The 58,674-nt window shown below is 46.7% G+C and overlaps 3 protein-coding genes across 4 annotated transcripts; 2 read left to right on the top strand and 1 right to left on the bottom strand.

Moving 5' to 3' along the window:
* Positions 1-16,867: 16,867 nt before the first annotated feature.
* On the top strand, positions 16,868-20,394 carry LOC124656099 (P-loop NTPase domain-containing protein LPA1-like). Its single transcript, XM_047194903.1, has 7 exons — positions 16,868-17,005; positions 17,501-17,760; positions 17,956-18,037; positions 18,228-18,650; positions 18,800-19,540; positions 19,761-19,871; positions 20,137-20,394. The coding sequence occupies exons 1-7, from the start codon at positions 16,868-16,870 to the stop codon at positions 20,392-20,394; spliced, it is 2,013 nt and encodes a 670-aa protein (XP_047050859.1).
* A 270-nt stretch (positions 20,395-20,664) lies between these two features.
* LOC124654546 lies at positions 20,665-21,337 on the bottom strand. Its single transcript, XM_047193544.1, has one exon. The coding sequence runs from the start codon at positions 21,280-21,282 to the stop codon at positions 20,755-20,757; it is 528 nt and encodes a 175-aa protein (XP_047049500.1). The 5' UTR covers positions 21,283-21,337; the 3' UTR covers positions 20,665-20,754.
* Positions 21,338-30,948: 9,611 nt separating this feature from the next.
* Positions 30,949-34,427, top strand: LOC124654545. 2 transcript variants are annotated; one of them, XM_047193543.1, is made up of 5 exons: positions 30,949-31,134; positions 31,268-31,408; positions 32,311-32,379; positions 32,459-32,662; positions 34,135-34,427. In XM_047193543.1, exons 1-4 carry the CDS (start codon positions 31,018-31,020, stop codon positions 32,642-32,644), a joined length of 513 nt encoding a protein of 170 aa, XP_047049499.1. In that variant the 5' UTR covers positions 30,949-31,017; the 3' UTR covers positions 32,645-32,662; positions 34,135-34,427. The 2 variants fall into 2 exon arrangements, with proteins under 2 accessions (XP_047049499.1, XP_047049498.1); XM_047193542.1 differs by having other exon boundaries at positions 32,311-32,662.
* Positions 34,428-58,674: the final 24,247 nt, after the last annotated feature.

The following is a 58,674-nucleotide window of genomic DNA, read 5'->3' as shown; positions in this document are numbered from 1 at the left end:
TCCCATGGCCGGCCAACCCTAAGGGGAGGAGTCCCAAGTGGACTCCCCTATGGGGGCCGGCCAACCCCCACATGGAAGGGGGGAATCCCACCCAAGTGGGATTCCCACCTTGGGTAGGTTTCCCTATCACATGGAAGGTTTTGGGTTCGGGTCTTATTCGGAGACTTGTAGTCCAACACTTGGGGCTTCCACCTATATAATGAGGGGCCAAGGGGAGGGGGCCGGCCACCCAAAGACCACAAGGTGGCCGCACCCCATAGTGGCCGGCGCCCCCCTCTCCCAAACCCTAGCGGCCCTCTCTCCTCCACCACATCCCGCACGCTTAGCGAAGCTCCGCCGGATTTCTCCACCACCACCGACACCACGCCGTCGTGCTGTCGGATTCAAGAGGAGCTACTACTTCCGCTGCCCGCTGGAACGGGGAGGTGGACGTCGTCTTCATCAACAACCGAACGTGTGACCGAGTACGGAGGTGCTGCCCGTTCGTGGCGCCGTGATCAAGATCTTCTACGCGCTTTTGCAAGCGGCAAGTGAACGTCTACCGCAGCAACAAGAGCCTCATCTTGTAGGCTTTGGAATCTCTTCAAGGGTGAGACTCGACAATCCCCTCGTTGCTACCGTCTTCTAGATTGCATCTTGGCTTGGATTTCGTGTTCGCGGTAGGAAATTTTTTGTTTTCTATGCTACGAATCCCGACAGTGGTATCAGAGCCGTGTCTATGCATAGATGGTTGCACGAGTAGAACACAATTGTTTTGTGGGCGTTGATGCTTATGTTGTCTTTAGTTCGAGTACTTTGCATCTTTGTGGCATGGTAGGATGAAGCGGCTCGGGCTAACTTTACATGACCGCGTTCATGAGACTTGCTCCACGTTCGACATGCAACTTGTATTGCATAAGTGGCTTTGCGGGTGTCTGTCTCTCCCACCATAGTGAAGATTCAATTTACTCTTTCTATTGACAACACTAGTATCACCGTTGTGGTTCATGTTCGTAGGTAGATTAGATCTTACTCGAAAACCCTAAACCACGTAAAATATGCAAACCAAATTAGAGGCGTCTAACTTGTTTTTGCAGGGTTTGGTGATGTGATATGGCCATGATGTGATGATGAATATGTATGAGATGATCATTATTATATTGTGGCAACCGGCAGGAGCCTTATGGTTGTATTTAAATTTCATGTTGAGTAGTATTTCAAAGTAGTTGTAATAGTTGCTACATGAGGTGAACAATCATGAAGACGGCGCCATGGACCTTGACGCTACGCCAACGATGATGGAGATCATGCCCGTTGATGATGGAGATCATGTCCGTGCTTTGGAGATGAAGATCGAAGGCGCAAAGACTAAAGGGCCATATCATATCACATATGAATTGCATGTGATGTTAATCCTTTATGCATCTTATTTTGCTTAGATCGCGACGGTAGCATTATAAGATGATCCCTCACATTAATATCAAGATAATAAAGTGTTCTCCCCTCGTATGCACCGTTGCACAGTTCGTCGTTTCGAAGCATCTCGTGATGATCGGATGTGATAGACTCAACGTTCACATACAACGGGTGTAAGCCATGTTGCACACGCGCAATACTTGGGTTTGCTTGACGAGCCTAGCATGTACAGACATGGCCTCGGGACAACGGAAACCGAAAGGTTGAACACGAGTCATATGGATGATATGATCAACATGTTGATGTTCACCATTGAAGCTACATCATCTCACGTGATGATCGGTTTTGGTGTAGTGGATGTGGATCGTGTACCACTTAACAACTATGAGGGATGTTGTATTAAGTGGGAGTTCATTAGTAATTAGATTAAAACATGAACTAATTATCATAAACATAGTCTGAGTAGTATTTTGAATTAATTTTGTAGTATTGGCATCCGTTTTCTACCATGCGCTAGTCTTGTTATTGAGATAGAAATAATGTTAAAATCTGACAAGAAACTTTACGTATTGGTACCGTATTGTTAAAGAATCAAGAATTGATTAAGTCCTATTGCAAACTTTTAGTAAACCTCACATTGTTGATTCAAAGAGCTATGGTTTCAATTAGTACCTAAAGTTATCTTGTCTCCGTGAAACTTGAAGTTCAAATCTGTTTGAAAAGTAAGGAGCTGAAAATTTAGTTTTCAGAAATAATCAAGGTATGAGATATATGTGACATCTAAGACCTTATTGCAAGATGATAGAATATAAATTTGGTGAGACTACATAAACTCATAAGTTTTATGGGAATGTATGAAGGTTGAAGACGCCAGGCGTCACAATCTCCAACTATTGGGGCACTAATAATATTCGCATATCCATGAAGTTATCGTCCTTAGTATGCACCGTTGCTAAGACTCGTCGTTTCGAAGCATCACGTGATGATCGGGTGTGATAGATTCTACGTGTGCATACAACGGGTGCAAGCCAGATTTGCACATGCGAATACTAAGGTTAAACTTTACGAGCCTAGCATGTACAGACATGGTCTCGGAAAAGTCGTCATGATATGATGGATAAAATTATGAGTGAAATTGTTCATCATATTACAAAGTTACTAATAATGAAATCTGAAACACTTGTCATATGATGATCAACTTCAAAGTAAGAACCTCAAGGTTTTTGGTATTTGACCAACAAACCTAGAAGTTAATGAAGGTGAAGTATTTTCTGAATAATGAGGAAAGCTAAAAGAGAAACTACAAAAGATATTTTGGCAGAAAGAAAAGAGAAGACTAGAAAGTCTAGCTCAGGTGTATATACATGATATACATGTTATGGTTGTATTCCTAGTTTGGTTACACAATGAAATTCTTGGGTATTAGTACCATATTGGTTGGTATGAAATGTCATACAAAACAACGCAATACAAGAATACAATGGCCTAAGTGACTGACAAGGAATATGATAGGAATGCACTTCTGGAACAAAAATAAAGTGTTATTATGTTCGTCGTTGGCATCCTATCTAGCCCTTAGAATTTATAATAAAGAACTTAATAATTGTTATTTTGCTCTGGTCAAATGAAAACAATGAGTTGTTCAAATTATGACATTACTCCATGTACGATGGATAAGTTATTATAAATCTTAATGGTGAAACACACATACATAATACCGACGCTAAAATGCCATAAGGCAAATGATTTGAATTCCACTTATTTGTGGAACCGCAATTTAGGTCATATTAGAAAGGAACGCATGAAGGAACTCCATGCAAATGGATTTTTGGAGTCATTCGATTTTTGAATCGTTTGGCGCTTGCAAATTTTTTCTAAAGAGAATGACTGAAATACCGTTCATAGGCCAAGAGTTGAACGGGAAACTAACTTTAGAAGAACCAAGGATATATAAATAGTTTTGTATGGAGAAATGACAAACAAATCGCTGTAAGGTGTTGCACCGATATTGATTTTGTCACATATAAAAATAAAATTTCAATCTCAAAATTAGGCTAAGTGTTGTTTAAAAGGTAGCACAATGCTAGATTTAGAAGAGTTCTAAATGTTGTGACGGATTCTACAAACAAAGGCAGAATATGTCGTTGTTTTGATAATGACTGAGGATGTTAAGTCAAGAGGTTCTTTGAGAACTTGGTGTAGTTCCGATAGTGTCAGAACTTTGAAGCTATATTGTGTATGACAATATTAGTGACATATTTCAGACCGCGGAATTAAGGTTCCACCAGAAGACCAAACATATTTAATGCCGACTCATTTGGAAAATGAGTGATGCGTGAAGACGCAAATGAATTGCAAAATACATACGTTTCTGAGTGTGTCGAACCGTTGACTAAAGCTCTCCCTAGGGCAAAGTATGACCAACACCGAATGCCATGGGTGTTAGGTACCTTACAATGTAATCTAGATTATTGACTCTAGTGCAAGTGGGAGACTGTTGGAGATATGCCCAAGAGGCAATAATAAAAGTGGTTATTATATATCTTTATGTTTATGATAAATGTTTATATACCATGCTATAATTGTATTAACCGAAATATTGATACATGTGTGTTATGTAAACAACAATGAGTCTCTAGTAAGCCTCTTAACTAGCTTGTTGATTAATAGATGATTAGTTTCATAATCATGAACATTGGATGTTATTAATAACAAGGTTATATCATTATATGAATGATGTAATGGACACACCCAATTAAGCGTAGCATAAGATCACGTCATTAAGTTATTTGCTATAAGCTTTCGATACATAGTTACCTAGTCCTTATGACCATGAGATCATGTAAATCACTTATACTCGGAAAGGTACTTTGATTACATCAAACGCCACTCGCGTAAATGGGTGGTTATAAAGGTGGGATTAAGTATCCGGAAAGTATGAGTTGAGGCATATGGATCAATAGTGGGATTTGTCCATCCCGATGACGGATAGATATACTCTGGGCCCTCTCGGTGGAATGTCGTCTAATGTCTTGCAAGCATATGAATAAGTTCATAAGAGACCACATACCACGGTACGAGTAAAGAGTACTTGTCAGAGACGAGGTTGAACAAGGTATAGAGATACCGATGATCAAACCTCGGACAAGTAAAATATCGCGTGACAAAGGGAATTGGTATCGTATGTGAATAGTTCATTCGATCACTAAGTCATCGTTGAATATGTGGGAGCCATTATGGATCTCCAGATCCCGCTATTGGTTATTGGTCGGAGTGAGTACTCAACCATGTCCGCATAGTTCGCGAACCGTAGGGTGACACACTTAAAGTTGGATGTTGAAATGGTAGAACTTGAATATGGAATGGAGTTCGAATATTTGTTCGGAGTCCCGGATGAGATCCCGGACATCACGAGGAGTTCCGGAATGGTCCGAAGAATAAGATTCATATATAGGAAGTCATTTTATGTGATTTAAAATGATCCGGAAGGTTCTATGGAAGGTTCTAGAAGGTTCTAGAAAAGTCCGGAAGAAACCACTAAGGAAGGCGGAGTCCCGAAGGGACTCCACCTCCCATGGCCGGCCAACCCTAAGGGGGAGGAGTCCCAAGTGGACTCCCCTATGGGGGCCGGCCAACCCCCCACATGGAAGGGGGGAATCCCACCCAAGTGGGATTCCCACCTTGGGTAGGTTTCCCTATCACATGGAAGGTTTTGGGTTCGGGTCTTATTCGGAGACTTGTAGTCCAACACTTGGGGCTTCCACCTATATAATGAGGGGCCAAGGGGAGGGGGTCGGCCACCCAAAGACCACAAGGTGGCCGCACCCCATAGTGGCCGGCGCCCCCCTCTCCCAAACCCTAGCGGCCCTCTCTCCTCCACCACATCCCGCACGCTTAGCGAAGCTCCGCCGGATTTCTCCACCACCACCGACACCACGCCGTCGTGCTGTCGGATTCAAGAGGAGCTACTACTTCCGCTGCCCGCTGGAACGGGGAGGTGGACGTCGTCTTCATCAACAACCGAACGTGTGACCGAGTACGAAGGTGCTGCCCGTTCGTGGCGCCGTGATCAAGATCTTCTACGCGCTTTTGCAAGCGGCAAGTGAACGTCTACCGCAGAAACAAGAGCCTCATCTTGTAGGCTTTGGAATCTCTTCAAGGGTGAGACTCGACAATCCCCTCGTTGCTACCATCTTCTAGATTGCATCTTGGCTTGGATTTCGTGTTCGCGGTAGGAATTTTTTTGTTTTCTATGCTACGAATCCCGACAGATGATGGATATGAGAAGATGTGACGAAGAAGAAGCTCTCCCATGATGGATTATGGGGGAGCAATCCATAAGACTTCGTCAAACAAGCACAATCAAGAAAGGCGTTCCATCTTGTTGCGGTCAAGATCGTCATCATCGAGATCAAGTGGAACGTGCAAGGTTAAGATTTGATCTTGATAGGGTTTCTTTATTACCGGTATCATGGTGTAGTTGGAGACCGGTTTATAGTTTAGTTGCCGTACTATCAAGATGGCTCTCGAGTGAGTAATTCGATCGTATCCTTCAGAGAGCTCAAACCTTTGCATCCTTGCATCATCTTTCTTGGTTGTTATTTAGATCTTATACATGTGGTGATTTAGAGCTTGTGGTTATTCCCATAGCAATCTCTAGTTCATCGAAAACGGATTCCGCATGAATCACTTGTTGCGTTTTCGATATTGAAGTTTTTCTCGGTTTCTCGTATTGAGAGGTTTTACTCTAAAATACATAGAAAAATCTACCCCACTTGTTCTTAAGTTTTTATCTCTTTGTGGGGTAGCTCTTCTCATCATCTTTGCAACAAAATTGGTTTCACCTAAATCCAGTTTTCCTAAGTCAAGTTGTTGCATTTTCCATATTGGAGGTTTTACCGGTTTATCTTTTATAGATAAGTAAAACCTTTATTCATTTGTTTCTATCCTACCTTGCTGGACTATGATGTTTCTATGCATATTTTTGTAGAGCTCGTTGTTGTGATTTCAAAGAGCACAAGATCATCGAAATCGGAGTCCGGATGCAAAAGTTCTTAAGGTTTTCGTATCGGTTGTTTGAGTAAAAACAGGGGGCTGGCACTGCCGCCGGGAGCACCCCGGAACTGCCGGCCTGTCACGATTTTGGCCCCAACGGGCAGATTTCTCTGCCCCTATTTAAGGGGGTCTTCTTCCCCAAAGTTCCCCAAAGGTTAGAGCTCGTTTTGCCCCCATTGTTGACCTTCCTTGAGCTTGCTATCTCTCTCTCCCTCCCATGAATCTTGCATCTATTTGAGAGAAAGATAGAGAAGATCTAGGTCTACATCTTCACCAATCAAATCCCTCTCTTTGTGAGGGGAATCCACTAGATCTAGATCTTGGAGAAATTTGGTGTTCCTCCTCTTATTTGTTCTTCCTCTCTTATTCCCCCAATAGCTTTTGTAGCTTTGTTGGAATTTGAGAGAGAAGGACTTGAGCATCTTTGTGGTGTTCTTGCCATTGCATTTGGTGCATCGGTTTGACTTCTCCGCGGTGATACGTGGAGGTGAAAGTTCGTGAGATATTCACTTTGGGAGCTTGTTCCCGGAGCTTGTTCCTCTTGGGTCTTTGGACCCTAGACGGCTTAGTGGTCTTTGTGGTGTTCTTGGGGACTCCAATTAAGTTGTGGAGATTCTTCAAGGGCAAGGCCTTTGTGGCGTCTTTGTGGTGTTCTTGTGGACTCCAATTAAGTTGTGGAGATTCTTCAAGGGCAAGGCCTTTGTGGCAATTTATTGGAAGCCTCCAATTAAATTGTGGAGATAGCCCCAAGCTTTGTGCGGGTTCGGTGACCTCCCTAAGGTTCCATAGTGGATCGAGGACATCCCTTTTGGTGGGAATTCTCGAGGAGAATACGGTGACCCCTGTGCATTTGGAGTGACTTGTCCTCCACACTGCTCCAACGGAGAGTAGCACTCGCAAGAGTGTGAACTTCGGGATACATCGTTATCTCCGCGTCATTTCGGTTATTCCTATACCCGAGCTCTTTACTTATGCACTTTACTTTGTGATAGCCATCGTGCTTGAAGTTATATATCTTGCTATCACCTAGTTACTTATATTGCTTAGCATAAGTTGTTGGTGCACATAGGTGAACCATAGTATATAGGCTTTGGGCTTGACAAAGTAAACGCTAGTTTTATTCCGCATTTGTTAAGCCCGTCTCGTAGAAGTTTTAAATCGCCTATTCACCCCCCTCTAGGCGACATCTATGTCCTTTCAGATGATGCAAGGATGCAAATGTTTGAGCTCTCTCCGAACGATACGACCGAGTTACTCACTCGAGAGCCTTTTGATAGTATGGCCACAACATAAAAACCGGTCTCCCAACTAAACTACGATATTGCTAAGAAAGAAACCGTATCAAATCAAACCTTAACCTTGCGCATTTCACTTGAGCTAGATGATGAAGAGTTTAACCACGACAAGATGAAACACCATTCTTGAATGTGCCCACAATATGAAGTCTTGCGGATTGCTCCTCCATACTACAATATGGGAGAGCTTCTCTTTTAGCGCATCTTCACATATCCAAGATCACCATATAAATGGAAAGCTTCAAGTTCATGATCTCTTCGAGATGACTCATCCTGAACTTGCACACCATTTTTATTCTTTCTTTCTTATGTTAATGTATTGAAGATACGCTTGAGGGCTCACTTCATCTTCGTATTCAAGTCATACTTATCACTTGATCTTCTTTATTTGGTTCTTATTGCAACCTTGAAGCGAACATATGGTTCAAGCATTTCCTATGAGCAAATCCTATAATTGTAACTCAATGCAAACATCAGTCAATAGGGATTATCATTAATTATGAAAATCACACATGGGGCTCCATGCACTTTCAAGGTCTCCTACAAGTGGTGACAAAAGTAATGGGTAATACCCTAGCCTCCAATCGCTCTCTTAAGTCCTCGTCTTATCTCTTTCTTTCCCCGCCACCGCCACCATCTCTCACACCCATTACTCTCCTCGCCGAGCATGTTCTCCCCGCTTGATACACTCCTTTCTCCTCCAATGTTGCCTACTCTTGCGCTACCACCTTCTTGTTGAAATAATAATTTGTAGTTTTCACATTAATGAGAGTATAAGTCATGACAATTTCCAAGGTTGACTAGCATGTATCGCAAGGAAAAAAAGAACGTTGCATATGAGACACTGTAAAGGTTCATCACCATGAGCGGGGCTACCAGCCATGATAAGCAAGACGAGCGAGACCTTTGCAACTCGAGCTACCCGTTTATCAGTAGTGTTGGAGTATGTTCTAGAAAAAAACATTATTTGGACGAACATGTGCAACAAAAGAAAATTTTGGTATTCGTGTTTCTAAAATTTGGGCCTTTATAAATAGGCGAAACTTGGCGGATGGGGGTCAAAACTAAGCAAGCCCCACTGCCAAAACCTCTCTCCTCTGACGAGAGCAACAGCCGACCTCCACCTTCCTCCGCCGTCCGCGCAACGAGATGGCGGCGCTCGACCTTTTCGGCAGCGGCGTGCCGGCGCGCGTGCTCTGCCTCGAGGCAGGCGCCGACCTGTGGGTCGACGTCCCCCCCTCCGTGCTCGCCCACCTCCAGCACATCGTCGCCCTCGGGGAGCACCTCTTCCGGACGCCCCTCCTTGACGGCCGCTGGTACGTCTTCGACTTCGCCCGTATGATCCGCTACGACGACCACGATCCCGGGGCGACCACCGCTGCCGCGCTCGCCTGGTACGACGAGGCCGGCCGCGCCTTCTTCCCGCCCGGCAAGGCCCACCTCCAGGTTCAGCCCAGCGAGGCCTTCACGGTCGACGAGCGCGAGGCCGTCGAGATCGTCCGCACGTGGACCATGGGCACGGCGGTGGTTACTGGAGCGGAGCGCTGCGTGAAGGGCGACGTAGCGATGCGGATCTACCGGGACACGGAGCAGGAGTTCGGGGGGAACGTCAAGCTCGCGTGGTACGGCGCCCCGCCAGAGGACGTGCAGATTGCCGGCAAGACCTTGTTCCGGTGTCCCAACTGGAATCTGATCGGGAGTCCTCGCGCGCACGGCCACGGCTTGCACCTCTCGCCGCTCAGGTTCCCGCATCTTAGGTGAGCCTTTTCGCTCTGGGATCCTAGCTCCTTGGTCAGTGCAAGAATTGGGGGCGTTTCTTCTTGCAACATGGAGTTCTTGATTTTCTTGGGCTGCACAGTGGTTCTTGGTTTGAGAAAATGCAGCGTACTCGCGTGGTGGTATGTTCAAGAACCGCAAAATGTTGGGATCATCTATGCATGGAATTGATAGGTTGATTCCAAATTTGGTTGCGATTTATGGCTTGTCCTTAGTACGGACGATATGGTGATAAGTCGAGATTACGTCCTTGATGATTCGACAAAATTGCCAAGCAGTACTAGAATTTCGAATTTGGAAGAAGATTCTTGCAAGGCTGGGAAATCTGGTAAAGTTGGTTGATACAAATAAAGTGTGTTTCCTTTTCTGTGCTAGTATGGGAAACTGGAGTTGCTTTTCTCAAGTTTCGCTGAAACATCTTCAGTTTCGATTTGTAGCAAATCTGCAGTAATGCCAAAGCAAACGACTCCTTGATTTGAGCAAGGCAGGTAGTGATAGTTTACACGAGAACTGCACTTTTTTTCTGCATCGTCTCACAAATTGACCTGATGAGTTTTTCCACGACAATCAAGGACTTGTTGCTAGTTTCTGTTTGGATCAAGTTGTTTATGTCCAAAATTTGAGTCCGTTCATGGACATGTCAGATAAATACAGTAAATTGGCCAAGCAATCTGAGATATTGATCTGAAATGAATGACAGTCAGTTTTGGAAGTGTGTACCATGCAAAATTTAAGCGGAGAAACCCGATAAGCTAACTTGAAATTTTCATTTCAATTAGCATGGGAATAGCTGATGCAGATCACACTGGTGAAGCCTGTGTGCTACTGTGCCGCATCGTCCAGGGCCTGCCAGAGGCCATTCACGCCGGATCAGACCAGTCCATCAACACAAGACCTGAAGTGAAATCTTCTGGTGCTGTTGACTGCCTGCCCAATCCAAGCTGGTACGTTGTATGGACCGAACACATGAACGTGTGTGTTGTCCCATTATGTTTGGTGAGATTCATGAAACGCCCAGCGCTTGTCTTAGGTATGTACTTGCCTGAAATGTTGTGATATATGTAACTGCAGTTCACAATGACCGTCTAATATCTTTTGGTTTGTTCCTGCCTCTGGAATTTTTGGTGTTAGGACCAATGATAACCTGTAGCCCGGTGTTCCTCAACATCAATAAGTTGCGCAGGGAGATCAAGAGAATCCTGCCGTCTTCCCAGTTACAGGAATTGGACAGATATTTCGACAGTGACACGGTAATGTGCAGCTGCTAAGTTGTTTTCTGCAAGCATTTCTTTTAGATTATTGGATTATGCTTCTGGATGTCTGCTGGTTGCCACATTTCTTATTATGACTAAGACTGGAGGCTGGAGAAATTCCCCAGAAGGATAGGAGCCATGGCATGCAACTATTTACCACTTGGTTGGGACTTGGGAGTGAGTGTAATGTTTGCAAAGAGTAGCCAAGAGACCAATCCAAAAAAATAATGTATTAATCTTGGTAAGAACTTTTGTGGATTTTCTTTGTTGTGCACTAGCAAGTTGTATACTTAACTGTTAGTTTGTCTTCTGTTGGAACAATTTCGGTGTCATGAGAGCTCTTTTGTACTTTTATATCATTATAATTGATTTCCTCTAGTTATTAGACTTTAGTGCCAATTTGCCAAATTTCTGTTATAGTAGTGGGCATTATCTGTAGAACAAAATTCTCTGTCCATTGTTGATGTACTGCATAACAGTCCTGCTACGTTTACCGTATAGAATTGTAGATTTGACTATGAAGAAGGAACAAATAGCCACATCTTAGCCTTCTGTCTTCTCTTATATCAGAAGCACTTGGCACAGCTTCAGTAGAAAACCTAAATAGTACAGGAACCTGTGTTGGGTTTATCTGCTTGTAATTCTTACTAGTTTATCGTACTTTTGATTCTTGATAATATATTTATTCTTCAATACTGTATGCAATGTGGGAATCTTAGTATCTTAGCTATGCTTGTGAGTCCTGATTCTTGTCGGGGTTATTGCAGGGAAATCAATACAATTTCTCCAAGTGCGTGAGTGACCTTATTGGTCTCGATATGTTTTGTGGTGCTGTCCTCAAGACCTTGGAGCTCTGATTCCCCAAGGAGCGCTGATGGATGATTTGGGGAGTTCCTATCTGATTACTCTGTTAACCATCACAATTGGGCTCAGATCTTACTCGGGCAAACGTTGATGCTTTAGGAGATTCATAGTCTGTACAGTCCTTTACAAAGTGGAAGGTGCTGTTGCACAAAAAACAGAAGCTACCTACATCATACTGCTCTTTGTATAAAATGTTCGACAGTTTAAACCATTTTTGCAGTCACGAGATTTGATTTTGGACTAGTATGCATGGATATGAACTGAGAATGCTGAATGAGATTCACTAAGTTTGGCCTGAATTATTGTTGCTTCCTTTATTAAGCCAGTTGTTTTTTTCGTGAAATTCTGATTAGCAAATTGTATTGTTTTGGTCCCTGAGTTCTGGACGTCCTTACTAGACGCAGATTCGCTTGACTACATTTTTTCTGTTCAAATGGCTTCTCATCCCTTATTTTCTGGACGTCCCGTACCGCTTGCAACCTTTTCATAATGTGCTATGTGTATAGGCCAAAAGAAGTTGTGTTATCCATATAGTGTTTCTTCCTCTTCTCCTATAGTTGGCTATGAGCCTATACTGCTTCCTTTCTTTCTGAGATGCCATTTTAAGATGTTAGTGGTCATCCTATAATACTTTGACTGCTAACATAGACACAATTATTTGGATTTATCATGTTCCACTGTTATTGCTGCAATTAAAATACTTTCATCTTGGTGTTTTCAGTAACTTTTAGTGACATGTAAATGAAACTAACATCTCAAAGAGAATGGAGGTAGCAATATATATCTGATAGATTTGAATCTAGGACGAGCAATATATATCTGATAGATTTGAATCTAGGATGAGCAATATATATCTGATAGATTACAATCTAATGATCTAGATATGATGGCAAAACATGGTTTTCCCCTATTGTTTTTCACAAAAGTGATAGATCAGGTAGACTTATCAAAGACAAAGTCAGCGATGAAAGTTCAAGTGAAAGAAGCCTAAGGTGGCATCGGGATATATGTGGACCAGTCCATCATGGACAAAACAGGTATCACCTCTCATTCCTAGTCCATAATGGACTAGTGAAGCACAAATGACAATAGCTATCCCCCACCTACCAAAAGAGCGGAGCCCTTGGTAATTTCCCAAGGCCTTAATCCTATAAATAGCCTTCCATGCTCGTAGTTGTCATGGTATGTCTCTTTGAGAGGAGCAAGCTGCAAAATGTAAACGAACATCCCACCAAAGAGGTATAATGCACAACTTTACAAAAAGGTAAAATAATGGTATAGCGAACACTAAAGAGGCTTTACAATCTTGGTATGGAGACAAAAACATGTTTCTCCCCTATAGTTTTTCACAAAAGTGATAGATCGGGGTAGGCTTAACAAATAAGAAAAAAGTCAACGATGAAGCCTGGTGTCTGCAAGGTCGCGGATCGCGTATAGCTAGTTTTCAAAAGTAAGAGTATCGAATCCACGGTGTAGCTTGCTTACTAGCAATTTTATTGCCTCTTGTTTCCTTCATTTAGAAGTACCTCAAAGTTGTCTTTAAATCCAAAGCATAAAGATGATAGTTTTAAGGGTTTGTGAACAAAGTAAATTGAGTAAACTAAAAATGAGACTATGCGAATAATGGTAAAGTAATGAAACTCAGTAGGGGTAAAGCGTTCTCTGGGAGTTGTGGATCTGCCACTATCCTAGATGTGGTGATTAAGAATATTGATTTTGTCTTTTAGATATGTCTGTGTGTGGTAAGGTTCCTATATGGATGCTCCTAGAAGCACTGTTTCACATCCCTCATGGCCACTACCTTATCCCATCGCATGCCGCGCAGGTTCAGTAATTAAGGGTCTCCCCATGGTCATGACAATAGGTACTGGTATGCCCACGTACTGCTAACCATATGCAACGATGATGTTTACCAATGTCCCTTAGGCAAAATTATGTGGTCTACAACACACAACATCGGAACCAGCACGCTTCATAATTATTATACAATCAACAAACTTTATTTTATTTCATAATTTTGCTAGGGTTTCTCCATCTCCTAAGAACAAATGGATCTACTCACACATGGAGGCAAATAACATCATCATGAATCTATGGATGGAAAATGGAAGATCGAATGTACACGAATCCCACTCAAGGTTAAGGATTACAACGAGATGCCCAATGGTGATGATGATGTTGATGATGGTGGTGATGATGATGATGATGGTCGACGCCTTAGCCTCTAATGATCCCAGTTGTGGTGATGATAGATCCCCTTTGGCGATTTCCCCATTTGGATCCCTCTTGGAGGTCAGGTTTCGGTGTTTTTTGGTGGCTCCATGTCTCGCTTCTAAGATTCGACTTCACGGGGTGAATATATTTGACGAAACGGTCCCAACGACGGGTGGTACGGTCAGGTAATACAGGCGGGCCTGACCGCACCACGGGTCGCTAAAGCTTTTGGTGTGGGTCATTGTTGGCAAGTCTTTATTGCTCTAAATCGTCATTATTTTGCCCAGATTTGGTCCCTTTTGCATTGGTTGCAAAACCTCCTTCTTATTTCCAAGATTACCTGAAACAAATAGAATGGATACGCACCAACACGATAAAATACAAAATTCCTAACACTGCTTTGGCGTTTAGGTGATGTAAAACATGTTGTGTTTTGCACTCATCAAATCCCAAGTGAAAGAAACCCAAGATGGTGTGAGGATATGTGTAGGCTAGTCCATCGTTGACAAAATACCACCTCTCATTCCTAGTCTGTAATGGACTAGTGGAGCACAAATGACCATAGCTATCCCCCACGTACCAAAAGAAGGGAGCCCTTGGTCATTTGCTAAGGCCTCTAAGACTATAAATAGTTCCATGAGAATGCAGCCATTCACTCATTTGAATATAACTCAAGGGGGAGGGCTAGAGAGTAGAGAAACCACGAGGCTAGTACGAGTACCTCCCTTGTGTTGAGTCTAAGGACTCCAACACGACTTGTGTCAACACCGAGAATAGGGGAGCCTTTAGGCGACACATGGTAAGCTTAGAATGGCCCAAGTCTTGTTAGTCGAGCCTCTTCACTCGGAGGTCTCCAAACATATAACTAAATCAGACTGCAATGATGCAACCAAACCGATTAAAAATCATCCTTGTATCAACTCTCGCAAAGTGTAGTATGACCTTTGTTATAAGACATTCGTACACACCCAATACTTACTACCTCTCGATTGACCATGTTACTTCAGATACTCCTACTCTCTATTTGTGTGATCGCAAACAAAGAATTTAACAATACTACCTAAAAGGTTCACTTGAAAGATTTAAGTTTACACAATTCGGGGTAATGGAGAAGGAAAGGCAATATACCAATGACAAAGGATATTTCCCTTTCGTGGCTCGGATGTATCTAAGTAACTCCTTTCATCCTCATGATAAAAATTGATAGCTCTGCTAAAGGATGTTTTCCTTTCCTCACTCAGATATTAACTCAACGGCTTATTTTTACCTTTTGTCGAACAAGGAAACCATGTAATAAAACTATGTCTCTTTATCTTAAACATTTCTTTTGCAAGGAATAAAGGAGTGCATACCTTTTGTTGCTCAATTTGTTTGTATAAAGAAGAATCGAGGACTTCCATAGACCTTTACTTCTTTTATTTTATTGCCTAGTGGTCACGCCATTTTCCCTTGCGTCTTAGATCATCGATGCAATCTCACAAATCCAATCGAGTGAGAGTCTGAAAGATACGAAGTTTCAGATGGGTCCGGTCTAGGCTTCAAGTGGGGCTAAACATGGGGGCCCACTTGTGCGCCACATTGGACTTATTGAAAGGGCACAGATATCGCCTAGAAGAAGGTGAATAACTACTTTAAACTTTTACGATATTATCTTGAATAAATGTGTAGTAGAACTAGCATTTAATTTGCCAAGCGAAAAACCTATATATACTATGGTTCATCTACGTGTACCAATAACTTATGCTAAGAAAAACAAACAACTATGCTATATCAAGATATATATTTCAAGCACGAATGCTATCACAATGTAAATTGCATAAGTAAAGAGCTCGGAGATAGAGATAACCTAGACAAACGGAGATGATGATGTATCCCGAAGTTCACACTCTTGTGACTGCTACTCTCCGTTGGAGTGGTGTGGAGGCAAAAGGCTCCCCAAACGACATGAAGGCCTCACCGTATTGTCCTCGAGCCTTCCCATCAAAAGGGAAGTCCGCGATCGATAATTGAACCTTGAGGAAATCTCCACAACTTAAGTGGGGACCCCAAAAAATACTAAGCCAAAAAACCGCCTAGGGTTCCAAGAATCCAAGAGGAGCAAGCTCCCGAAAAGATATACTCACGAACTTTCATCTCCTTGTATCATCGTGAAGAACTTAGAACTATGCGCTAAATGCAATGGCAAGTCATTCACTCACAAATTCCACCAAAGCTACAAAATAATATGGAGAGATGAATAGAGGAAGAGCAAAGAAGAGAACACCAAGTTTCTCCAACATCTAGATCCAAATGGATTTCCTTACAAAAAGGGGATGTTGATTGGTGGAAGTGCAGACCTAGATCTCTCCTAGCTTTTCTCTCAAATAGATGCAAGATTCGTGAGAAAGAGAAAGATAGCAAGCTCAAAAAAGATTAACAATGAAGGCAAAAAAGCACGGTTAATCTTAGATACCTTTAGGGAAGAAAACCCCTTATATAGGTACCATAAAATCCAAACGTTATATGAAGAAAATGCAATGGCCGGATGTTTGCGTATCATTTTTGTATCACGATCGAACGAGCGGAATTCACTTATTTAACTAGATCGAACGATCCGAAAGATGACTGATGGAAGGTGTTTTTTCAGCCGGCTGATATCAGCCTATCGTTCGCTAAGAAACAAAGTCGGTTGCTTGGTAAAAAAAGAAAAGAAAAAAACACTACGCACGCGCACGCGCACGCGCACGGACATCGGGTGGGCTCAGAGGGCCAGGGGAGGAAGCAGGAGAGAGCGCGTGGTGAGTGGCGGCCATGGCCATGTGGAGGGCATGGGCGCCCGCTGCGTGTCCGCCGTGACATCGCCCGCCGCACCGCCCTCCGCCACCTCTCCCCTCCATGCGGCGACAATGCCCAGACTCAAGACCCCCTCCCCACGACCACGAGGTCCACGACTGCTCCTCCCTCCTCCTCCTCCTCGATTCGCAGCTCTCTTGATTCCTTCTCTTGCTCACTGCCTGGTTGCAGGGCCAGGGGGACATGGCGGCCTCCAGGCTGCTCTACATTGCCGTCGCCGACCACCACGGCCATGGCCGGAGGAGCACCTTCCACTACACCCGCCCAGTCCTGCAGAGCACGCTCCAGCTCATGGGATGCAAGCCACGCCACGCCTTCAAGGTCCGCTCATCTATGCTATGTACCCATTTAATCTTGGTGGCTTCCAATCTCTGCCTGGTCTCACTCGCTCTCCTTTTTGTAGTTTTACTCCTGAGTTTAACTAATCCCCCAATTGTTGGTACTACCAGACACTGGATCCTGTAGACTCAACATGATAGTATCTGTAGTATCCCTCTCACCATGGTTCAGTTATGGAATATCCAACCAGCAGCATGCCCAAGCCATACTCTGTAATCCTGGCCCATTTACTAGTTATATATTTTTGGAGGAATCGGTTATATTGCTTACTACATTAATAATTCTTTAAATCTGCATCAAGTTGGTTTGTGTTCCTTTTCATCCCTTGTATAATATGCCTTGTCTGAATTCCAACATTCTTACAATCTGGTTTCTTACTTGCCTCGCAGTTTCTGTTGCCTTCATTAGGATTTTCTGAACTACATAAATCAGACCAATGCCAACGATGTCTCATTTGCCGCTTGTTTGTGTGACCAGATCAGCAAGAGAGTATTCGATGTGACGAGGAACGATTTCTTAGACGCGTCAAAACTGGGTGAATCCACAGCCGAGGATGACATGGAAACTGCCAAGCTCTTGAATACAGAAAACACGACCAACATACCGTTTGAGTTGTACAAGATCCAGACAACTGTCGTTGTTTCGAGAGAAGAGTTCCTAAATGTTGTATGTGATGCCCTCACTTTGTACAAGTATGTCGGGCCAAATCAGAGGGCTGACTTGCTTCTTGCGTGCAGGTAATACCATAATCCGATTTTGCTGTTTCCTAAATTCACATGGTTGATATGCAACTAAAATCTGTCACCAGTCCTTGAGAAATTGAATGGCTTTAAGTATTTGGAGAGGAATTAAAGAGCCCTGAGTTAGTATTTGGAGACGAATTCATTTCATCAATGATGTTTTGTTTTTGTGTTTCCCGTGCTTTTCACCAGGATTAGGGAGAGGAAAGAATCGGTGACTGTGCTGTTGTGTGGCACAAGTGGATGCGGCAAATCTACTCTATCATCCCTATTGGTAAGCGTTTATCTTTATTCTTTAGTTACCAAAACCCTTCATTGGTAGATACAATTTGATGAACGCATCTGCTCGTATTAGTATACAGTAATATTCCATATATTCATGCAAAACTGGGATTGCTTGGTAGTGGAAGTTAATTACCCTGATACTTCTGTAATTCCTTACCCTGACTTTATATTCTTCCCAGGGTAACAGGTTGGGTATCACCACCGTAGTTTCTACCGACTCTATACGGCACATGATGAGGAGTTTTGTAGACGAAAAACAAAACCCTCTGCTCTATGCGTCAACCTACCACGCAGGAGATTATCTAGACCCTGTTGCAGTTGCCCAAGCTAAGGAGAAACGCAAGTTAAAGAAACTCGCTGTTATTTCTCATTCAAATGCTAATGGAGACGAAGATGGTAGCACTTCAGATGAGAAATGTAATGAGAAATCTCCAGACTTGCCTCCTAGAACTGAAGTGACCAGCAAAAAGCAAATGGCCATAGAAGGATACAAAGCGCAGAGTGAGATGATCATCGGGAGCCTTGATAGATTAATTACAACCTGGGAGGAGCGCAAAGAATCTTTAATTGTAGAAGGAGTTCATTTAAGCCTGAATTTTGTGGTACGTATGATCGAGAGCCATGCTGTTTTCCTTACACAAAAAGAAAAATGTTTTTTCTTTCATTTGTGTTGTTTATATTTTCATAATTACATTATTTTATCTCTTCTAGAGTATGCAGTGAAATTCTTTCTATTTCTCTTGTCTAATAGATGGGGCTAATGAAGAAACATCCCTCCATTATACCATTTATGGTATATATCACGAATGAGGAGAAGCACATGGAACGTTTTGCAGTCCGTGCAAAGTACATGACGCTTGATCCAGCAAAGAACAGATATATTAAATACATCCAGAACATTAGAGCTATCCAGGAGTACTTGTGCAACCGAGCCGACAAACATCTAGTGCCGAGAATTAATAATACCAATGTAGATCGGAGTGTGGCAGCCATACACGCCACAGTCTTTAGCTGCCTTCGTCGGCGAGAGGCTGGGGAGCAGTTCTATGACCCCCATACAAATACTGCAGCTATAGTAGATGAAGAGTACAGAAACCAGTGCGCTGCAAACTCATTGAATTCCAAGGGCATGTTTCAGTTGATTCAAAGGCAAGGGTCTTCTAGGAATCTAATGGCGCTGCTTAACACCGATGGTTCAGTTGCTAAGGCATGGCCTGTGGTTGCCGGTGACAGCAATGGTAACATAAATGATGGCACAGGCAGTGAGAATTCTGTGGGAAACCCCATGTACGGTCCGTTGCAAATTGGGAAGGCAGAGCCTGTCAATCTTCAGTTTGGCTCTTTTGGGATCAGTGCATGGCCAAGTGATACCGGAGGCACTAGTCATACTGGGAGTGCCGATGACTCCAAGGCTGACGGCACAGATACAGGGAGTAGGTATTTATCCTCATGTTGCAGCTCACCAAAGATGTCAGATGATAATTCCAAAGAGGTTCGCCTCTTAATCCTTTCTGTGATTATGATATTTTCACAGTTGCTTATGCACATAGAAAGTGAGTTATGCTATAATAAAATCCAATGTTTATCATGACTGTGACGACATTTATGCATACACATATGAAATATTCAGATGTGTTGGGCAGTTATGTATGAAAGTTAAAGTAACTGATGCTATGCTTTGGGCTGACACAGTTTAATCTCATCTCATACAGCTTGTGGATGAGTACTCAGTGTTTGACAGTGAAGAAGAGGAAGATGGGAGTGATGCTGGTGATGCAGAGACGAATGAGGATCTAACTGACGAAGAAAGGGACATCCAAGAGGTAGTATACAGCATCTTTTTCTTGATCATCTTATCCCCCGTTTCTATACACAGCATTGGCATGACAAAAGTGTGTCGAATAAAGTCGATGAATTGAGTTTCTAGTTGGTTTTTCATGTGCCTAAGTGCTAGTAGTGCAAAAAAATTGAAGTCAGTTCAATTCTCTATTATGTAGACTAATAACTGGAGGAAAGTCATTCTACTTAACTGATCATCCATTCTGTTGTCTTTGATGACTGTACTTCTAACAAAAAAACGCGAAGCAGATGGAGGAAGCTGGGTCTGTGGATGAGCACTCGACAAAGTCAGATGAGGAGTATGATGACCTAGCCATGAGAGAAAGCGGCTACTGGTCTGATGACGAGCAGCCGACCCTGATGAAGAAGCCCCCAGCACTAGGGATGGTAGGAGGCGACAAGGATGATGGCAACATGGGCCTGATGCTGGAGACGGGAAATGAAGGCGGTGGCGCAGAGATTGCGCGGTACGCCTACCATCTCATGATGAACGGCCATGAGTCGTAGCAGTGATGCTGCGAGGAGACGGCTGTAGCTGCCCCTGCCGGAGGCCTCGCCTTACCCTGTCAGTAACAAATATGTGGTTGTTCTGAATTGGCTGAGTTGAGTTAGATAGCTAGAAGTGTTGTTGTAACTTGTAAGATGTCATGCTGTTGTTGTGTCTGGAGACAGAGGGGAGGAGGCCCTGCGTGTACTGGCCTGGAGAGAGGGCTGTAGAGTGACAGTAGCTAGCAATGAATAAGTTTATGGACTCCCTCCGTATCCATGACACAAGAATAATAAGAATCAATGTATTAGATAGAAAATGCCAGTGTGTACATACATAAGTGAAGTGATGGTGGCTGGCTACCGAGTCAGTCTACCGTACTATTTCGTTGCGGCGGCCGTGGTGCCGGTGCCGTCGCAGGCGGTGCATGAGCGGGTGGAGGAGCAGCGGTTGCAGTAGGTCCACTTGGTGGGGAGCCCTGCGGTGTACCTGGTGGCCATGTTCTTGGCCGCCCTCCTCGCCTTGCTCGCCGTCTCCTCCGCCACCTCCTTGAACACGAACCCCTCCCCTTTGCACCGGGGGCACAGGCCCGTACCACCGCAGGCGCCGCACGCTTCTTCTGCCTTCTTTCCTGCCTCTTGCTCAGTAGGTGCTGCCTGCTGCTGCTTCTGGTCGCCCCGCAGGAGGACGGTGGCGGCCACCCCCACCGCTGCTACTCCGGCCACAAGCACCGCTGTGTCCGGCAGCGCACCAGGGCGGCTGCGACGACAGCGCGCGTTGGCAGGAGGACGCCGAGTGACGGTAGAGGTTGTGTGTATGAGACAGCTGCTGCTGCGTGTGGAGGAGGGAGAAAGGCGAGGAGGCGGAGGTGGAGGCGAGCAACAGGAGGCTGATGCTGCCATGGCCATCTATCTCTACCTCCTAAAATATCATTATCCCTTCCGTTCTTCCTTCTGGCAGCAAGTGACACCCGAAAGTACCAGGCTAGCAGGTGAGAGGTAGAGGGCGGGTGGACAGATTTTTTTAGACGACGGCACGAAATGAGCCCGGCTTTGAATTGAGTAAGTCATCAACCGGCTAGGAGTTATACCAGAACTTACAACATACACGCGTCAAACGCACAAAGAAATCCACACAGAAGACAACACAGATAACGTTGAGTCGAAGCGCTAGCTTGAACCATGAGGAGGGAGCCTTGTCTTCTGCGGCACCGGAGCAATCACGATCATATCCACACCAACACAACATCCACCGCACCAAGACTGCAACCCACGGGAAACTCAACGACGGACCGTCCACCTAGCAGAGCTTGAGGAACCAAAGGAGGGGGGGGGGGGGTCTTGCGGCGACGCCTCCAAGTAGGTGAATGGCGCAAGAATGCGTCATCGTCGTCGGCAGAGACAAGGTCCTGCAAAGCTTTCACCCAGACCCGAGAGCCACCACCCCTGGAGCTCGGGCTAGGTCCAGACCCAGAACACAACATCTTCCCCTGGCGTTGGGATAAGCACACCGACAAGAGCTACGACCAGACGTCGCCCTAGCAAATCCCCCCAAGACGCTAGGAAGGACATCAGCTACCGCAGCAGACCGTGTAAAAGCAGCCAGGCCAACACTGTGAGAGGGGCTGCGACACCAACGCGAGGTCACAGAGTGAACCACAAGACACTACTAGAGAAGCTTGCACAAAGTGAGGACCCTAAGAGGGCAGATTGGGGCGGAGGGACAGAGTCCATCGCTTCGAACAGAAGAGACATCATCGGGATGCCTTCAACAAGGGAGCGACACCCGCAGGTACCGTCGTCACCGGCACAGGTCACCACCATGTGCAGCTTTCGCTGAGGTCCAAACCCGATCGAAATTCCGGTCGCCATCGCGAGGGCATAGAGTAGACATCGCAGTAATTACTGACGCGCCCCCAAACACAGCCACACTACGAAGCACACGCTGGCTGGCAAATGCCCAGATCTAGATGTCAACGACACTAGAATGGCGGCAACCAACGACCTCACCATCTCCAGGCCGCAAGCACCTGCACTAGTACGATCAAACTGATCGGAGGGAAACCAGACTACCGCTGCGGGAGTAGCGCAGCAGCACTGGGCACGCTGCCAACCCGGCAAGCATGCACCAACCCAGGGACCCATCCCCCAGCAAGGACCTCGCCCCCAAGCGACATCCAACCGCCGGAGAACCCCAAGAAAGTAGAACTCCGATGGCAGCGAACCAGGTCGCCGAGTTCAGGCCCGCCAGGAGCAGACCCACAAGGCAGTGGAGGAGCCACCAGGAGCATCCATGGCCACCCGCAACACGCGATTGGGCCAGGCCCTGGCAAGCCCAGATCTAGGCCCACAAGCCCAGATCCCGCCGCCGTAGGCCAACCCTAGGCGACCAAGCCGCCGAGGACCATGCGGCGCCGCGCAGGCGAACCACCACGCTGCAGCCCGGGTGGACAGATTTTAGACGAGCGAACACATATCAACGGCTCTGATCTATATATCGGCACCTATTTTAGGTCCAAACCAGGCATGACAAATTGATAAGATTTCTGGTGCTTTTAAGTCAACACCTGCAAGCAAATTCAGGTGAACCCGATGTACTTTGCGATTTTTTTTAATAATACTTTTTCCCATTAATTCTAAAAATAATACTTAATTTTAATATTTTTTAAAAATAATACACCGTCGGGTTAGGAAAATCCGATAGTAAGAAACCTGATTAGTACTAGACGGGGTAGAGGAACCCGACTGCCCCTAGGCTGCATGTTCCTAATCGGGTCACGACTGCCCCCTAGGCTGCATGCGTCGGGTTAGTGTTCCCCGATTAGTACTAATTGGAAACACTAACCCGACGGTGTATTATTTTAAAAAAGTTCAAAATCAGGTATTATTTATAAAATTATCGAAAAAATATTATTAAAAAAATTGCATGTATTTTTCCATAGGCCTCCAGGAGGGATAGTTGTGTAAACAGATAAGATTTAAGCTCGGAATCCGTTTTCCAAAATCCATAACCGGTTTAAGGGACTTTGATGGACAAGGATATCCGATTCTGAACTTGTCACTGGATACGGTATAAGATACGTGGTAAGCTCTCGCGCCCATGAACCCTACCCCTCTCACCTTGTCTGGCGGCATCGCGCCTCGCCTGGGTAGCCGCCAACACCAACCCTTGCCCTGCCCCTGCGTTCTCCACCCCCACAGCCACCCTAGGAGTTGTCGGGTAAAGCCCAAGTGGCACGGCGGCGGCAACCTTACCTCGGCCGTTGATCGGATGACATCGCGGCGGCGGCCAGCAAGGTCTCCCTTGAGACGACGACGGTGAAGCAATGACGGCCAGGTTGTGCTGCTCCGTGGCGGCAGGACTGCCGGGCGGCGAAGGCTTTGTCCAGATCTGGGCCCAGATGGGCCTGGGCGGGCTTTGCATGCTGGTCTGATGTCGCTGCTCCGTCTGCGGTAGTGGCACTCTTGGGCTTCTCCTGCGACACGAGGAAGACCGGGGCAGCGGCTCCGGGCATGGTGGTGGTGGCCATCTCTTCCGTCGAAAGTGGTCGGCCTGAGGCTGGGTCGTCGGATCGTGAGATCCGTCATCTAGTCCCGGCTGCGAGTTAGGAAGACATAGTTGCCGGTGAAAACCGAGCCAATTGGCGGATGATGGCGACATTCTACGTTGGTACCTTGATGAAGACATTGCTGAGTAACGACTATCGACCTACTCGTGCTGCTCCGAGGGGAAACCTAGGATCTGGTCTTCTAGAATGTACGATGTCGGCATTGTGGTGCCGTTTTCTCTCTTGGGAGCATCGTTTGTGGAGTAGGGCCCGATGACAGAGGTAGAGGAGGAGATGTCAAGTCATGCCTAGCTGACAGGTGCTACACTGAGTAGTGTCTGTTCGGCAGGTGCTATGCATGAAAAATCTTCCACGGCGGCATCGACAACAGGCTGGCAAGGGCTATGCGGATCTATGCCCGGAAGATGGAACCAGTGGCTCGATGGTGGCGGCGGCTTCTGAAGCGAGGGCATAAGACGCTCGCCAAGGGTCTGCTAAACCGATTGTGAGCTCCTATTTTCGCCATAGGATGACTCAGGATGTCCACGGTTTTTAGTTGGTGGGGCGTTTGTTTCTGTTTTTAGAGCATCTCCAACAGGCGCGCTATATAGGTCGCGCGCTATATAAACCGCCGTTTTGCAGTGCGCGGGCGCAAAATTACCCCTCCAGCAGGCGCTGCAAACGGCGCGGCGCTGTAATTTTTTTTGGGCGCGGGCCGGTTTGCGCTATTGCGAGCACTATACTTTGTGTGTCGGCTACAACGCGCGTCATCGCTCAACGCACACGCGAAGAAACCCCGCTCCGAAACTTTCCCACGCGCCTCGACGCCCGACCGCCCAATCCCTCGCCTCCGTGCGGTCGCCGGCGCAATCCCGGCGATGGACGGGCCCCCCGACACCCCAACAACCCATACCTACTCTGTTCCACCCGCCGCCACTGCCGCCGCCGCCTCCGCCGCGCCGCCGCCCCATGCGCCAAACCCTAGCGGTGGAGCCGACGCCGGCAACACAACCGCCGTTGCCCGTGCTCTCTTCGTCCCGTCGCGCGCGACGCTGCACACAGCCGCTGCCGCCGCGTAGATGGCTATCGCGCAGGCCGCCGACAAGGCGCGGACGCCGTCGTCCAAACGCCCATACGGAGCCGTTGGCGCCGCCTCCGTCGCGCCGCCGAACAAAGTGAAGGCGCTTGCGACCCGCCGCCCGCAGCCTCCGCCGCCTCCTCCACCGACGAACCAGACGCCGCCGGCGCCTCCGTTCGGTGACCCATCCGGCGCACACATGGTGTATGATGAAACGCCGAAGAGGTAAAAACACTTCTTTTCATCCAAATTTTAGTTTAGATGCATATATAGTCGGAGAATAATGAATTTTATTGCAATGTAGAGTCGATGATGAGTCTTTCATGGAGGCAATGAATGTTGGATCTTCGTTTATGCATGATGAAACCGTTGAGGGATGGGAGGAATATGAGGATATCGATGAGGAAGGAGAAGGGTTGATTGAACCTCGTCATCCCGGTCGGTGGGCGAACTACACCATAGCGGAGGACAAGTTGCTTTGCAAGACATGGTTGACAATTGGAATGGATCCAACAACCGGTACCTACCAAACAAGAGATACATATTTGATGAGGATGAAAGAGTACTTCGACGCCCACAACAGAAGTGGGAACGAGCGAACCATGTGCTCGCTTCGGTCTTGTTGGTCCGGCATCAACACCGATTGCCAAAAATGGGCGGGCGTGCAAGCCAACTTTGATGTTCTTAACCCAAGTGGCACAAATGAGAATGATAGGGTAAGCAATTCTACTAGTATGTTGACCATATGGCTCATATGTGAAGGATACGGTTCTAGTTCATATAGCTCATCTATTCTCTTTTGCTTGCTTTGTAGAACTCTATTGATCAAGGATTGTTTAGGGATGTGGGAAAGAAGAACAAGAAAGGCAACAAGATTCTTGGCAAGCCATTCACCTTGCATCATTGCTATAAAGTGCTAGGGAATGAAGAAAAGTGGAAGACCCGCGGGAAGTTGGATGCGGCAACTATGGCAGCCAATGCAAGCGGTGATGCAACAATCATCGATGATGATGATTCAAGTGACGAAGGCAAGAAGAGAAGCTTCACTTCTCACTCGGTCAATAATGGGCGAAGGAATGTGCTTGGTAGGAAGACCGCCAAAGATATGAAGGGAAAGAAGGCCGGAGATGATGACAATTCCATTGCTATGGAAATGATTGCAAATGCAAGGTTGCAAGCAAATGAAGATAGAAAGGTGGCAAGAAACTTGGAGAAAGAGGCTATGGATGCTATGGAGGCTCGGAGAGCCGCTTTGGAGGAGAGGCTTGCCGCCAACGAGGAGAGGAAGTTGGCTTTGGAGGAGAAGAGGCAAGCCAACGAGGAGCATCTACGCCTAGTGGAGGAGGAGAGGAAGCTTTTCTTGATGGATACTTCCCACATGGATGAGAGGCAAAAGGAGTACATCAACCTTGCTCGTGACGAAGTGTTGGCCAAGAAGAGATTGGTTATAGACAACATGAACACACCCACGACCGGCATGTTTGGAGGAGGCATGCCCATGTTTGGAGGAGGTATGGGAGGTACGACCGGCATGGGAGGCATGGCCGGCATGGGAAGCATGCCCATGCCCGCCATGGGAGGCATGGCCGGCATGGGAGGACCAAGCTATGGAGGTGTGTATGGGACTATGGGAGCACCACCGGGAGGATTCGTGGCCTCCATGGATCCTACTATTCCTCCTTCAACCCAAGATGACGAGGAAGAACAAGCAAAAGAAGGTGACTTGGAAAAGGCGGAAGTGTGAGATGCATTTGTGATATGCAAATTGTGTGTTGCACTTTGTGTCTATTTGAATCATATGTTGTGTGTCGTTGTTGAACTACGTCATGTTGTGTGTCGTTCTTGAACTATGTGATGTGTGTTGCATTTTGTGTCCATTTGAACTATAGTAGATCATTTGTTTCATGATTTATATGTGAGTGTTTGATCTTGTTGAATGCATAGTAGTGTAGAAAGCTGTTTTCCGCGACCGTTGGCGCTGTATTTTGGCGCGCCCGGCGGAGGATCCATTTTACCGCCTGCGCATGCGCTGCATTTTGGCGCCTCCGGCGGGGCAAATTTCCGCCCAGCGCGTCATACGTTTACAGCGTGGTGGAAGCGAGGTTTAGCGCGCCGAAATATAGTGCGCCTGTTGAAGATGCTCTTAGGACAGATGTCTTGGCAACATGTTACTTCACTCATAAGTGGTGGTTTCAGGTTTTATGATGTATAATCTTGATAGATCCCTGGTAAATAAAGTTTAAATAAAAGTTGTTTTGATGCAGAAGCTAGGCTCCACCATTTAAAAAAAAAATGTCGTAAGCCAAAGCTGGGGCGGCACCCCCCTTGCAGGAAGTCCTAGTTTCACAAGTTTTGTTTATTATCCATTTCATTCAAGGACGAATGCAAACTGTGTCTGGACATTCAAATGCACCAACAATGCTGACAAGACCCTCTCTTCGCCCATTTTGCGAAGCAAGCATTTTATCGTACGGGAAGCATTTTCGTTTTGCGAACCAGAAATACTAGGCTTCACAGTGGAGGGCCTTGAGATTCTCATTCAGTCGTCCGATTCGTGTTCTTGTGCTTAATGGAGCCGAAATTCGTTGGCGAGAAAGGGATGATTGTACTTTCATCCGCACCTGTCCGGGTAGTACTTGAGCTTACAGATAATAATCGGAGAACTTTTTTTTGAACAAGAATAATCGGATAACTGATTATGGGATGCGCTACATTGTGCGCACTCCTTGCTAGCTTGAGCAGTCTCACACTACGGTTGTGTAGTCGGGTGACTGAAGCTGGATTGACCGAGCTGGTAACGTGCACACAAATTAGTTTGTGGTCATTGAAGGATGTGCTTGGATTGACCGAGCTCGATCAGTTCACTGCTCTCTGGAGTCTGGAGTGTGCAAGCATGGACCATCTCAAAACAATTTAAACATAGCGATGTTCATGAAGTGGCCTCTGTGTTTTTTCAGCTTAAATCCACCGGCCTGCTGGAGTAGTTGAAGTTATCTCTGACTCTGCATCGTCACTCTGTGTCCCTGTCATTGACCCTGTTGTCTTTCTCATCATCTTTCTGAACTTGTGTGTAATGGTGGACTTTGGATCCCATGTGGTTAAGTAAGACTTCAGTATTAGCTGGTGTGTTGCAGCTAGTTTTTCTTTTTTCTTTTGAAACGCAAGGCAAAACAAAATTTCCTCATTCATTAACTAACAAGAAAGTGCTAATTTTTTAGGGAAAAATCGAACGAATACCTTCATCAACATGGCCAAGCCCACCCAAACACGAGCCACCCACACTCCCCAATAGCCAAGCCTAACAGAAGATCCAAACAAAAGTGCCGCACCCACGCATGCCAACACATGAGACCATAGAGCCATACGAACGTAACATTCCAGACATGACACACCTACAATGCTTCGACAATGATAGGCTAGGTCAAAGGGGGCAACCATCTCTGTAGCACTCCTCTTCTTGCTTCTACATTTGTTAGATTTCTCCTTCCCAAGGATTGATCATGGGCTAGCACCATCTCCCTTGGATGTAACTTTACACCCCATGTAGGCAACAGCGTGGCGAGCAAATCGAAAATTTCACTGGCAACGAATGCTCTGGGCACGATGTTAACACTCCTGACTTAGCAACCCCATCACCTATAGGAACTACCTGTCCGCCGAACTCACGTGAGAGAAAGAAAGAGAATGACACATCGGCATCACCACTCTTCTCAAGGTCAAGCGCATCAACCACGATCATGTCCATGCCCTCGCGCTTAGAGGCAACCAACACATCAAGCAGCGATGACGAGCCACGAGGAGAGAAACAACCGTATATATGCTCTTCCTCAACCAGATTTCTGCTTAGAGGAGTCAAGCGCGACCGAAGCCAACACTTTGGCGAGCCCCAAACCATCAAAAGGACATGCCTCGCTCGGCTCCAAAATCTGCACCTAGTTATGCTACTGTACTCGTGTATTCCCCTGGTTTCAAAATAGATACATTTATTGTTAGGTAATTATTGAATTAGAGGGAGTAGTTAATTTTTCTCTCTATTTACCGTCTTCAAAGTTCTCATAAATCAACCACACAAGATTCAGCACTTAGGTCTTGTGACTCTTTGACATACTCCAGATTTAGCTGCTATTATTTGCCTTATATTGTAACTCCGTAGCAAATGTTTAGAAAATATAATATTATTAAAGTAGTTTCGAAGACGGACCTACCTGTTATTGTTTTTCTTTTTTTTTCGAGAGTACGCGAACGCGTACCATAATGTTATAGAAGATAGAAACAAAGTTTACAAGCATGTCCCGAGTGCGAACACAGGGGACAAGGACTCCACAGATACACACGCCTACTCTCTCGCAGCACCCGCAACTCCTACTCCTAACGCCGACCTCAACATCCTGCATTCATCTAGGATGAGTTTCGATAGGTTGAGGGCCGAGTGCTGGCGTTGTGTGTTACCAAAGATCCAGGCGTTCCTATTCTTCCAAATGGCATAGCTCGTTATGCACACCAGCCCATCAAACCAAGCCCTGTCCTGCTTCGAACACCTCTTCCTCTCGCTCATCCACCAATCCTTGATAGTGCTGTCCGCTTGAGGCACCAAGAAATTGGCTTTCATTTGCATCACGGGCTGAACCGAGAAAGTATTTCAGGTTTTAAAGAGAAGGCCTAAGCCCTGAGTTAGATTAATAACGCCCGACGGGACGGACACCAGTACATCGACGCTTACAAAGACCTGCTGAGATTACCAGCTCAACATTACAGCATAGGAGGACAACAAAGAGATACAAAAAGGGGGAACAAGCAACGTTAACTAGAAGCTAGGTCGAGATCTTGAGCCCATCGAAGAGGCGAAGTATCCTGCTGAGAGAGCGCGGCGCCGACTGTCCAAACTAACAGACCCCCCAAGAAGAAACAGAGCACACCCATGACCGAAGGAGCTTGGTTGACTTCATGATTCGAGATTCTGAAGGAGGAGGGCTTGAATGTGACGCCTCCAAGGAGGAAGACGGCGCCCAAGGGCATCGACGTCGCCTGCACTGGCCAAGGCCTTGCCGAGCTTTCGCCCTAGCCCGAACACCACCCCAAAGACGCAACCTTGACGCTTTTCCAACGACACAGTGAGTCCACGGCTTGAAGAAGATATCATCAGCGTCACCCGTGGCAAGACGCAAAGCTAGACAACCACCCCTGGGTTTCTAGGTAGCCGACTAACCGGGATAACCACCATGTAAATGCAGCCAGGAGACAGTCGCGGCGAGAAGCAGAAAGATGGTGAGAGGGTGAGTCTAGAGTTGATGAAGAAAGACTTCGCCCCGACCGAAGAAGCACGCAAGTTTTGCAAGGAGGCGTGATCCAGCCACACGAAAGGAGGGACATTTGGTGGCGCCTCCAAGAAGGTAAATGGCGTCGAAGACGTCATCGTCGCCTGCACCGTCCGTAGCCTTGCACGGCTTTCGCAGGATTCCCGCCCCGTACTAGTGGCCGGCCAACGCCATGAGACCGTAGAAAGGAACCAGAAACCAAACACCACCGACAACACCTCCTCATGTGTTGCCGGCCCAAGGAGATGAGGCAACCCGATCCCAGGAGTTACCTACTCCAAGCTCATCGCCGACACCGAATGCACCAATCAAGCAAGCAAGAGCTCCAGGATCGCGCCCGCCGCCTGGAGGAGACGACGCTGTATTTCAGGTAAACCACACTTTCAGTGAAACACACGGAAACCAACACACTGACCGTTGGATTTGAAATGAGCGGCCCGATCAGTCTCAATGCATGTTCCGCCTATTTTGCAAAATGGCCCGGCTTTGCCAATTTTACTTTTTCGCACGCCTCTCGCGCAGAAATCCATGTGCAAAATGTGCCACGGAAGCTGGGAGCTTTGAGCGCTGGCGGCGGCGATACCAAGACCAAAAGCCCTAGCTCGCTACCGGCGAACTCCAATTCCCTTCTCAACTCCGACAGCCGCCATCCGTTCACCTCTCCTGCACGAGCGACGCGGCCGCCCTCAAGCGAGGCTCAGCAATGGTCGGGGGCCAGAAGAAGACTGGGCAGGGGCGGATGGATGCCGCGATCGACCACTTTGCCCAGATGGGCTACAACAAGGCCGACGTCCGCAAAGTCGTCAATAACCTCATCAAGGTTCGCCTCTTTTCTTTCTTTCTCCCTTTTATTTCTGCTTCGTTTTGCCCTTTTTTTCCCCGCGGGCCGATTCCCTTCTTGTTATTGTATATTGTGGTGTCATTCTCATACTAATTTGCCCTCATCTGTTTAGAATGTGTATGGGGACAAAGGGTGGCCGTTCCTGGAGGAAAGCGGTTACCTCGTTGTGCAGGAAGCCCTCTTCGAGAAGCAGGAGCAGGAAGAGAAGCTGCAGCTGCAGTTGCTGCAGGAGGAGCAGCAGGTGGAGGCTCAGGTCAGCTCCCTCCCCTGCTTATCTGTGTTCGTGTAATTGTTCAGCGTGTGCCATTCAGTATATGCAGGGATGTGTTGCTTTAGTTGGCAATAAGGCAATAATCCTACTGCCACCCAAGCCAAAATATAAAAAATACAAAATCTTGCTCAATAATACTTGCTAGATTAGATCAATCTCTCTGCTTTTATTTGGATTTGGAGTGTGTGCCTTTGCTACTAATTTACCAGTCCGCTTTCCAACTGTCCAACATGTTCCTCATATAAAGTGCCTTCAAATTATGCCCCCCTCCATCTACCCATGGAAAAAAATATCTTTAGTTTTAGGTGATATATACGAAGCACCTACAATAACATGGTAATATGGCATCTGGAAAGCTAAGTAGATGTTTATGTTATAGAATGGTAATTTGTTCTTACAGATTTATGGTTGACGTTTTACTCATTTTTTCAACTAGATTTGTTCAGCCATTCTCTTAATTTCCTTGATCTTTTGAAGATTCCTTGTCACTGCTTATCTGCTTCGCTGGTCTTGTGTAAAAAAAAATTACATTTTTTTCACGTAAAAGTGTGTTTATTCATAAAAATGACAATGATGGCGCAGAAATAAGTATATCAGTTGATGTCTTCTCTGTTTCCTTTAAGGTGATATAGTTGACTGATGAATTAGCATTGCACTATGTAGTATTTTCTCACTTAGTTTTGTAATGCAACTGCGACATGGTATCCATCTGTAATTATTCAAAACAATTTAGCGTGCACAAATTGCTGTTACTTGTGACAATTTTGATTTTTCTTTAAACCAAGACCTTGGTTATTAATGTTAAGTTTATGTTCGTTATTCCCTCCAGCAACAAAGCTCATGCATATTGTCCAATTCTTACATGCGCTTGGTTTGTAATGCAGCAACAAGAAGGAGCAATGATGGGGACACCGCCAGAAAGCGACATGCCAATTGTGAAGGTTCACAATGAGGTGCCATCTGAAACTGTGTTTGCAGTTGAGCAAACAGAGCAACTGGTCCCCATGATCATTGACCCACCTGCTCCCACAGCTGCATTGCCACATCCGCCAGCTACAGGAAGCGGTCGCACAAGGCTTCCCTGCTATGGATGGATCAGTGAGTCTGAGAGTGACTCAGACTATGAAGAGTTTCTTGCAAGTCGACAACAGCAGGTGCATGTCCCAACTTCAGGACGAGACCTTCCTAAAAGGAAGCGGCCAAGTAGGTGGGATGTGAAATGAAGCAACCTAACAGGTGATTTTTTTTTTGTTTTCTGATCTCCCCTTTTCTATTTTTAGTTGATATTAGTTTGAAATTTTTATGAGTAGTCAGTAAGTCATACTATAACTATTGTTTTGCTTTTGACCCAGTGAAGATACTTGATATAGGATTTATGTTTCCTTGGTTAAGAACACAAAAATGTCATACTGGTTGACATTAACAGGAGTGGCCAAATATATAGGAGTGAGTTTCAAGTTGTATTATGGGAAACGCTTATGATGAAGTAGGGTAGGAATCCTTGGGAGTTGAGGGAGATAATTTTTTTTTTTTTTGAATTAAAGGGTTTCCCCCGATTTCCATTAAGAGAAACCAAAAGTTGTTTGCTGCAGACCTCAGCAACGCCACCAACCCGCCATGGAATGGAGAGTTTGTTTCGAATAAAGAAGAAACTAAACAGCCTAAGCCAGACGATGAGAATACAGAAGAGAAAAGGGGTGCATAGGTCACGGGCAACAGATCCTGGAGCTACAGACCCTCACGCTTGAAGCATTTTCTCCCAGGCTTCAGGCTTCGACGACTTCAGTTCTTCGTCTTTCTGTTTGTCAAAATGTCTTCTTGTCTACTTTTTTCTACATTGCCAGTCTTGGGTTCCATGACACCCAGCTCCTCCTGGTTGCTGAACACCTCGGTTGTGATTTGCTCCACCAGCTTTGCGAGCCATCGTAGTCGATCCTTTGCGCTGTCCTTCACCTTGGTGCAATCGAGTTCTTTGCCGCAGCCCTGTTTTTTTGCCCTCTCCATGATGGGATGTCCTCATTGTTCTGAGATGCCAGCCTGTCACTATATCTCTGATCAATAACCCCATCAGCCTATGTAACCACTGCCATCTTACTTGTGTTCACCGGTCTACCATTTTGTATGTTGTTCACTTTTGTGCCTAGGCTAACTGATGATTGCGAGCCTACCAAATCATCCTCTTCCCCATCAATTCCTGACAAGTCCACTCTATCATCACCATCTTGATCCATACCTTCTTGAGTTTTATGCTTATCTTCAGTAGGTTCACCCCTCTCCGCTGCAAGCTTTGAGTCAACATCACTAGTCCCTGTCCCTTCATTTTTTGACTTCTCATTTCTTTTACTAGTGCCATAGGTCCGAGCATCCATATTTTGGATGATGAATGCGGTGGACGGTGGAAAAGGGTGTGTAAAACTTGGGAAGGTAGGAGTATTCACTTGTAGCTCAAAAGAACGGGGCATATTATTCGAGATTTGTTGGTATGCATGATCCATGAGATTAGCTCAGAACACAATCCATCCTGGTGCTAATATTAACGGAGCTGAACAGTTTTCTGCTCCATTCAATCATATTTCATCATATAAAATAGAAGCTTTATTGCAGCAGATATCCATACTTTAATAGTCTTACTTAATCTGCTTTCTACCAACGTTGAACAACTGGTTTCCACGATCGAAATGCTAACCATGGTTCTCTTGTTGCGACAGAGGAGCTGTGGACTGGCTGGGTGTTGACGTTGAGTGGACAAGTGACGTCAGTCGGAGTATTAGTATGAGATCTGAATTTGCAATGGCAGTGTGGCACTACTATGTAAGTGTGGAGTTGTAGCACTATCTGGTAACTTTGCAGTATTGGTATAACACTAATAATTATATTTGACATACTCCAGATTTGGCCGACATTATTTGGCGTTATATTATGGAAAATGTTCAGAAACTGTGATATTGTTGATGTAGTTTTGAAGATGGATCTCATCTACCAGTTATTGTTTACATCATCATGTGCATGGTTTGTTTTTTCTTGTCAACATTTTTCATCCGGTGCTTCTTGTGTTCTTTTTTTTGGCATGAAACACTTGTATTCCATTAAGACACGGCAAGATTGCCGGTCACCTTACGGGTTACAATATTCGGGCAGTTCGACATCCACATAGAATGTTCGTTATCAACTACACCGACATCCAAAGACGCCAGCACATGTGCTGGTTTGTTACAATCTCTCTGAACATACATAATTCGACCATCAATAAAACGGAGGCAGAGCTTGTATTTCAGTTCACTGAAAAGGATACCCAACGGTGAGTAATCATCCGCCGTAGACACCAAAGCTTGCTTCAACACCAGGCAATAAGTTTCGAAAACAACACGGCCCACTCCCAAGCCGTCAGCAATCTCAACAGCTCTAAACAGAGCAAGAGTTTCAGCATGTAGCGCATCAGTGGCAGTAGCAATTTTGCCAGCCGAAGCAAACCTGACAACATCATTAAACATGTCGGCAAATACATCCCCAACCGCCTGACATGGTCAAAGTGTTAAACGCTGCATCCACATTGATTTTGGCAAAGTCTGTAGGTGGAGACTGCCAATGCATGGCCTGTCAAATAGTGGTGCTCGGCTTGGCCTTGAGATGTGCTTCGCAATACTACCTCCGTTTCAAGGAATAAGGCGCCCTCGTTTTACGAGCTTTTTGTTTGACCAAGAATTACTTCAAATAGATAAAGATTATTTGTATGAAATTACTATCATTAAAAAGTGCTTTTCAATACGAATCCAACGATACTAATTACATATAATATAATCAAGATTTTCTTGCTCAATTTTTATGGTCAAAGTTCGTCTTGGGATGCGCGTGCGCCTTATTCCTTGAAACGGAGGTAGTATTCGTCAACAAAGCAACCACAACCACCATCAGTAAACTGAAACTCAACCATTGTGAGAAAGTGGTCACCGTGATTCCTTTTGTCCTTTCATGCCACAAACTCCACAACAAAGAAGGTATGACAATCATTGGTCTTTCTTGTTCAATGTGGCCATTGACACCTTGGACTTAAAAGAGGTTTTAATGGTCGAAAGACAGTTTACTTGGGCAAACAGTTTTTCAGAACCTACATACAAAAAGCTAGATCGGGTACTGATGGACACAAACTGCAAAAAAAATTCCCTATGGTGTCACTACGTGCTCTAGAACATATTGTAGGTCTGTCGGACCAGGCTTCCATCTTGCTGACCACTGGACTACCTATGGTTTAAATTTGAACTTAGTTGGTCACATCGGGAATGTTTTCAGGACATGGTCAAGAATGTCCGGGAAACACCTGTTGCGGGTGATACTCCGATACAAAGGTGGAATAATAAAATGCGTGTTTTACGCAAACACCTGTTTGGTTGGGCTCGTCATACAACAGGGTTACTTAAGAAGGAAAAGCAATAACTTTGGTCTATTATAGATGACCTCGAGGCTTTACCAGAAGTTCGCCAGCTCACCACACATGAGATTGAGCTAAAAAAGCCAATAAAATGCGTATATAGCTAAACTTCTCTGAGAGGAGGATCTTAAATGGTATCAACGGTCTAAAGCCTAATTTATTCTTAAAGGGGATTCAAATACAGATACTTTCATAGTATTGCCATACATAGGAAGAAACTTATTCCCCATACAATATTGTGTGGCACAAGAGCGATACTATTGTTGAGGTGTTGGAAACTTTCTCATCGAATATGTCGTTCATAAGTCTTATTGGGTATAGACAAGCATCATGAAATGACTTGTTAGAGCATGTCTAACAGGCCCCGTATAACCCGCCCACCCCGTAAAATTCCGGCAGGATACGGGGCAGGCGCGATTTTGGGCGTCTAGCAGGCCCCGTATTCGGGCCGGCCCGTTTCGGCGGAATACGGGGCTCAGGAAATCGGCCCCGTCGCCCCGTACTTATACTGGGCGCAGGTGCGAGTGAGGGGTTGTTGACTGCCAAAACCCACCGGCGGGCAGCGGCCTTGTCAACACTGTAGAGCCGGGGGGAGCCTAGAGCTGCGGCTGGCTGAGACCCCTCCGAGCGACGGCCCGCAATGCTCTTCTGGTCACACGCGGCGTTGCGAAGTGCAAGGGCGTGCCACCGACCTATACCCGGTCGGGAAGGTGATGAGATTGCCTCGCTTAGTTTCTGCAGGGGCATACATGTAAACGTTAAATACGAGCCTCGATCGGCTCTCGGAGTTATCCGTGGATCGGCTCAAAGAGCCGATCCACCCATGATCCGTACGGGGTGTACGAATACTTGGTGGTCCTGCTTGATCAAGATGAAGCTAATGAGATCTACGACGATTTAGGGTTTTCACCACATAATCGGATCATCCTACTCCAGAGTTGGGCCGGATGGCCACGCACGGTGCTCGTAAGCCGATCCTAAACAAGGCCAAAAAACCAACATGAAGTTGATCCTAGGAACATCCTGTTTAGGACTTGCGAACGCCACCCTACGTGCCACGGATCCTCCCCCCTTTGTAAGGCCAAACTATTGCAGATATTAAACTAATCCTTGTAGAACAAGGAGCAATCGTAACGGATCAGATCTACTAAATAATGATCAAGCGGGGTGCCGCCCCCACACCGAGACAGGCGTGAGGACGGCTAGATATGCAAGGGTTGCACTACGTAAGCATGCTTAAACGAAGAACAATGCTAACCCTAACACATCTAATGATAACTACGTTGCTCGCCATCAAAAGCGCTTCGATACGAGCAACGCATGAACAACGTGGGGCTTGTGCTGCCTAGATCGCAAGATGCGATCTAGGCAGCATGTCGCTACTCCGATAGAAACCCTCGAGATGAAGGAGTTGGCGATGCGCCGAGATTGGTTTGTTTTTGGGGTTGAACGTGAGTTGTTGTTTATTCCATAAACCCTAGGTACATATTTATAGTCCAGGGGACTTTCTAATGAGGGCGTGCACTAAACCGTGCACGACTAAAATTCTATCTCTTATAATAAACTACTAAATAAGGATACACGGGCAATTCAGCCCAAGACCCTTCGTGCCAGGCCGCTTCATAATTCTTCCATATGTAATCTCCCAAGCCCATCTTGATCGCGGCCCACCTCCTGATTTAGCCAAAATCTGGTGATAACACATGCCCCCCTGGTTTTGGTAATGATAATTTCAAAACCACTCTGTTTTTCCCTCAGAGGGGTCGTGTCACGGCAGAGCGGAACTGTCGCAGCACGCCTTATCATGACGACTTGCCTTCCCAACTTCTCTGCACGATTTGACAGTTTTGGCACCATGTCCTCGAGAACTGCTCGGAAATTAAAACCCCCACCTCCTTTTATTTAGCCACAACGAACAGTTCTCTTCTTTACCCCTTCCGCTGGCGGTGCTCCAAAAAACCCTCCCCCGCAACCATGTCCTCTTCCTCTTCCTCTTCTTCTTCGTCGGATCCTTCCCACGTGTCTTCTCCCATCCGAGAGTCGACGCCCTCGTGGGGTACACAAGCGGCGTATGACATCCTTGCCCCGACGAAGTGGGACAAAGAGGACCATGACTCCTCCGTCTGGTCCGAGGATGACAAATCCCAAACCGACGGGGAGAGCGACCTCCGCTTCCTTGCTGACGAGGAAGTAGTGGAGGAGAGCGAAGACGACCGCCTCTCCTGGGCGGACTTCACCACCTCCGAGGAGGTGAAGGACGAGGGAGAGGAGGAGGAGGATGAAGACAGCTCCTCCGACGAGCCGCCGGCCAAACGCCGCCACCTCTGGCCCGGGAACTTCGGCGACGTCGACAGTGACGACGACGCCGACGAAGAGGACGAAGACGACGAGGGTCCTATCGGCGGCCGCCGGAGCAGCGGCGACGACGAGCCGGCGGGGAGTAGCACCGGCGGTGGCGGCGACGGCGACGACGACGACGACGAGGGCAGCAGCAGCCCCTAAATAGGGTCTTAGCATAGGACTAGCGATAGCAGACGGGGCAATGTATCCCCTCGGTCTTCTCTTTTGAGGGCAATCAGCTCTTCTCCGTAAGAAATCTGGCTCATCAATGAAGAAATTCCCCAACTCGATTTTGCCGATTCCATTTATGATAATTTAGCCGATTGTCTTCCCTCCTGATTCTGCCGATTGCCACACTAGACCATGCCCAACAAGCCGATGGCATCGCATCGGCCTCCCACACTAAATTTCGGGATAGATCCATCCAGACCCAAACTCCTTGCCACACAAGTCCAAGCCTTATTCGCGCGAATCCACAGATCTCATTCCAGATGACATGTTGGACCTAGCGGCAAAACTCCTGAAATAATGTCAGGTCTCCTCTTCCTTATTCTCTCCGAATTCTGCTCGTTCAGCTCCGACAGCTTCCCTCTACAATAAACACCGTCTTTTGAACGAGCCGACACGAAGAGCGGGCCCACTTTGACAGAGTTGGTTAGACCTCGAGGGCGAGCTGCCCCCCGAGCCTTAGCCAAGGCGAGGGTAAAGGATAGATCATCACCATTGAGATTTCGGGGCGGGCTCAACCTTGTCCAAGAGAGCTATCCCGCAGGGCCACCAGCCGACCACCTCCCCTCCGTTGAGGGTCCATACAGCCGATCCAGCAAGCTATGATAATTTTGCAACACAAGCACCGTTCTTCAGGTAACTTGCGGTGCAGAGTTCGGCCGATTCCAACGAGATCGGCTCCCCGGAGCAGAGACCTTCAAGGTGAGCTGCCCCCCGGGCCTTCAAGGTGAGAATAGCAGCGAGCTGATTACGTCAATCATCCTTGGTTTCTAACTCACAACGCCGTATCAACCGATTTAGAACAAATCGGCTCTTTTAGAATGAGGGAATTCCAGGACGAGCCGCCCTCCCCCGAGCTTCTTTAGTCCAAACCTTGCGCCTTGCTGATCAGATCAGCTCATCATCTTCGGCGGGCTGAAGCAACTTCCGGTGAGAACGTCTCTTAAGTCGATGCCTGCTGCATCGGCTATGACCGAAATTTTTCGAATTTTTTTTTTTATTTTTCGGCCGACTTGTATATCGGCCCCCATGTTCCAATACCCATCAACAGAAGAGGAAATGGTTCTGTTGCATACCCTCGTATTTTGTCTACTCGGGTGCCCCCCGAGCCGATCTCGTCAAGAGAATTGATGGTATCGGCTCCGTTGGATAACATGTTGAACCCGAGCGGAATGGTGGGTGAGGATATTCACGGCCGATTACTGGAATCGGCCTCCACGTTGTTTGCTCAGTGAAGGTCTTGTAATGCTCCTTCACAGATCCTTGGGGCCGATCACAAGGATCAGCCTCGCCGACTTGCACATCGCTTGGCTTACACTACATGGTCAGGCCAGTGGATAAAACTAGCTTAACCCTTCCCTTCGTCACATCGATGCGCTCGCGATCGTCCAATTTGATGCCTGAAAGGGGTTCTTGGCCTCGCTGCTTCCCATGCGTTCATGCCAGCCGTTGAAACTTCGGCCGAGTCGTCGGCTTGGACGACCTCTACTTCATCCCCATCCCACTGTATTATGCATTGGTGCATCGTGGAGGGGATGCAGCAGTTGGCGTGGATCCAATCTCTTCCTAGCAAAACAGCATAACTGCTCGTGCTATCAACGATAAAGAACGCCGTGGGGATGGTTTTTCTTCCTACGGTCAGATCCACGTTCAGAACTCCTTGTGCTTCAGATGCTTGGCCGTTGAAGTCGCTCAACGTTACGTTGGTCTTGATTAGATCTGAACTCGAGCGTCCCAGCCGACGTAGCATAGAGTACGGCATGATGTTAATCGCCGCTCCGGTGTCCACCAGCATCCTGTTTACGGGCCTCCCATCGATATACCCTCGTAAGTACAGGGCCTTCGGATGCCCGTAGCTCTGTCTCGTGGCTTCTCAAAGATAACCGGCCGTGGGCCGCAGTCAAGTTGTGCCACGGAGGTCTCGTCTAACCCTGGGGCATTGAACTCCGAAGGGAGGATAAACACCATATTTGTGCCAGCCGATGTTTCATCATCGGCTTTTCTCTGTTCGGGGCGCCACTCTTTTCTTCGTGGCTGACCTTCCTCGTCCAGGGTTCGCAGAATTTTGGCGGCCAGATCGGGCCGTGCCCTCCTTAGCGTGCGCGGATATAATCTTTCGGTTTCTTTCAACCCTTGCGGACGCTGGACTCTTTGCTTCGGGAACGGCTGAGCCCATCGGGGTACCATCACGGACTGATGATATTTGTATTCTTCACCATCGTCCTCTAGCTCCTCGAGATCTTCCATCTGAGGGGCCTCGGCACGCTTGTCCCGATGCGGGAAAGGCCCTAGCCGGCTGAACGCAGACACGTTAGCGGCACCCTTCTCTCTTTGTTTGCATTCTGGGCAGTCCTCGATTGTTGGCAATCGGCTCATCCCTGAGTCCCAGCAATGTTTGAAGAACGGGCAGTCCCAGTGCTTATCCACGTCACTCCGTCCCCTTGGCCTCCCTTCGGCGCGACGACCGTACCCGTTGTTGCTTCTACCATGTTGGCGGTACCTTCCGACCTCGGCATCAGACCAGACATTCCTCTCATCGTCGGCGTCGTAGCGCCGGCGTCGGTCTTGGTGTTGCTCGTATTTGCCGAGAGGGTGCTTGGAGTGTGGGCGTTGATACCGCATGCTTCTTATTCCCTCCCTTGCCAGGTACCGCATGTCCTCACCTCGGGGTTGGCCGCGCGGATCGGCCCCCTCTTCATCCTTGCCACGGGAGTGGCTGCTTTCTGTTTCCTCTTTGTCATGGCGGCTCGCAGATCCTGCCACACTGACACCAAAGGAACACTTTGGCCGATCTATGGGGTGGCTGAGGTCCACCGTGTCGACACCGGGCCCCGGGCGTGGGTCCCTACCAAACCCGATACCGTGCGGCCGGGTCTTCTCAGCGGAGCCGATGAGTTCGGCTCCAAGGGTTGCCTTGATCCCGTCATGTTCCCTTCTGAGCTCCTTGGGTAGATCCCCATGCTTCAGAGACTTGGTGCGCTCCTCCAACGGGGTGGAGAGATCTCTCTCCTCAAGCGCGCCTTCGGGCGTGGAGCCCCTCCCCCTGACGCCATGGGAGTGGGTTCGGTGGGAGGAGCCGAAGAGTGCGGCTTCGAGGATGGCTTTGATCTCGTCGCATGTGACTGGCGTGCCGTCCGCCATCTCAGATGTAGATGGCGATGTGGTTGACGTAGACTGATGTGTCCCACCGGGCGTGCCAGAATGTGTTGACTGCCAAAACCCACCGGCGGGCGGCGGCCTTGTCAACACTGTAGAGCCGGGGGGAGCCTAGAGCTGCGGCTGGCTGAGACCCCTCCGAGCGACGGCCCGCAATGCTCTTCTGGTCACACGCGGCGTTGCGAAGTGCAAGGGCGTGCCACCTGACCTATACCGGTCGGGAAGGTGATGAGATTGCCTCGCTTAGTTTCTGCCGGGGCATACATGTAAACGTTAAATACGAGCCTCGATCGGCTCTCGGGTTATCTGTGGATCGGCTCAAAGAGCCGATCCACCCATGATCCGTACGGGGTGTACGAATACTTGGTGGTCCTGCTTGATCAAGATGAAGCTAATGAGATCTACGACGATTTAGGGTTTTCACCACATAATCGGATCATCCTACTCCGAGGTTGGGCCGGATGGCCACGCACGGTGCTCGTAAGCCGATCCTAAACAAGGCCAAAAAACCAACATGAAGTTGATCCTAGGAACATCTCGTTTAGGACTTGCGAACGCCACCCTACGTGCCACGGGATCCTCCCCCCTTTGTAAGGCCAAACTATTGCGGATATTAAACTAATCCTTGTAGAACAAGGAGCAATCGTAACGGATCGGATCTACTAAATAATGATCAAGCGGGGTGCCGCCCCCACACTGAGACAGGCGTGAGGACGGCTAGATATGCAAGGGTTGCACTACGTAAGCATGCTTAAACGAAGAACAATGCTAACCCTAACACATCTAATGATAACTACGTTGCTCGCCATCAAAAGCGCTTCGATACGAGCAACGCATGAACAACGTGGGGCTTGTGCTGCCTAGATCGCAAGATGCGATCTAGGCGACATGTCGCTACCCGATAGAAACCCTCGAGATGAAGGAGTTGGCGATGCGCCGAGATTGGTTTGTTTTTGGGGTTGAACGTGAGTTGTTGTTTATTCCATAAACCCTAGGTACATATTTATAGTCCAGGGGACTTTCTAATGAGGGCGTGCACTAAACCGTGCACGACTAAAATTCTATCTCTTATAATAAACTACTAAATAAGGATACACGGGCAATTCAGCCCAAGACCCTTCGTGCCAGGCCGCTTCATAATTCTTCCATATGTAATCTCCCAAGCCCATCTTGATCGCGGCCCACCTCCTGATTTAGCCAAAATCTGGTGATAACAGGGGTTAACCCCTCACTCGCAACCCTAGCTCCGCCGTGCGCCGCCGCCTCCTCCTCCTGCTCCGGCGAGCAATTAGTCGCTCCCCCGCGCCGCATTCCACCCCAGATCCGGCATGGACGCCCGCCGCCGCAGTCCCGCCTCGCCGGCGAGCGGATCGAAGCGATCCCGCTCGCCGGACAACGTGGAGGATGCGTGGCGGCGCCAATGCAAGAGATCCGCCGCCGGGAGCCGGCGTTTCGGCGCTGCGAGTACGCCGACGCCGCGTACGTCCCGCCGAAGCTCGTTGACTTCGCGGCGGGCGGGCGGCCTGGTACAATGAGGATCCGCCGATGAAGCCGATGAGCGGGCCCAAGTTCGACGAGTGGCGCGCCGGCCGGGAGCACCGCCGCCGGGCGAAGGAGGCTTGGAGCGGCGGGAGCACCGGCGGCGGAGGAGCTCCGCTCGCCGGCGATGAGGAGGAGGCCCCCGACTTGTTGAAGGAGCTACGACAGTTCCTCAAGGACGACGCCAAGAGGAAGAGGGCGGAGGAGGAAGAGGTGGCGGCGGCCATCGCCGCCGCGAAGGAGGCGGAGTTGCGGGAGGCGGAGGCGGTGTAGGGATACGTTGCATAGAAAACAAAAAATTTCCTACCGCGAGAGCGCAAACCAAGCCAAGATGCAATCTAGAAGATGGGAGCAACGAGGAGATGATCGAGACTCACCCTTGAAGATTTCCAAAGCCTACAAGATGAGACTCTTGTTGCTGCGGTAGACGATCACTTGCCTCTTGCAAAAGCGCGTAGAAGATCTTGATCACGGTGCCACGATCGGGCAGCACCTCCGTACTCGGTCACACGTTCGGTGTTGATGAAGACGACGTCCTTCTCCCCGTTCCAGCGGGCAGCGGAAGTAGTAGCTCCTCCTTGAATCCGGCAGCACGACGGCGTGGTGGCGGTGGCGATGGAGAACTCCGGCGGAGCTTCGCTAAGCGTTGCGGGAGAGGTGGAGGAGGTGGGACGGCTAGGGTTTGGGAGAGGGGGGCGCCGGCCACTATGGGGTGCGGCCACCTTGTGGTGTTGGGGTGGCCGGCCCCCTCCCCTTGTCCCTCATTATATAGGTAGAACACCCAAGAGTTGGTCTACAAGTCTTCGAATAAGACCCCAAACCAAAACCTTCCATATGACATGAAACCTACCCAAGGTGGGATTCCCACTTGAGGTGGGACTCCCACCTTTCCTTGGGAGGGGGTGGCCGGCCACCTTAGGTGGAGTCCACACGGGACTCCACCCCCTAGGGTTGGCCGGCCATGGTGGTGGAGTCCCTTCGGGACTCCGCCTTCCAAAGTGATTTCTTCCGGACTTTTCTAGAACCTTCCATAAATGCACCGGATCATTTCCAAACTTGGAATATGACTTCCTATATATGAATCTTATTCTCCGGACCATTCCGGAACTCCTCGTGATGTCCGGGATCCCATCCGAGACTCCGAACAATATTTCGAACTCCATTCCATATTCAAGTTCTACTATTACAACATCAAACCTTAAGTGTGTCACCCTACGGTTCGTGAACTATGTGGACATGGGTGAGAACTCTCTCCGACCAATAACCAATAGCGGGATCTGGAGATCCATAATGGCTCTCACATATTCAACGATGACTTAGTGATCGAATGAACCATTCACATACGATACCAATTCCCTTTGTCACGCGATATTTTACTTGTCCGAGGTTTGATTATCGGTATCACTCTATACCTTGTTCAACCTCGTCTCCGACAAGTACTCTTTACTCGTACCGTGGTATGTGGTCTCTTATGAACTTATTCATATGCTTGCAAGACATTAGACGACATTCCACCGAGAGGGCCCGAGTATATCTATCCAGTCATCGGGATGGACAAATCCCACTGTTGATCCATATGCCTCAACTCATACTTTCCGGATACTTAATCCCACCTTTATAACCACCCATTTACGCGGTGGCGTTTGATGTAATCAAAGTACCTTTCCGGTATAAGTGATTTACATGATCTCATGGTCGAAAGGACTAGGTAACTATGTATCGAAAGCTTATAGCAAATAACTTAATGACGTGATCTTATGCTACGCTTAATTGGGTGTGTCCATTACATCATTCATATAATGATATAACCTTGTTATTAATAACATCCAATGTTCATGATTATGAAACTAATCATCTATTAATCAACAAGCTAGTTAAGAGGCTTACTAGGGACTCTTTGTTGTTTACATATCACACATGTATCAATGTTTCGGTTAATACAATTATAGCATGGTATATAAACATTTATCATAAACATAAAGATATATAATAACCACTTTTATTATTGCCTCTTGGGCATATCTCCAACAGATCTCCGACTTGCACTAGAGTCAATAATCTAGATTACATTGTAAGGTACCTAACACCCATGGCATTCGGTGTTGGTCATGCTTTGCCCTAGGGAGAGCTTTAGTCAACGGATCTGCTACATTCGGATCGGTGTGTACTTTGCAAATCTTTACTTCTCCATCTTCGATGTACTCGCGAATCGAATGATAACGCAGCTTGATATGCTTCAGCCTCTTGTGTGACCTTGGTTCTTGTGCATTGGCGATGGCACCCATGTTGTCACGATAGATGACTAGTGGGTCCAATGCACTAGGAACCACACCGAGCTCTACAATGAACCTCTTCATCCATACCGCTTCGATGAAGCCTGCGAAGCCGCTATGTACTCCGATTCTGTTGAAGACTTCGCCACCGTGCACTGCTTCGAGCTTGCCCAGCTTACTGCAGCACCATTCAATATAAACGCGTACCCAGATTGTGACTTAGAGTCATCAGGATCAGTGTTCCAACTTGCATCGGTGTAACTTGTTACAACGAGCTCTTTGTCACCTCCATAACAAAGAAACATATCCTTAGTTCTTTTCAAGTACTTCAGGATATTCTTGACCGCTGTCCAGTGTTCCATTCCTGGATCACTTTGATATCTGCTAGTTAAACTAACAGCATGTGCTATATCCGGTCTAGTACATAGCATGGCATACATGATAGAGCCTACTGCCGAGGCATAGGGGATCTGATTCATCCTTTCTCTTTCTTCTGCCGTAGCCGGTCCTTGAGTCTTACTCAAGACCTTGCCTGGTAACATAGGTAAGAATCATTTCTTACTCTCGTCCATTCTAAACTTCTTTAGAATCTTGTCCAGGTATGTACTTTGTGATAGCCCTATTAGACGTCTTGATCTATCTCTATAAATCTTGATGCCTAATATATACGATGCTTCACCAAGGTCTTTCATTGAAAAACTATTATTCAAATAACCTTTTACATCTGCTTAATAGTTCTATATCATTCCCAATCAGTAATATGTCATCTACATATGATATCGGGAATGCTACAGAGCTCCCACTCACTTTCTTGTAAATACGAGGCCTCTCCATGACACTGTATAAACCCGAAGTCTTTGATCACCTTATCAAAGCGTCGGTTCCAACTTCTCGATGCTTGCTTCAGTCCATAAATTGAACGCTGAAGTTTGCATACTTTGTCAGCATTTTAGGATCGACAAAACCTTTGGGTTGTACCATATACAACTCTTCCTCAATGTCTCCATTAAGGAACGCCATTTTGACATCCATCTGCCAAATCTCATAATCGAAAAATGCAGCTATTGCTAACAAAATCCTCACAGATTTTAGCTTCGCTACGGTGAGAAAGTCTCATCGTAGTCAACACCTTGAATTTGTCGGAAACCCTTTGCGACAAGTCGAGCTTTATAGACAGTAATATTACCATCAGCATCTGTTTTTCTCTTGAAGATCCATTTATTCTCGATAGCCTTGCGGCTATCAGGTAAGTCTACCAAAGTCCACACTTTGTTATCATACATGGATCCCATTTCGGATTTCATGGCTTCTTGCCATTTGTTGGAATCCGGGCTCATCATTGCTTCTTCATACGTCGCGGGGTCTTCATCATTGTTGTCCACAATCATGACATTTAGACAAGGATCATACCAATCGGAGTGGCACGTTCCCTTGTCGATCTGCGAGGTTCGATAGCTATCTCATTCGAAGTTTCATGATCATTATCATTAGCTTCCTCGTTACCGGTGTAGGCGGCATAGGAACAACTTCCGGTCACTGCGCTACTCTGATCAACAAGTGAAGATTCATCAATCTCATCGAGTTCTACTTTTCTTCCAGTCACTTCTTTAGTGAGAAATTCTTTCTCAAGAAAGGTTCCGTTCTTAGCAACAAAGATTTTGCCTTCGGATCTGTGATAGAAAGTGTACCCTATAATTTCCTTAGGGTATCCTATGAAGACGCATTTCTCCTCTTTGGGTTCTAGCTTGTCCGGTTGTAACTTTTTTACATAGGCTTCGCAACCCAAACTTTAAGGAACGACAGCTTAGGTTTCTTATTAAACCATAATTCATACGGTGTCATTTTAACGGATTTTGATGGTGCTCTATTTAAAGTGAATGCGGCTGTCTCTAATGCATAACTCCAAAATGATAAACGTAAATCAGTAAGAGACATCATAGAACGAACCATATCTAAGAGAGTTCGATTACGACGTTCGGACACACCGTTTCGTTGAGGTGTTCCCGGCGGTGTCAATTGTGAAAGTATTCCGCATTTCTTTAAATGCATGCCAAACTCATAACTCAGATATTCACCTCCACGATCAGATCGTAGAAATTTAATCTTCTTGTTACGTTGATTTTCTACTTCACTTTGGAATTCCTTAAACTTCTCGAAAGTTTCAGATTTATGTTTCATGAAATAGATATACCCATATCTACTCAGATCATCTGTGAAGGTTAGAACATAACGATAACCACCACGCGATGCTACACTCATTGGTCCGCACACATCGGTATGTATGATTTCCAACAAGTATGTAGCTCGCTCCATAATACCGAGAGAATGGAGTCTTAGTCATTTTTCCCATTAGACATGCTTCGCATCTATCAAGTGACTCAAAGTCAAGTGATTCAAGTAATCCATCGGTATGGAGTTTCTTCATGCGTTTCACTCCAATATGATCAAGACGACAGTGCCACATATAAGTAGAATTATCATTCAATTTAATTCGCTTAGAATCAATGTTATGTATATGTGTATCACTACTATCGAGATCTAACAGAAATAAGCCATTCTTTTCAGGTGCTCGACCATAAAAGATATTATTCATAAAAATAGAACAACCATTATTCTCGAGACTTGAATGAATAACCGTCTTGCATTAAACAAGATCCAGATATAATGTTCATGCTCAACGCGGGTACAAAATAACAATTATTGAGGCTTAAAACTAATCCCGAAGGTAGATGTAGAGGAAGTGTGCCGACAACGATCACATCGACTTTGGATCCATTTCCAACGCGCATCGTCACTTCATCCTTTAGTAGTCTTCGTTTATTCTTTAGTTCCTGTTTCGAGTTACAAATATGAGCAACCGAACCGAGTATCAAATACCCAGGTACTAGTACGAGAACCAGTAAGATAAACATCTATAACATGTATATCAGATATACCTTCTTTCTTCTTCTTGACAAGGCCGCTCTTCGAGATCCGCCAAATACTTGGAGCAACTACGCTTCCGGTGTCCCTTCTCCTTGCGGTAATAGCACTCGAGCATCAGGCTTAGGGTCGGTCTTAGGTTTCACAGGAGGCGTGGCAGCTTTCTTGCCACCCTTCTTGAATTTTCCCTTAGACTTGCCCTGTTTCTTGAACCTGGTGGTCTTGTTGACCATCAACACTTGGTGCTCTTTCTTGATCTCAATCTCAGCAGATTTCAGCATGGCGAAGAGTTCAGGTTACTCTTTGTTCATGTTCTGCATATTGTAGTTCATCACAAAGTTCTTGTAACTAGGTGGCAGTGATTGAAGGACACGATTAATCCCCAGTCTGTTAGGAATCACTATTCCCAGATCACTGTGTTTCTTCGCATGCACGGTCATGGCGAGCATGTGCTCACTAACGGAGTTGCCTTCTTCCATCATGCAGCTGAAGAAGTGTTTCGATACTTCATAGCATTCCACGGCCGCATGAGTTTCAAAGATAGCTTTCAGCTCATTGACCAACTCATGAGGATCGTGGTGCTCAAAACGTTTTTGAAGATTGGCTTCCAGACTGCACAGGATGGCACACTGAACTTGAGAGTACCGAGTTTTCCGAGTCTCGTAAACATTCTTTACTTCATCGGTTTTAGTTTCTGCAGGAGGGTCACCTAGCGGTGCATCAAGCACATATTGCAGGCTTCCACCATTGAGGAAAATCCTCACATGACGGAACCTGTCGTTGCCTAATCGACGGTACCTCGGAGGAGGGATCCTCACGAGGGGGAGAAGAAGTAGGGGCCATAGGGCGGAGTGCACACGGGACGGTGGTACGCGAGTTACCCAGCTTCGGAACACCCGCACGATGACAGGGCCTACCGCTGCTTGTCCGGAATTATCCGGGCGCTTTCGCGTTGTTACAATGAGTTGTGGTTGTGCCTCTAGGGCTCCCGAGGATCCGGCTTATAAAGGCGCACGGATCTAGGGTTTACATGGAGAGTCCTAGCCTGAATACAAGTTGCCTAACTACGGTACAATGTCTTGCCGTGTACGTCAAGGATCCGCCTTCCTCCAAGTACGTGCTGGATCCGGATACTTCATGGGCCGTCACGGATCCGGCCTCCTTCGTAGGTCGGTAGAGATCCGGCTTCCTGTTCCTGGGCTGGACTTCATCCTTCATGATCTACAGCAACTGGGCCGCCCGATGGGCCACATGCCTCACCACCATCTATGGGCCACCCGGGCTTGCCGGATCTAGGCCATGTCGTTGATATACCCATAAAGTATACCCACAACAGTAGCCCCCGAAGTTCTCCGAGATTCGTCATTCCTCCGGCTTCATTCAGCTCGGATCCGAAGAGAATCTTGAAGAGCTTCAAAAACTTCTACTTGGTTCCGAGTTCATTCACTCGGAATTCCTTCGTCTTCAGATTAGGTATCACAACGGAGATTCCGTTTTTCCCGCGCACAACCTCCTTTTTTCCCGCGCTAAATTTTCGCAAATGCAAATCTTTAGCCGGAAATTTCGGGAGCGCATGGTTAAGTTACCTCCACGTCATTTTACCGCACTTGACCTAGGACACGTGTCATTCATCCAACGGTGCGACCGTTCCGTTTCCACCGTCGGATCCGAATCCCGAATCTCCGCGCGTGGCCTATAAATTCCCCCGCGGTTCGGTAAATCCTCATTCTTTCACCGTGATGGCGTGTATTTCACACGTTCGTTGGGCAACCCCAAGAGGAAGGTATGATGCGCACAGCAGCAAGTTTTCCCTCAGAAATAAACCAAGGTTTATCGAACCAGGAGGAGCCAAGAAGCACGTTGAAGGTTGATGGCGGCGGGATGTAGTGCGGCGCAACACCAGGGATTCCGGCGCCAACGTGGAACCTGCACAACACAACCAAGCTACTTTGCCGCAACGAAACAGTGAGGTTGTCAATCTCACCGGCTTGCTTGTAACAAAGGATTAACCGTATTGTGTGGAAGATGATTGTTTGCAGAAAACAGTAGAACAAATATTGCAGTAGATTGCATTTCAGTAAAGAGAATTGGACCGGGGTCCACAGTTCACTAGAGGTGTCTCTCCCATAAGACGAACAGCATGTTGGGTGAACAAATTACAGTTGGGCAATTGACAAATAGAGAGGGCATAACAATGCACATACATGACATGATAAGTATAGTGAGATTTAATTGGGCATTACGACAAAGTACATAGACCGCTATCCAACTGCATCTATGCCTAAAAAGTCCACCTTCGAGGTTATCATCCGAACCCCTCCGGTATTAAGTTGCAAACAACGAGACAATTGCATTAAGTATGGTGCGTAATGTAATCAACAACTACATCCTTAGACATAGCATCAATGTTTTATCCCTAGTGGCAACGAGCACAACACAACCTTAGAACTTTCTGTCACTTGTCCCGGTGTCAATGCGAGGCATGAACCCACTATCGAGCATAAGTACTCCCTCTTGGAGTTACAAGCATCTACTTGGCCAGAGCATCTACTAGTAACGGAGAGCATGCAAGATCATAAACAACACATAAGCATAACTTTGATAATCAACATGACATTGTATTCTCTATCCATCGGATCCCGACAAACACAACATATAGAATTACAGATAGATGATCTTGATCATGTTAGGCAGCTCACAAGATCCGACAATGATAGCACAATGGGGAGAAGACAACCATCTAGCTACTGCTATGGACCCATAGTCCAGGGGTAGACTACTCACACATCACACCGGAGGCGACCATGGCGGCGTAGAGTCCTCCGGGAGATGATTCCCCTCTCCGGCAGGGTGCCGGAGGCGATCTCCTGGATCCCCGAGATGGGATCGGCGGCGACGGCGTCTCGGTAAGGTTTTCCGTATCGTGGCTCTCGGTGCTGGGGGTTTCGTCACGGAGGCTATTTGTAGGCGGAAGGGCAAGTCGAGAGGCGGCACGGGGGCCCACACCACGGGGCCGCGCGGCCAAGGGGGCCGCGCCGCCCTAGGGTTTGGCTCCCCGTGGCCCCTCTTCGTCTCGTCTTCGGTCTTCCGGAAGCTTCGTGAGAAAATAGGCCTCCGGGCTTTTATTTCGTCCAATTCCGAGAATATTTCTTTACTAGGATTTCGAAACCAAAAACAGCAGAAAACAACAAGCGGCACTTCGGCATCTTGTTAATAGGTTAGTTCCGGAAAATGCACGAATATGACATAAAGTGTGCATAAAACATGTAGATAACATCAATAATGTGGCATGGAACACAAGAAATTATCGATACGTTGGAGACGTATCAGCATCCCCAAGCTTAGTTCCGCTCGTCCCGAGCGGGTAAAACGATAACAAAGATAATTTCCGGAGTGACATGCCATCATAATCTTGATCATACTATTTGTAAAGCATATGTAGTGAGTGCAGCGATCAAAACAATGTGTATGACATGGGTAAACAAGTGAATCATAAAGCAAAGACTTTTCATGAATAGCACTTCAAGACAAGCATCAATAAGTCTTGCATAAGAGTTAACTCATAAAGCAATAATTCAAAGTAAAGGTATTGAAGCAACACAAAAGAAGATTAAGTTTCAGCGGTTGCTTTCAACTTGTAACATGTATATCTCATGGATATTGTCAACATAGAGTAATATAATAAGTGCAATAAGCGAATATGTAGGAATCAATGCACAGTTCACACAAGTGTTTGCTTCTTGAGGTGGAGAGAAATAGGTGAACTGACTCAACATTGAAAGTAAAAGAATGGTCCTCATAGAGGAAAAGCATCGATTGCTATATTTGTGCTAGAGCTTTGATTTTGAAAACATGAAACAATTTTGTCAACGGTAGTAATAAAGCATATGCATCATGTAAATTATATCTTATAAGTTGCAAGCCTCATGCATAGTGTACTAATAGTGCCCGCACCTTGTCCTAATTAGCTTGGACTACCTGGATTATCACCGCAATACATATGCTTTAACCAAGTATCACAAAGGGGTACCTCTATTCCGCCTGTACAAAGGTCTAAGGAGAAAGCTCGCATTTGGATTTCTCGCTTTTGATTATTCTCAACTTAGACATCCATACCGGGACAACATAGACAACAGATAATGGACTCCTCTTTTAATGCTTTAAGCATTCAACAACAATTAATTCTTTTCTCATTAGAGATTTGAGGATGTTTGTCCAAAACTGAAACTTCCACCATGGAACATGGCTTTAGTTAGCGGCCCAATGTTCTTCTCTCACAATATGCATGCTCAAACCATTCAACTCGGTGTAGATCGCCCTTACTTCGGACAAGACGAACATGCATAGCAACTCACATGAAATTCAACAATGAGTTGATGGCGTTCCCCGATAAACATGGTTATCGCACAACAAGCAACTTAATAAGAGATAAAGTGCATAATTACATATTCAATACCACAATAGTTTTTAAGCTATTTGTCCCATGAGCTATATATTGCAAAGGTGAATGATGGAATTTTAAAGGTAGCACTCAAGCAATTTACTTTGGAATGGCTGGAAAATACCATGTAGTAGGTAGGTATGGTGGACACAAATGGCATAGTGGTTGGCTCAAGTATTTTGGATGCATGAGAAGTATTCCCTCTCGATACAAGGTTTAGGCTAGCAAGGCTTGTTAGAAACAAACACAAGGATGAACCGGTGCAGCAAAACTCACATAAAAGACATATTGAAAACATTATAAAACTCTACACCGTCTTCCTTGTTGTTCAAACTCAATACTAGAAATTATCTAGACCTTAGAGAAACCAATTATGCAAACCAAATTTTAGCATGCTCTATGTATTTCTTCATTAATGGGTGCAAAGCATATGATCCAAGAGCTTAAACATGAGCACAACAATTGCCAAGTATCACATTACCCAAGACATTTATAGCAATTACTACATGTATCATTTTCCAATTCCAACCATATAACAATTTAACGAAGGAGAAACTTCGCCATGAATACTATGAGTAGAAACCAAGGACATACTTGTCCATATGCTACAGCGGAGCGTGTATCTCTCCCATAAAGTGAATGCTAGGATCCATTTTATTCAAACAAAACAAAAACAAAAACAAACCGACGCTCCAAGAAAAAGCACATAAGATGTGGCCGAATAAAAATGTAGTTTCAGGGGAGGAACCTGATAATTTGTTGATGAAGAAGGGGATGCCTTGGGCATCCCCAAGCTTAGACGCTTGAGTCTTCTTGATATATGCAGGGGTGAACCACCGGGTGCATCCCCAAGCTTAGAGCTTTCACTCTCCTTGATCATGTTGCATCATACTCCTCTCTTGATCCTTGAAAACTTCCTCCACACCAAACTCGAAACAACTCATTAGAGGGTTAGTGCACAATATAAATTGACATATTCAGAGGTGACACAATCATTCTTAACACTTCTGGACATTGCATAATGCTACTGGACATTAGTGGATCAAAGAAATTCATCCAACATAGCGAAAGAGGCAATGCGAAATAAAAGGCAGAATCTGTCAAAACAGAACAGTTCGTATTGACGAATTTTAAAATGGCACCAGACTTGCTCAAATGAAAATGCTCAAATTGAATGAAAGTTGCGTACATATCTGAGGATCATGCACGTAAATTGGCATAATTTTCTGAGCTTCCTGCAGGGCAGTGGGCTCAGATTCGTGACAGCAAAGAAATCTGGAACTGCGCAGTAATCCAAATCTAGTACTTACTTTTCTATCAACGGCTTAACTTGGCACAACAAAACTCAAAACTAAGATAAGGAGAGGTTGCTACAGTAGTAAACAACTTCCAAGACACAAAATAAAAACAAAGTACTGTAGGTAAAAACATGGGTTGTCTCCCATAAGCGCTTTTCTTTAACGCCTTTCGGCTAGGCGCAGAAAGTGTGTATCAAGTATTATCGAAGGGTGGTACTTCTACAGCGGGGTGTGGGCTTTTCTCAACCAGGCATATTATATTAGATACATAAGTTTCAGCATCTCCCTTTTCATTAGTCTTAGGCGTGCTACTCTCATCAAACAAATTTTCAGGAACAAGCCAAGCATAGTTATTTTCTAGTGCATCATTCATAGCTAGGAGCTTACATGGTATTGGTGCTTTGATCTCCCCTCCATCATCAATATTATTAGTGTATCTTATTCTATCCATATCCATCTTTTCAAGGAGACTAACAAAATTAGTAGGAGAACCAAGCATATTAAATTTAGCAAACACCTTTCTAGCTTCTCTTGCTAGACCACCAAATTCTCTAAGAAGGGTTTCTAATACAAAATCTTTCTTTTCCCCTTCTTCCATATCACCAAGTGTGAAAAACATGTGTTGGATTATAGGATTAAGATTAACAAATTTAGTTTCCAACAAGCGAACTAAATGCGCAGCAGCAATTTCATAAGTAGGCGCAAGATCTACCAAGTGTCTATCTTCAAAATTTTCAATGGTACTAACATGGTTGAAGAATTCTTCTATATTATTTCTCCCAACTATAGACCCACGTCCTACCGGTATGTTCTTTGTGGTAAAATTAAAAGGAAACATGATGAAATAAGTAAAGTGAATGCAAGTAAACTAATTTTTTTTTTTTGTGTTTTCGATATAGCAAACAAGATAGCAAATAAAGTAAAACTAGCAACTAATTTTTTTGTATTTTGATTTAGTGCAGCAAACAAAGTAGTAAATAAAATAAAGCAAGACAAAAACAAAGTAAAGAGATTGAGAAGTGGAGACTCCCCTTGCAGCGTGTCTTGATCTCCCCGGCAACGGCGCCGAGAAAAAGAGCTTGATGGCGTGTATTTCACACGTTCGTTGGGCAACCCCAAGAGGAAGGTATGATGCGCACAGCAGCAAGTTTTCCCTCGAGAAAGAAACCAAGGTTTATCGAACCAGGAGGAGCCAAGAAGCACGTTGAAGGTTGATGGCGGCGGGATGTAGTGCGGCGCAACACCAGGGATTCCGGCGCCAACGTGGAACCTGCACAACACAACCAAACTACTTTGCCCCAACGAGACAGTGAGGTTGTCAATCTCACCGGCTTGCTGTAACAAAGGATTAACCGTATTGTGTGGAAGATGATTGTTTGCAGAAAACAGTAGAACAAGTATTGCAGTAGATTGTATTTCAGTAAAGAGAATTGGACCGGGGTCCACGGTTCACTAGAGGTGTCTCTCCCATAAGACGAACAGCATGTTGGGTGAACAAATTACGGTTGGGCAATTGACAAATAGAGAGAGCATGACAATGCACATACATGATCATGATGAGTATAGTGAGATTTAATTGGGCATTACGACAAAGTACATAGACCGCCATCCAACTGCATCTATGCCTAAAAAGTCCACCTTCGAGGTTATCATCCGAACCCCCTCCGAGTATTAAGTTGCAAACAACGAGACAATTGCATTAAGTATGGTGCGTAATGTAATCAACAACTACATCCTTAGACATAGCATCAATGTTTTATCCCTAGTGGCAACGAGCACAACACAACCTTAGAACTTTCTGTCACTCGTCCCAGGTGTCAATGCGGGCATGAACCCACTATCGAGCATAAGTACTCCCTCTTGGAGTTACAAGCATCTACTTGGCCAGAGCATCTACTAGTAACGGAGAGCATGCAAGATCATAAACAACACATAAGCATAACTTTGATAATCAACTTGACATAGTATTCTCTATTCATCGGATCCCAACAAACGCAACATATAGAATTACATATAGATGATCTTGATCATGATAGGCAGCTCACAAGATCCGACAATGATAGCACAATGGGGAGAAGACAACCATCTAGCTACTGCTATGGACCCATAGTCCAGGGGTAGACTACTCACACATCACACCGGAGGCGACCATGGCGGCGTAGAGTCCTCCGGGAGATGATTCCCCTCTCCGGCAGGGTGCCGGAGGCGATCTCCTGGATCCCCCGAGATGGGATCGGCGGCGACGGCGTCTCAGTAAGGTTTTCCGTATCGTGGCTCTCGGTGCCGGGGGTTTCGTCACGGAGGCTATTTGTAGGCGGAAGGGCAAGTCGAGAGGCGGCACGGGGGCCCACACCACAGGGCCGCGCGGCCAAGGGGGGCCGCGCCGCCCTAGGGTTTGGCTCCCCCGTGGCCCCTCTTCGTCTCGTCTTCGGTCTTCCGGAAGCTTCGTGAGAAAATAGGCCTCCGGGCTTTTATTTCGTCCAATTCCGAGAATATTTCTTTACTAGGATTTCGAAACCAAAAACAGCGAAAACGAGCAAGCGGCACTTCGGCATCTTGTTAATAGGTTAGTTCCAGAAAATGCACGAATATGATATAAAGTGTGCATAAAACATGTAGATAACATCAATAATGTGGCATGGAACACAAGAAATTATCGATACGTTGGAGACGTATCAATCCTCCGACGGGCTTACCGCTGATCTTGCTCAGATGGATGCAGAGTCCGGTAGCAATCGTGCCTCCGGTAGCTCTAGCGAAGGTTCCGGTATGGATTCATCCGGTATCACTCGTGGGGCCTGGATGGGCTCCAACGTCACTAAGTTCGAGATTGACTAGTTATACCGGTCCAGGAGGATTCCGGAAGGAGTGACCTGCCGGCTTCCTCGCGACGAAATCAAACCGGTGCCAGAACCCGGTGAACGAGTTGTTTTCCTTGCTCACTTTGAGCGCGACTTCGGCCTTCCTGCCACCGATTTCTTTCGGCGTTTCCTTGATTTCTACGAACTTCAACCTCATCATCTTCCTGGCAATGCCATTTTCTACCTCTCTTGCTACGCCACCTTCATGGAGGCTTACATCGGCATTCGTCCCACTCGTGAGACGTTCGCCCGCTTCTTTGCTCTCTCGGATTAATTCCGTTCGGGGCAAGGATATTCCTAAACCCAAACCCCCGTTCAATGCGGGTCTTGCATCATCGGCTCCCGTCAAGGAGCCCCTTTTTAAGTTCTCCGGTCTCGAGTCATGCCGGCTATGGCAAGGGACCTTTTTCTATGTGAAGAACAAGGGCGCCCCGGACCTTATCAACTTGCCGCCCTTCAATCTGGCGCCACCTACGAGGGCCAACTGGAGCTACAATCCGAAGGACTCTCACATTGAGACCAACCGGATTATACGCTTCATGAGGCAACTGATGAAGGACACCAACATCTGCTCCGATGATATCATCCGCGCGTTTATTTCGCGCCGGGTGCTTCCGCTCAAGCGCCGCATGCACAAGATGAGCGAGATGTATGGTCCCGGTGATCCTAGAAAGATCACCGGAATTCCCCTTAGCAAGAAGGACGTTGTCCTCAAGGCCGGTCAGATTTGCCAGACCGCCATGCCGGAGGACTGGGAATGGGGACTTCGGCCTCTTAGTTCCACAAATCCCCCGACCCAAGAAGTAAGAAATTACACAACTCGGGTCGGCCTACCGGTAACTTTTACATTGTCGCTAACCTCCTTTTTATCTTTCTTGTTCTTTCAGGCCATGGACCGTTTCCCCGGCATCTTATCTGACCGACGAGGCCCTACCCAGAAGCGAGGTTTGGACAAGTTCGACCCCGACCCCGTCATCTTCTGGAAGGATCTCAAGATGGGCAAGACCGCAGCCTCGCGCCTTGGCAGGTCTCCGCCGGAGCCCGCTGGTTCGTCGACCTGACGACTATGTTTGAGGTAGCTTCTCTGTTCGATCTCTCATATTTTACCGTTCTTGATCCTCCGTAGATCCCTCCTCAACCGGTACCAATCCGCGCAGATTCACGAGCACGTGGCCCCGGCGGATGCCGAGGCCGGCAATGAGTTTGTGGACAAACTCATGGCCCGCGCCGAAGAACAAAGCTCCGGCTCCGGACGCCGGCTCCAGCCATGCTCCTCCCGCCAAACGCCTCCGGACGGAAGTCGTTGGGGGAAAGCAAGTAGGCTCGAGGCGCTACAAGAACAAGCAGATGCCCACTTCCTCCGGGTAAGCCCTGTTTCCTCGCTTTTCTCGTTCCGTTGTGCCTAGTTCTTTTCCGGTTACTTTTTCCAATTCTCTCTTTTCCTCTTTTTCAGCCACTAGCGCTCAAGCTTGGGCCCGGGTCCGAGGACTCTGCCGGCTCCGGCCGGGGCCTCAACTCCTCCTCCTCGCTCAAGCCCGACACCATCCGGTGCCGGCAACATTTACGCACAGGGCACTACAAGTTCGGGCGCGCGGCCCCAAATCTCCTGACCACCGCGCGGAGGAGGACCTTACTCCCCTCCGAGAGACCCAAGATACCGGCGCCGAGCAACATCGGCGCCGATGAAGAAGCCGGGCGGTCGGAACCTTTGGTTCCTTCCGTCCAAAAAGAAAAGAAGAAGAAGAAGAGTTCGCGCTCTTCCCC

The sequence above is a fragment of the Lolium rigidum genome, chromosome 5 (assembly GCF_022539505.1).
Source record: "Lolium rigidum isolate FL_2022 chromosome 5, APGP_CSIRO_Lrig_0.1, whole genome shotgun sequence".
Lineage (NCBI taxonomy): Eukaryota > Viridiplantae > Streptophyta > Magnoliopsida > Poales > Poaceae > Lolium > Lolium rigidum.
Note: the sequence above shows the minus strand (reverse complement) of the source record. Positions and strands in the feature narration are given on the sequence as shown.

Excerpts from the sequence above, each read along its gene's own strand:
- LOC124656099 (XM_047194903.1), top strand. The coding sequence starts at position 16,868 with ATGGCGGCCTCCAGGCTGCTCTACATTGCCGTCGCCGACCACCACGGC. Across the intron at positions 18,038-18,227 it reads CTACTCTATCATCCCTATTG|GGTAACAGGTTGGGTATCAC; the intron begins GTAAGCGTTTAT and ends TATTCTTCCCAG. Across the intron at positions 18,651-18,799 it reads ATTTAAGCCTGAATTTTGTG|ATGGGGCTAATGAAGAAACA; the intron begins GTACGTATGATC and ends CTTGTCTAATAG.
- LOC124654546 (XM_047193544.1), bottom strand. The coding sequence starts at position 21,282 with ATGGCCATGGCAGCATCAGCCTCCTGTTGCTCGCCTCCACCTCCGCCT.
- LOC124654545 (XM_047193542.1), top strand. The coding sequence starts at position 31,018 with ATGGTCGGGGGCCAGAAGAAGACTGGGCAGGGGCGGATGGATGCCGCG. Across the intron at positions 31,135-31,267 it reads TCGTCAATAACCTCATCAAG|AATGTGTATGGGGACAAAGG; the intron begins GTTCGCCTCTTT and ends TCATCTGTTTAG. Across the intron at positions 31,409-32,310 it reads AGCAGCAGGTGGAGGCTCAG|CAACAAGAAGGAGCAATGAT; the intron begins GTCAGCTCCCTC and ends TTTGTAATGCAG.